Source organism: Acipenser ruthenus, chromosome 38, assembly GCF_902713425.1.
Source record: "Acipenser ruthenus chromosome 38, fAciRut3.2 maternal haplotype, whole genome shotgun sequence".
In the NCBI taxonomy this organism is placed as follows: Eukaryota; Metazoa; Chordata; class Actinopteri; order Acipenseriformes; family Acipenseridae; genus Acipenser; species Acipenser ruthenus.
Genome location: NC_081226.1, coordinates 227,838 through 299,926, shown reverse-complemented (window position 1 = coordinate 299,926; position 72,089 = coordinate 227,838). Strand labels below are relative to the sequence as shown.

At 40.3% G+C, this 72,089-nt stretch overlaps 3 protein-coding genes and 1 long non-coding RNA gene across 10 annotated transcripts in view; 2 read left to right on the top strand and 2 right to left on the bottom strand.

Annotated features, from left to right (window-relative positions):
- LOC131707116 (phospholipase A2 inhibitor and Ly6/PLAUR domain-containing protein-like) overlaps positions 1 to 2,361 on the top strand; it is a 5,542-nt gene extending 3,181 nt beyond the window's left edge. The window contains exons 3-5 of the mRNA XM_059009309.1: positions 1 to 57; positions 696 to 809; positions 1,425 to 2,361. The exon at positions 1 to 57 is cut by the window's left edge and continues 93 nt beyond it. Of these exons, the coding sequence (XP_058865292.1) occupies positions 1 to 57; positions 696 to 809; positions 1,425 to 1,627 (374 nt within the window). The 3' untranslated portion in view covers positions 1,628 to 2,361. The remainder of the gene's footprint in view (positions 58 to 695; positions 810 to 1,424) is intronic.
- A 6,099-nt stretch (positions 2,362 to 8,460) lies between these two features.
- On the top strand, positions 8,461 to 12,906 carry LOC117433903 (carcinoembryonic antigen-related cell adhesion molecule 1-like). Its single transcript, XM_059009306.1, has 5 exons — positions 8,461 to 8,590; positions 8,878 to 9,210; positions 10,487 to 10,768; positions 11,384 to 11,635; positions 12,361 to 12,906. Exons 1-5 carry the CDS (start codon positions 8,545 to 8,547, stop codon positions 12,462 to 12,464), a joined length of 1,017 nt encoding a protein of 338 aa, XP_058865289.1. The 5' UTR covers positions 8,461 to 8,544; the 3' UTR covers positions 12,465 to 12,906.
- Positions 12,907 to 15,990: 3,084 nt separating this feature from the next.
- Positions 15,991 to 50,645, bottom strand: LOC117433905 (hemicentin-1-like). 6 transcript variants are annotated; one of them, XM_059009296.1, is made up of 18 exons: positions 50,454 to 50,645; positions 49,866 to 50,171; positions 49,211 to 49,489; positions 39,947 to 40,273; positions 36,116 to 36,442; positions 34,295 to 34,621; positions 30,137 to 30,463; positions 27,436 to 27,747; positions 25,284 to 25,562; positions 24,408 to 24,671; positions 23,047 to 23,325; positions 22,692 to 22,943; positions 22,264 to 22,387; positions 22,010 to 22,050; positions 21,783 to 21,865; positions 21,331 to 21,363; positions 16,279 to 16,322; positions 15,991 to 16,142 (listed from the first exon to the last, which is right to left on the bottom strand). In XM_059009296.1, the coding sequence occupies exons 4-18, from the start codon at positions 40,206 to 40,208 to the stop codon at positions 16,136 to 16,138; spliced, it is 2,961 nt and encodes a 986-aa protein (XP_058865279.1). In that variant the 5' UTR covers positions 40,209 to 40,273; positions 49,211 to 49,489; positions 49,866 to 50,171; positions 50,454 to 50,645; the 3' UTR covers positions 15,991 to 16,135. The 6 variants fall into 6 exon arrangements, with proteins under 6 accessions (XP_058865279.1, XP_058865276.1, XP_058865278.1 ...); XM_059009293.1 differs by lacking the exons at positions 49,211 to 49,489; positions 49,866 to 50,171; positions 50,454 to 50,645 and adding an exon at positions 44,039 to 44,584; XM_059009295.1 differs by lacking the exons at positions 21,331 to 21,363; positions 21,783 to 21,865; positions 22,010 to 22,050; ... (2 more) ...; positions 49,866 to 50,171; positions 50,454 to 50,645 and adding exons at positions 16,423 to 16,455; positions 16,843 to 16,925; positions 17,070 to 17,110; positions 17,324 to 17,429; positions 44,039 to 44,581.
- An 8,008-nt stretch (positions 50,646 to 58,653) lies between these two features.
- On the bottom strand, positions 58,654 to 62,196 carry LOC131707117 (uncharacterized). 2 transcript variants are annotated; one of them, XR_009310986.1, is made up of 4 exons: positions 62,111 to 62,196; positions 59,511 to 59,564; positions 59,014 to 59,277; positions 58,654 to 58,920 (listed from the first exon to the last, which is right to left on the bottom strand). It is a non-coding gene; the product is annotated as an uncharacterized LOC131707117 (long non-coding RNA). The 2 variants fall into 2 exon arrangements; XR_009310987.1 differs by lacking the exon at positions 62,111 to 62,196 and adding an exon at positions 61,836 to 61,963.
- Between the last annotated feature and the right edge of the window lie 9,893 nt (positions 62,197 to 72,089).

Genomic DNA, 72,089 nt, shown 5'->3' with positions numbered 1-72,089 from the left:
GGCACGTCAATTTAAAATGCTGCCAGACGGATAGCTGCAACACTGAACACGTGACGGGTGAATATAGAACCTGGGGGCGGGGGGTGCTTATCCGAGCTGACTCAAAGCTTAGATTTAACATTACATTTAAGCTTGTGGCAATATCAGATCACAGGGATATGGGGTGGGGTGGGTCTCTCTGTCCGTACAGCCGTCTTTCTACACCTATGCCATGGCACCTGGTCTGATTGAGATCAGTCGATTCAATGGGACGTTATCAAGCAAAAATCAGCGCATAGGAATGGGCCAGTAGGTACCGACTAGCGTCCCAACAGGTAGACTAGGTTCGGATCAAGCGCTTTAATGGACGTCGGATGTAGTAGCCGCTAGAGGGCGCTAAAAAGCAGTGTTGAAATAATAATAAAAAAAATATTTTAATGGTAACACAATTAGGTTTAGGGGTGGAGATTAGATTAGTGGTAGACATTAGGTTTAGGGGTAGGGGGTAGATTTAGGGGTTAGTAGGCTAGTAGGTATACCTACTGGCCCATTGCTGTGGGATTTGTTTGATAACGTCCCATTCAATCGACTGATCTCAATCAGATCGGCTGGCCACGGGCTTATCTGGCTGTCATGAAGCTCGGGTTTGACATTATTTAGCGGGGGAGAATCTCGGGATCTACCCATCAGATCATGTCTCCGTCTCCCATTTACAGCATCTGAAGACAGGCCGCTGGCTAAACTGGAGTGCTATGGCAGCTTTGGAGTGAAACCAAAATGCAGATCGAAAGTAAAATGCTCCGCCAGTGAAGACCACTGTCTCAAAATAGGTGGGTGAAAATTGGCAGGTCCGGGCCTCTCTACCGGAGCGTATCGGGACATGGGGGTGTCGGAGGCGGGCTGTCTGGGTGTCAGTGTATCACGCTGCAATGATTTCGCTGTCTGACCACTTCGTTGGGACTTACGTCCTTGGGTTTACACCCTGAATTGCAGGTGCAAATTAAGCTACACAATGGAAAACTGTTCTCTTGCTAAGGAGAGTCCAGGTTACCCAGATTAAAGGAAACTACATTTTACCCAGGACAGGGGAAACGTATCGCAGATTTAAAAAAGGAGGCTGTGTGGTCCAGTGGTTAAAGAAAAGGGCTTGTAACCAGGAGGTCCCCGGTTCAAATCCCACCTCAGCCACTGACTCATTGTGTGACCCTGAGCAAGTCACTTAACCTCCTTGTGCTCCGTCTTTTGGGTGAGACGTAGTTGTAAGTGACTCTGCAGCTGATGCATAGTTCACACACCCTAGTCTCTGTAAGTCGCCTTGGATAAAGGAGTCTGCTAAATAAACAAATAATAATAATAAAAATTAAAAAGTCCAGTTTTTCTGAGGCTTGGGGGGATGTAGTGTACAGTATGTTACTGACTTGCTTACTACTTTGGTTTAATTGCAGGAACCGAAGGGCGGAGAGAGGATGGCGTTAAGGGATGCGTTTCGAAAAGCCTCTGTGACGTGGACTCCCCAGCGTCGCGGTTCATCCAGGACTCCCTCACTGGGAGAAGATTCTGCTGCAAAACCAAAGATTGCAACAGCGCCCGGCCTCTAGATCCGAGCTCCCTGCTCATACTGATTCCCCTCTCAGCCTTCTTCCTCTGAACCATAGCGTGCCCTGCCACTCTGGCTCGAAATGGCTTCATCGAACCAATTCATTAAACCTCCATCCAGACCCTGCAGTCGGTCAGCCTCTCACTGTACCTGTTAAACAAACCTGGAGTGGACTGACGGCCCTCCAGGATCGTGAATGACTGATTAGACACCCCTGTTCTAAATAATACAACGCAGTCTTTTATTATGGTCTGAAACGGCATTGCAATGGTTCTGTACTGAGTTCTGTATTGAGAATTCATAGACTTCAATATAAATAAGTGAGTGTAGTTACCAAGGCATCAAAAGCCTACCATTGTAATAAATAAATAAATAAATAAATAAATAAATAAAATCCCTAAATATTACTAGTTACGTCATATGCCCTGCAGGTTAGATCAGCTAGTGTGTTCTAGTAGTAATCGCCAGCGCCCTCTAGTGCACAGCGAGTGTACTGCAGCATGAAAGACCTTAACGTGTTTTTTTTTTTCTAAGAACCGCACAGAATTGTTACAAACGGTATTACTACAGTAGAAGATAATGAGTGTGAAGCTACTGCAATGCTTGTAAGTGTTGCATAGATCTAATTTAATCAATTAAAACCCTCATCCACACCGTGAAGTCGTTCATGACCTCATTTTACCTGTTAAACAAACATGACGTGGACCGCGCCTCCAGGGCCGGGATTGGACAAGAAGCCGGGTTTATTAATTAGCATCGGTGCTTGGCTGCACTAAAACACACGCACGCACGCACGCACGCACACACACACACACACACACACACACACACCCTGAGATAAGAACAGAAACCCTTTCACAATTAACAATCAAAGACATACATTATATAATATTTACATGGTTATAAAATAAAAAAGGAAAGAAGTAATAATCTTCTATACATTGGGCAATATATCTATAAATATGATTTTTGATTCTCTGAGAGTGATCAGTCTCTACAGGTATTACAGTATGCTTGGCTTGTCGATCTCAATCACATGCAGCTCTCGGCTTGTTTTGGTATTCTAGCCATTCTGCAGAAGATAAAAGAGCAGAGGGTTAAGCTTAGAGAGACTGCCAGTGCACTGCAGTTAGATCTTGTGTTTTATACATACTGTATAGATTGTTCCAGCTATGTAGAGCCCCCTGCTGAAATCCATTTAACCCAAATCCTTCAGACTGTTAAGAGAGATGATTTTCCAAGCATTTCTGGTGCATATCATCTGCCGTAGACTTCAGGGATGGAACTGAGACCCCCATTTCATAGCAGTGTGATCCATTCCTGGTTTTCAGTTCAATAATAAGACACAGCTGAGCTTGTTACCTAGACACACTGTGTCTGATCAAGCTCATAGTAAAATTCTGGAATGGGTGACACTGCTGTGCAATAGGAGCCTTATTTCCATCTGTGTAGTTAATGTGAAGAGATCATTCTTTTTTTTTGTATGAGAGCTGTCGGGCGGTGGGGTTCATGTGAGAAGGGGCATTGTCAGAGTTCTTCCCTACCGGTTCAGGAGGTGTAAAGAGACTCATCCGAGAACTCCAAATCCTGTTCAGAGAAACAGAACAAAGTTATTGATTGAGAAAGAGAATATACAACAGGGATGGAAATAAGACTCCCGCTGCACAGCAGTGTGATCCATTCCTGGTTTCACTAGGAGTTTAATAATAAGACACACCTGAGCTTGTTACCTAGACACACTGGGGGCTGATCAAGCTGGTAGTAAAACCTGGACTGGATCACACTGCTGTGCAATAGGAGTCTGATTTCCATCCCTGTATAATATTAGATAAAGCTGTAGAAAAAAAACACGTACTGTGAAGACTTCTGGTTGGGCATTTCTTTGTGTTCTGATTTTACCCCCCAAAAAAATTCTGTGTCGTATTTGCTTTGCACGTTGTTAGCTAATGATGTTATGTGATATTTAAAGCAGAGTCTCGTTTATGTTATTTAACTGCTGGCTGGTCAACAGCGACTTACTGTTTTCTGTGCAACTGTGGGTGTGATGTTTTCATATAGTGACAGGCCATCATCAGCTGCAGCATTTGAACCTGTGATACAATGAAAATTCAGTGTTACAGTATATATAAAAAGAATTCAAATCAATTATTCACATTTGTGTGTACCTACATTACCTTTATCCTATATATATATATATATATATATATATATATATATATATATATATATATATATATATATATATATATAGAGCTTTGTGATGGTAGTCCACTATGAAATGCGCTATATAAAATAAAGATTGATTGATTGATTGATTGATTGATTGATATATAAACTAAACAACAGCACAGTGAAGCGTGAAGGATGGTGATCGCTGGATTTATTGGGCTGTTGTAAATGCTTTGAAATCACTGTAATTAGCTGACTATCTTATAATCTGTCAATCACAACTATAGAGACAACCTTTGCAATTGAAATGCTCTCGTATGGGAGAAGACACTTACTCTTTTGACCCGGGTCTAACTGGGAATTATTTCGGTTGGTTGACTGTTTTATTCTGAAACAAACAAACAAACAAACAAACAAACAAACAAACAAATAAAAACCTCAAGATACAGGAATGAGTTCTACAATGACATTAACCCAATCTATATGTGCAAGTGTCGTGTGCAAATGTATTAGAACACCCCATTGCTTCTGCAGATTCTTCACAAAGCATTCTAACATTTTCACACAACATGAGCGCCTGTTGTTTCTATATCACTGATTCCTGAGCGGAAATTGAAATTCTCACCCCCCTGAGGCTTTCAAGGAGTCTTACAATAGTTATCTTTTTTTTTCTTTCATGGAAGAGCATAGTTCTCTGGGAAAAGGAAACGATAAGAATTAGATTAATGTACGGTAAACAGTTGTGTGCACTTACTTATAACGCTGTATGCCGAAATAAGACAGCGTGAGGCCAGAGACTATGAGCACTGCCGCAATGCTGGTGACGAGCACTACGACCTGCTGTGACGTCAAGGACGCGGGAGCTGGGGGTTCAACCACACCTGCAGGAGGAGCGGGATAGCGGGAGAGCGGGTTAGCGAGAATAACCAGAGCGCTGGGCAAGGGGGTCACACGTTACAGAACCGGAAGCGTCTCCCACTACCGTATACTTACTTATAGGAGTTACTATGTAAATGCATGTGTGTTTTTACACACCATTGCTATGCTATTCTGCATAGTTACAAAGCCCTTCATGCGTAAGTCTTTCTGTACGATACACGCAAGTACACAATTGTATCAGAAAGGGGTTAGGGTTAGATTTAGGGTTAGGGGTAGATAGAGTTAAGGTTAGGGTTAGGTTTAGGGTTATATCGCACAAAAAGATGCACGCATTAACTACATTGTAACTATGCGTAATGACATTAAATCACGTGTCCGCACACCCGTATTAACTAAGTAACAACGCTGTAAACACACAGTCATTAGAGACGCTTCATGGAAACGCTTGACCATGCCTCTGCTGCCGACTGCATATAATACACCTTCACAATCACAACAACACGACTAACTTCATTCATCCACAACTTGGAACAATCGCAGAACGCGGGCTCGGTCTCCCGGGGCACAGTGTCCTTGAAAGCGTGTGTGTTTGATCGGACTCTTCCAGCGCTCGGCGTGTAAAAACCACAGCACCTCACCAGTCACAGCAAGTCGTTTCTCTGCAATGCTGGTCCCTCCCGTCAGTGAATTCGCTGCCATGCACATGTAGCTGCCCGTACTGCCGGAGCTTACAGCAACTATCTCGTAGTCCGAGCCCTTGGCCATCTCTATCCCATTGAAATACCAGGTGTAAACACAAGCGGGGATAGACTGAGCTGAACATGTGAATGTTACAGATGAATTGAGAACTGCCTGGTCTGGTCCTGTAATAGATACCTGCTCTGGTCCATCTGCAATACACACAAGATAACTGTGAATAGCCTTAAAGCGAGAGGTCAAAGAAACAGGTGACTTTGCTTTGGGTACTTACAGTTGACGACCAATCTGTATGCATCGCTCGTCTGACTGCTTACAGGGTTTGAAGCTGTACACTGATATGCGCCGTTATCAGACAGTAGTACTGGGTTGAAGGAGACCGTGCTGTTGTCCGCTGATAGTGTTATCCTGTCATTAGTGGACAGGGGCTGACCATCCATCATCCAGAGCCTTGAGTTAGCAATCCCTAACCCAGACACCTCGCAGGTTAGATTCACAGCGGTGCTGCCCGCTATTGGTAAGTCCGGTGAGGATTGGGTCACAGCGACGTTCGATATCGGTACAGAAGCCTGCGCTGTGAATACAGTCTTGTTAAGCACGGTTATTGAAACAGAGATAGAGTTTATTTACAGATATCACTGTCATTGCATTGTGAAATGTACGGTATATACGTGAGCCGCTATTGCAAGTTTGTGTTGTTGTTGTTGATTCATGACTGCTTAGCAGTGTCACCCATTCCAGGTTTTATTACCAGCTTGATTAGCCTGCAGTGTGTCTAGGCAACAAGCTCAGGTGTGTCTTATTATTAAACTCCTAGTGAAACCAGGACTGGATCAAACTGCTGTGCAACGGGAGTCTTATTCCCATCCCTGCTATGCTTCATGTATACATGGCTTTGGTTATGACAGATGTCAAATGTTTTATTTATTAATTTTAATGTTTTTACAAGTACAGAAAATCTAACACAAAACATATATGTGTGTATATATATATATATATATATATATATATATATATATATATATATATATATATATATATATATATATATATATATATATATATAAACAACTAAATGAAAGGGTAAAAGGCAGAGAGATAAGAGATAGCGCAAGAGAGACGGTAAAGGGAGAGAGATAGGCTTGTCGCGCTTATAACACCGAGAAGCAGGTCGGCGTTTTGAATGAATCTTAGTATTTCAGGCTTGGGAAGGTTAAGGTCCCGTATCAAGACTTCGCTTTGGTAAACGTTTACCAGACTCGGTTCCTACCAAAAAGCAAAACGAAGCAGTAGCGTTTACCCGTTACTCTCGTTTAGATTCGTTTCAAGTTTCAAAGTAGTTACGCTGGCAATTATTTAACATTTAAGATAACACTGTCTTGTAGATAATTGAAAATCTGGTTTCCTTACCATGAATAAACACAAAGCGAGCGAAACTCCAGACTGCTGCGTGAGTCGCCTTCATTTCAGCGAGGACCCAACACGGCTTCCTCGTTCTTTCATTATGATTATTATCTAGGTAATAAAAAAAATAACCTTTACCCCCGAGTCCCTGCCCTGTGCTATCTGCATGACATCGACACAGCCGAACACTTCCGGGTCCAGAAAAACGTACCGCTCCAAGAAAATAGAGTTCAAATGCTGTTCGGACAGTCCCGAGCCAGTCTCTGTTTCATTCATTTATTTCTTAGCAGACGCCCATATCCGGGGCGACTTACAATTGTTACAAGATATCACATTATTTTTACATATAATTCCCCATTTGTACAGTTGGGTTTTTACTGGAGCAATCTAGGTAAAGTACCTTGCTCAAGGGTACAGCAGCAGTGTCCCCCACCTGGGATTGAACCCACGACCCTCCGGTCAAGAGTTCAGAGCCCTAACCAATACTCCACACTGCTAACTCATCTGTATGCAGTGGCAGTTTGGAGACATGCAACTAAATAAAATATTGTTTTACGTAAAAACTTGTCCCGGGTCCGAACATTTCTGTGGGCGGCACTGAGTAGGATCTCTCTCTCTCTCTCTCTCTCTCTCTCTCTCTCTCTCTCTCTCTCTCTCTCTCTCTCTATCTTCAGGCAAAATAATGTTCAAGTTCCATTAATAATGGCAATTTCTTTTTCTGTATTATTCTGCGTCGTAAGTTCTGATCCGCACTTTCCCATCGTGCTGGAAGCTCTCGTTATGAATTTACAGCAGAGGCGGCGGTGTGTGATACTGACCGGTTTACTCTGAATCGGAAGCTGGGAGGGAAACATTCCTTGCTAATGGGAGAGACGGGTGCCTGGTAACTATTTGCAGCATGTATGCGTTGAGTGCATGCCATGTCATATACGGAAAGAAGAATTACATTTATAGGATAGGTAGCCCACATATAATTTCACAACACCATATATATATATATATATATATATATATATATATATATATATATATATATAAAACAGTACCATGGCAAACTTGAAATGGGTTGTTCTGACTGGGACAATGAATGGAAACATTTCTAAAGAAACTAAAAGAAAGTATTAGCCTACCCTTTACTATACTATACTATACTATACTATACTATACTATACTATACCATTACTACTACTTCAGAGTACTGTAATCTGTCACGTGTCATTTAATCTGTAGTATTTTGTATTTAATTATACCCTGATGTAACTATCACTGACACTGTTATCTGCTCCGTTATCAAATCGTATTTTGTCACACTTGTACTTGTTAGAACCAAAGTCCTTGTATTTATCTTGCTCTTAATTGTAGTATTACTTGTACTGTGATTCTTGAAATGTATTTTTGTTTACGACTGTAAGTCGCCCTGGATAAGGGCGTCTGCTAAGAAATTAATAATAATAATAATAATAATAATAATAATAATAATAATAATAATAATAATAATATGTTTATTCTATCGTTTATGGGAAATCAGCATTCAAAGTAAAATTTCCAGGACAGAGCACTCACATGTTTTAACTCAAAGTCTTTCGTTTTTGCAGTAAGATGAATGCAGCTGCTCTTTAACCCTAAAAACAGCTGCGCGTGTTGGTGCAGCAGTGCGCGCTTTGCTGTGTTTGCACCGCGCGCATGACGTGTAGCAACCCGTCTCTCCAATAAATAAGAGGCTCGCTAGGGTAAAAGGAAAACATCTTTGCTATTTTTGGCGATTCTCACCCAGGCTCTTTGGAACAGCGCACAGCAAGCGCCGACAGGAAGACTTCGGTATGGAAACGCACACCATCTTCTGGATTGTCGCATCGCTCTGTGCAGGTAAATATACATGCATTAGGAAGAAAAGAAAAATAGACAGAAAAAATATGCATTTTTAAGTCGGTAATGACTTTTTTTAAAGAAAAAAAGTAACTTTTTTATTTAAATTGTGCATGGCTAGCAAATAATTCGTTTAAATAAGTTCTTATAAGAAAATTGTTAGCATTATCATGCTATTTATTAGTAGCAATAATAATAATAATAATAATAATAATAATAATAATAATAATAATAATAATAATAATAATAATAATGTTTGTAATCATTTTTATTGCATTTTGTTTTAGGGTGTTTGGCTGTTCTGGAACTAAACCCCGTCACAGACCCCGTGATCGGGCTGGTTGGGGGCAGCGTGCTCCTCGAGATTAAACCCCCGGGACCTCTCGGTGGGATGATCTGGATGTTCGGTCCCGAAGACATGCCTGTGGTGTCGTGGGCCGGATCAGAACCAGAGATAGACCTCGATTACAAGAACAGGGTTACTCTGAACACGAAAACCGGCTCGCTGCAGCTCAAACCCGTCTCCCTCAACGACTCCGGAGTGTATACGTTTGAGGGAACAGTGTTTGTGTCGGCAGAGGTGCAGCCATTCAAGGGGAGTGTCACCGTGACCGTGCATAGTAAGTCAATCGGGAAGAAATATTCGAATGTGCCCCTCCACTATTAACTGGTGTGTGTGCGTGTGTGTGTGTGTGCGTGTGCGTGTGGGCGTGTGTGTGTGTGTGCGTGTGCGTGTGTGTGTGCGTGTGCCTGTGCGTGTGTGTGTGTGTGTGTGTGTGTGTGGGGGGGGGGGGGGGTCTGTGTGTCCTTGTCTAAACCCATTCCAGGTTTTAATACGTGCTTGATCAGACCCTTAAACTCGGAGTGAAACCAGGACTGGATCAAACTGCTATGCAATGGGAGTCTTATTCCCATCCCTGAAGTCACTGCACTATTAAAGTCGAAACATGATTCAGGGGAAACTGCAGCTGTCAGCCAAAATCCATTTCAGGGTCCCGTTAGCCAACATCCAGCCGCAGGAAGCAGAAGAACGATTTTTCTAGACCGGTGAGGAGCAGTGCTCCACCCAACATCTTAAACCGTAGGGTCAGTAATGTTTTTTCAGTTGATTAGTTACATGTTGCTGTGGTTTTACTGTGGGGCACTTTTCAATCCTTTACCCCATCTCCTGAATACCAAAATGAGATAAAGGCTGAGAGCAGGTTAAAGCATATGTAAGCACTGTAAATAATAATAATAATAATAATAATAATAATAATAATAATAATAATAATAATAATAATAATAATAATAATAATACATGACAAACCAGGGTGAACTATAGTATATGCATGGCATAACCATACTGGAAAAACCTGCCAAAAGATATTGTGCACAAATAAGGGCTCAGCCACTAGCTCCCCTCCTTTCTGTGTTTGTGGTTTGATCAGCTGCCTCCCTCATGGCACATCTGGAACGGTGTTCCCATCCTCCCCCCTCGGAGACCTGTGTCTGAGCCTCACCTTTCCCATGAAGTGGGATCCTGAGGCTGAACCATGCTTCCTGAAACACCCCACCCCCCACCCCCTACACCTGGTGAATCAGAATTCTTCAAATGCTGATTTTGCACTGTAGTGTTCGTATTCACACGCTTCAAACCGCTCTGCAGATTTCAATCCAAAGTGACTTACAGAGACTAGGGGGGTGAACTATGCATCATCAACAACTGCTGCTGAGTCACTTCCAATAGGACCTCATTTATTTTACATCTCATCTGATGGATGTTTATTTAGAGAAGGAATCTCTTAAGACAAAGTTTGCGATCACCTTCCTGGGGCCCCAAATGCAGTATTTCTACAGAAAAGGGACGTGTCACTTTACCAGCAGAATGCCTAATTCTGTGCCTTGTATTCACAGCTCTAATAGGAACAGTGATTGTGAACCCCAACCCTGAACAGCCAATAGAAAACCAGGCTCTAAACCTGACCTGCGAGGTGCTTGGATCAAAGACTGTTTCCTCAAGGCTCTGGCTGAAGGACGGTCAGCCCTTGTCCGCTAGTGACAGAATAACATTGTCTGTGGACAGCAGTGTAGTCTCCTTCAACCCAGTGCTGCAGTCTGATAATGGAGAATATCAGTGTAAAGCTAAAAACCCTGTAATTGAAGTGGCGAGCCCTGGATACATACTGGAGGTCAATTGTAAGTATCCAAAGACCCTCTTGTCTTCGTGCTGCTTGATCTCTTTCTTACTGCTGCCCTGTTTATAGATTATTTATTTATTTATTTATTTATTTATTTATTTATTTATTATCAGATTGTTTGGCAGACGCCTTTATCCAAGGCGACTTACAGGTGTTACAGGGCAGTACAAGGCTACAGTCCAAAGACAATATTTAAATATGATGTAGTTTACAGTATTTGCTACTAGAATACAATATGAGATAAGAAATAACAATTTAGGATTAAGACAATTTGTATCTACAAAGACAGATTAGTAGTGCAAGGACAGAGCATCGGGTGAGCATCCAGTAACGTGGTGATCTGTTCAGGCAAGTCCAGGGCAGAGCACAGATCCTCTCGCGTGTCTTGCATTGCACATGGACCTGATCAGACCTCCATTCAAGAATGCAGAGTATCAGAGATAGGCTTACCTGTAAAATCCTTTGTAACTAGACTGGCATAACGAAATCGTTTCAAATGTTGATCATCATCCAGGGCTACATTCTCCTCTTTGGAGAAGCCAGTTTTTTCTGTTTATTATTATTATTGCTGTTTTTTGTATATCTTTTAAATTGTACTCTGTGTGTATTGCAGATGGACCAGAGCAGGCATCTATTACAGGACCAGACTCAGCAGCTGAAGGCTCATCTGTAACATTCACATGTTTGGCTCAGTCTCTCCCCCCTTGTAATTACACCTGGTATTTCAATGGAGCAGAGACTGCCCAGGGCTCGCAATACGAGATAGATTTTGTAAGCAATGCTGATAGGGGAAGTTACACCTGTGTAGCCTGGAACACAGTGACTGGAAGAATCACTTCTGCAGTAAAGGAATTTAATGTGACTGGTGAGTTTATTGGGTTTGTAAGGGAAACACTTCTACCTGGTTACCATTCCATTAATTTCAAGAAATGTTAAGTGCATTTGCAGTCCTGAAGAGTGTTTTCGGTCAAATCAAATGCATATATAGCCGACTGGGTACACATCAACATCTGTGTTCAAAAAAGTACTACCTACTAAATCACGACCCAATTATCTTTCATTAGAAAAAGACTCACTGTACTTGGTGCATTTGTAGAAGTATCTTGTCACTTCCCAGCTGACGAATTGCTAAGATTGGAGAGGTATGGGAAAGCTGAGCTCCCAGTACTTGATGTTGCGCTAATGTGTTGATTATCCCTCGCACTGTATTTAAATTAGGGGTGTGCATAAACTCGTTAATCGTACTCTGAATTGCCTTTAAGAACTGTTTATCGGCATCCGATAAATCCATTCGTTAATGTGTTGATTTCAAAACAGGAAAAGCCGTCCTTCCCTCACTTTTAGAATTAAGTACAATCAATGTCGATTAGTCAGTGTATGTCCTCGACACGCCAGTACAGCAGTACAGATATCAGCGCCCTGGATGAGAGGAAACCATTCTTCCAATCGGCTTGGAAAACACTCAATGTGGAAGTTAATTGCCCTTAATTAACGTTAATGGTTGGATTTCTTCAGTACTGTCAATTCCGAGTACGAGCAGCGAGTTTTTGCACACCCCTCACTCAAATGTTTTTTTCTGTTTTCTTTCAGAATCGGGTTCTGGTTCTGGATCAGGATGTTTGAAAGCAGAGATTGCGCAGATTGCTATCGGCGCGCTTTCAGGGATCGCTTTGCTGCTCTGTCTTTCTGTATGAAAACACGTGGTTTTTAAAATCTCTACTTACTGTTTCACTAACTCAATAGCTTTTTTTTACTCTTTCTTAAAATGTTACTCTTTTACACGATCGTAGATTTCTTAACCGTTTACATCCAGCCGATGATATTAGTAAAAGTTTTGATTTTTCATTTTTTATCTTGATCAATTTATAATACCCATCACCCACACGGGGAAACACATGCAGCTTCTCTCCGAAGTGATGTTTATGTTCTTCCTTCAGAGTGATTGGGTTTCAAACAATCATGGAAATGCAATCCAGCCATTAAAAATAATTACATAAAGTTACAGCCAGGATGGCTTCATTGCAATAATACTAGCTAGGCAGCTTAACTAGTAATATTTAGACAAATGGTTATTATAATGGTACTTTTGGTGATTACTGGCATTTTTATTTTAAAATAAAATCTAATATTTCTATACTTACTCACTATTATTATTTAGCCGACGTTTTTATCCAAAACGCACAGAGGCTAAGGAGTGTACACTAACATCTGCTGCTGCTGCAGAGTCACTTCCAATAGGACCTCGTTTGTTTTACGTCTCATTCGAAGGACGGAGTACAAGGAGGTTCAGTGACTTGCTGAGGGTCGCACACAGTGAGTCAGTGCCTGGGAAGGGATTTGAACCTCCTGGTATCAAGTCCTTTTCTTTAACCACTGGACCCCCAAGCCTCCTACTCCCACGATGTGAGAATGAACGCGCCTGCCGTTCTCATGTCATGTCCTGTCATGTCACACTAGAGCAGAGAAAAAGAACAACAACATTATTCAACGATGTGTCATGTCCTTGTAGATACAGGCCCGGGACCCAGCCCCCAGTTCCGAGAGATAGCAAACATGCCCCAACAACAGAGGTGGCTTTAGGCTTCTCGCTGCTTCTCAGCCCACCCATCTCAAACTACAGCATAGCTGTCGTTGTTCCACAGCAAGTTTTCACTTGCAGAACTGTGGAATGCTAAGGGGGGATCACGGGTGCCACACGGACCCGTGCTTCAGTTCCAGCCCCAAATTAACACCTCGACCTGGACTCGCTGCCGCACCTCTTGGGGTCAATTTAACTAATCGGGACGCCGACTTGTATACGCATACTGTAACCCTTTGCTGGCCAGGGTCCAATATATTTCACATTGAGAAAATAGTTATTTTTTCTTAATAAATACTTATTAATAAGAGCTTTTAATTTACAGATATGAGAACATACACTGGGCTGTAAAGCGTTAACCGTGGCGCTGCTATCCTCGTAACAACATTTTAAAAGTACCAAAACTATGATAACTGTGTGCGATTATTTAATTCTAACACATACTGCTATTCATTTTAAACTGCAGAACTGCAGAACTGCTGTAAAAGGAAAGCTTCTAATTTTTTTTTTTTTTTTTTTTTTAACACAGACAGTGCGTTTCTATTCTGGTCTATTGCGTATAGCACCTAACGCAACACGCTGAACTGCCACGTTGACTTTCTTTTAAAACAGCATATTGTAGTATTACAATTTTAAAATAATTACACAGGGGATTGTTCTGCGTATCTTTAGGACAGCGAGAAGATGAGAAGATGTAAATCGCTGTATCTAGATGGCACCAGTGAGTCTGAGTCACATTTGTGGGTTAACCTTTTTTTTCCTTGTCCTTGCAACTGTTTCCCAGAGTTATTGGGCGTGGCGTGCTTTATAAATCACAGAATGAATACAGTGCATCTTTCATGTTGGGATCTGCCAGGATATTGTGGCAGAGAAACCGTGGAGCCGCGTTTTAAATGGTATTTGTCATGCCTAATTGCGTTCCTGTACAATTATTTGCTGTGCTTTTACCACGGTATTGGAGAGCTTCACTTTTTAACGCACATGATTGAGACGTTTCTGTTTATTGCCCTGCTACATCAATAGAAGTCCGATACTGTAAATGCTTTCTGCCTTTTAAGTCTGTAAATGTTTTCCCCCTTCATGAAAGTTTAGATCCGCCCCCCTGGTCTAACGCTTTTGAAGTGGAAACCTACGTAATGCATGGGCGGATCCCGGGGTGGGGAGGGGAGGGGGGGTCCTGGCCCCCCCTTCATGAAAGTCCGGATCTAATGGTTTTGAAGTGTAAACCTACAGTCTAGTAATGGATGTTTTATGGGACGTTTCTGTGCGTGGCTCTTTTGAAATGGCAGCCACTCCTATTAAGTAAGAAAACGACGCTAGAAAGCGACTTTACTGATGTCGTTATATAGCGTTTTGTCTGTTTGAACTGCAATCAGTCCCTCATGCTTGCTTTCTTCTTAGTGACGATGTGGTTTATTCTGTTTCTGATGTATCTGTTAAGAATGTCTTATTGTAATAAACTGTAATAATTAAAAACATTTTTGTTTTTCAAACGCAGTTTAATCACAGGAACAGGCATAGCTGCATAAACTAAACTTTCAAAGTTTTTTTTAAAGTTTAAATATTGTCTTGTCTTGCCTTCATTGCACAGTTTACACAACACTTTCACAATCACTTCCCGTGTTACGAAACTGAAACGGACGCATGTTGTAATTACAAATTGCACCCCCTTCTCCTGTTACACATTTTTTTAACAGTTTGTTGAATTAGACTCTTTATTTGACTAAAATAAGTGTACAGACATAAGAACATAAGAAAGTTTACAAACGAGAGGACCCCATTCGGCCCATCTTGCTCGTTTGGTTGTTAGTAGCTTATTTATCCCAGAATCTCATCAAGCAGCTTCTTGAAGGATCCCAGGGTGTCAGCTTCAACAACATTACTGGGGAGTTGGTTCTAGACCCTCACGATTCTCTGTGTAAAAAAGTGCCTCCTATTTTCTGTTCCGAATGCACCTTTATCTAATCTCTATTTGTGATCCCTGGTCCTTGTTTATTTTTTGAGGTCGAAAAAGTCCCCTGGGTCGACATTGTCTATACCTTTTAGAATTCTGAATGCTTGAATCAGATCACCGTGTAGTTTTCTTTGTTAAAGACTGAATAGATTCAATTCTTTAAGCCTGTCTGCATACGACATGCCTTTTAAACCAGGAATAATTCTGGTCGCTCTGTTTTTGCACTCTTTCTAGAGCAGCAATATCCTTTTTACTGTATCATGATCACATTGCAAGGGTTTCACTGCACTGTGTAAATGGACTGACACGAGTTAACGTTGCTTCATTAAAACAGACACCGTTTGTATTGTGCAAGTGTGTGGTTTAGGCTTAGAGTATTTCCAGTGTATAGAAGTATATATTCTACCCCCCCCCCCCTTATTATCTCAGCTGTGGCTGTTCAGCATTTCAATGTGAATGAAGAGAGACCCTCGTTTCTGGAGCACATGAATATTATATACGGCATTGCTTATTACAATGTTATTGCATTTTAAGACAACTTTTACAGAAGCAGAATTTTTACAATTCATTACAGTTTTTTTTCTTAAACATACTTATTAATAAGAGCTTTTAAACAGCAAATCAGTGTCAGTGTGTGTGTGCGTGTGTGTGTGTGTATGCAGTGTGTGTGTGTGTGTGTGTGTGAATGCAGTGTGTGTGTGTCTGTGTTTATAAAAATACAATAGAAACAGTCATTAGGTGCAGGAAGCAGAAGTAGTAGAAATATTTAAATAAAGACTTTCAGAAATACTCTTGAGGTCACAGGCTGTACGGCTGTTGTGATGTTTCCTGAATCAGGGTCTGTTGGAGAGAAAGTACAATGGCTTACACTTTATCCCATTAGTACACTAGTTATATATCTTATATCTTATGATTGAGTTCCTAACTTGTCAGAGCTGATACAAGGTGTTTATTCAGGTGTATGGAATCCCCCTACCTGTTCAAGGTGCTGTATGTGGACTGATCAGGAAACTGTAAGCCCTGTACAGGGAGAGAGGAGCGCAGTTATTGGTTGAGGAGATTCATCAATAGGTCTGAATTATACCAGCAGTGTGATTGTATTACAGTAAAGGCTCCTTACTGTGTATGTGCTGTCCGGGTTTTTTGCTTCGCCCTGAACAAAGAAGAATCCAGGATTTCAGTTACTTTCAAAGCAGGCTCTCTTATGAAGATGATGCATCCCTTGTGTTTTCTGTATATTATTTCCCTGTTATCAGCAATACCCGCCTTTGCAGAAGCATTCAATAAATCCCCAGGGAAGTGCAGAGTACATTTCAAATGATAAAGGTCGCTCTGTTGCTACTGTAATGAGCTGTTAATGAATACCGATCAACAAACACACACACACACGCAGAGACACACACACGCACACACACACACACACAGAGACACACACACACACACACACACAGAGACACACACACACACACACACAGAGACACACACACACACACAGCTTCATAAGCACGCGTGCATATACAGTATCCCCCTGGTTACTCACTGCTCTCCGGATAGCAGTGGTGTTCTCATACATTGCTGATGCACTCGGCCCCTTGAAGTTTTCATAAGTGACAGCACCTGGACCTGTAATACGAGATGCAGAGAAATCAACAGTATAGAATTAGGACATTAAAGTGATATATAAACGAGGGTAATAGATTCTGCAGTGTAGAGAGAGGAAGGCTCCCACATCGAGGTGGGTCTCTTACAGGAATCAGGCATACTCACTGCTTTGAGCTGGACCAGGTCTGAGATCATGTGGATTGTTCCTGAATAAAATGGGAAACATAAATGAGACATTTTAATTCTTTTTTCACAGTCAGATGATATTTATATTTAGGATGCATGCTGAGGAAGATACTCACAATAGATCTTTCAATGAAACTGGACAGGAAACAGAATAGCTAACAATAGTCTGGGTGCTGAGCAACACGTCACACAATGTGCCTCTATGTGGACAGTAATCCACGCAGTGCACTCACCTGCATAGCTTTACACTGAAATACACCCCAAGAGCAACGCCAGTGACCCCTGCAAGTGTGCCGATGACAATTCCAGCGATCTCTCCTGAAGACAAGGACCCCAAACCTGGACAGAGGAGTAGACTGTTAGTGTGTAGAGAATATCAGCAAACAAACGCCTCACAGCTAAGTGTTGGGGAGTGTTCACTATTTCACAGCTTTCACAATTCCCTGGACACTCTGCAGTGCACTGAACGAGTTCAGAAAGATCTAGAACAGTATAGAACAATGGTGCTCTTATGACATTCTAGAAAAATAACGTTCCATTCAGTGTTTTTAGAGCGACGTCACAGAGCCGTCAAGGACTGGAAACGCTTCACTAACCTGAATGAGGAAGCTCAAGAGAATTAGAAGTTTCCTCACTTTGATAAGGATCTGGGCATTTCAAACAGTTATTCTTCAAAGTAGTGGCTGTTGCTAACCACTTATTTCACAAAGGTGAAGCTTGTTTTTTGTGTTTATTTAAGCAACCCTGTAATGGTAGTTTCTATGAGCACCTACTTCTGTTAGTATGTCATAATTAGGCTGACCACTTCATATTTTCAGCGTTGTGGAAAATGCAGTACATTCTGTGGTAAATGTGCAGTAAATATTTAAGGTTTTATAAAGGAACACAGGCAACAGATGCCATCCCCCAGTTGTTCTCATCTGTCCCAATAATATTTTAAGCCAGATTTATAAATATGATTTATAAATAAAGTAAGTATCTCTATATTTCTATTTTAAGACCAATTAGAATAAATAACTTACCATAAACTCTCAAGGTAACATTTCCATTGAATGTGTCTAAAATTCCTGATACCAAGATATTGCCCTGAAATGCATACACTCCAGCGTCGCTGAGGTTCACAGATCTGAGCTCCACTGATCCTGTAGTTGTGTTCAGGGTGACTCTGTTCTCATATCCAGCGCCTGTGACTGGGACTAATCCAGCCCATGACACCACGGGGATCCCTGCAGCGCTGAAAGTCCATACCACTGCACCTAGAACTCCAGGGGGTTTAATCTCCAGCTGTACATTGTCTCCAACCTTGCTGATCACAGGGTCTGTGACAGGCGTTACTACCAGAGCTGAAGATCCTAAAAACAAAAATAATAATAATACAATCAAAAAATCTATATATTTCAAAATCCTCACATGTTGTCAAACAGTACAATTGTGCTTGACTGAACAGTTTTACCTTAGAATTCTAAGTATGACACTGAAATGCTTTAAAATATATATGTAAAACCCACAGTATTGTATTTCTATATTAGGAATATATATATATATATATATTATAACCAAAATGTAGTCATGTTTGAAAATTCATCCTAGAGTGACCACAGGCTCCCATGTGGGACAACAATGCAGTACATTCTGTGGTAAATGTGCAGTAAATATTTAAGGTTTTATAAAGGAACACAGGCAACAGATGCCAACCCCCAGTTGTTCTCATCTGTCCCAATAATATTTTAAGACATATTTATAAATATGATTTATAAATAAAGTATGTATCTCTATATTTCTATTTTAAGACCAATTAGAATAAATAACTTACCATCAACTTTCAAGGTAACATTTCCATTGAATGTGTCTAAAGTTCCTGATACAAAGATAGTGCCCTGAAATGCATACACTCCAGCGTCGCCGAGGTTCACAGATCTGAGCTCCACTGATCCTGTAGTTGTGTACATGGTGACTCTGTTCTCATATCCAGCGCCTGTGACTGGGACTAATCCAGCCCATGAAACCACAGTGATCCCTGCAGGGCTGAAAGTCCATGTCACTTCAATTAGAGGTCCAGGGGGTTTAATCTCCAGCTGTACATTGTCTCCAACCTTGCTGATCACAGGGTCTGTGACAGGCGTTACTACCAGAGCTGAAGATCCTAAAAACAAAAACATTTTAAATATTTTGTCAAACTGTAAAAAATATCTGTTATTACTCTCCTTAACATTATTAGCAGTAGTAGCAGAGGTAGATGTAATATCACTACAGCTAGTACATACTCAGAAGAACTGTTAAACTAATGAATGGTGAACACTACATTAATCAACACAACTGGATATCTGCACATGCTTACATATGTAACACCTTAAAAATATGGTATACAGATATTCATTTTAGCTGAAGGCATTAACTAAATGTGTAAGTGTCCCATTACAGCACTCTCACACGCAGCTAGAAAGTTTAAAGATGCAACATGTTTACCTTTTAGAAACAGCAGGAACCCCAGCGTCAGAAGTGCTGCTTGCGAGTTCTCCATTGCCGTGTGAAAGAGACTTCCTCGTTCGTATCATTTCAGATAAGAGGCTCTATCAATGAACCGGCTTCTTCACTTCTCATAAACAGATTTACTGGAATTTAACATGATCTTTTCATAGCATATATTTTGTATAGAGCATGCACAGCGATATGTTTCTTGTGAATGTGATAATTATTTCATCTTCAGTGAAAATCGTGATTTGCAACTAGTAATATAGGATTGCTGTAGCTACACGTGTACAATACGGGTATGTAATTGTCAATTGCACTTTTTTTGCAAGGCTGAAATATTAAACCAATCAATATACAGTATTAATATCGGAAGCAACCACGGAACTACTGTAAGACATAGACGTGTTCTGCAGTTGCACTGTCACGTTGTATTCACTAGGTGTCACTATATACCACGTATTCTCTGAGTGCCGAGACTTCGTTTAGATGTTTGGGTCTTGCTGGCTTTCTTTGTGATGTGATGGATTTGCTGTATTTGTTTTCATTGTAAAGAATGCCTTATTTTAATAAACTGGAAAAATTAAAATGAATGTTCTTTTATTCAAATGCATTTTTACAACAGAAACAGTCACTGTGTAAATGGATTGACAAGAGTTAAAGTGAAAATGATGTTTAGAAAACAAGATTATTGTTATTATTATGTATCTTAGCAGACGCCCTTATCCAGGGCGACTTACAATCATAAACAAATACATTTCAAGAATCACAGTGCAAGTAATAATACAATTAAGAGCAAGATAAATACAATGACTTTGGTTCTAACAAGTACAAGTGTGACCAAATACGATTCAATAACGGAGCAGATAACAGTGTCAGTGATAGTTACATCAGGATATAATTAAATACAAAATACTACAGATTAAATGACACGTGACAGAGTACAGTACTCTAAAGTACATTTTTTTCTTCATAAATACTTACTTATAAGAGCTGTTAATTTAAACAGAAAATAGCCAAACCTGCTTCATATCACTCATGTAAATGTCAATCTCTTTTATCAATCATTATATTGTGTGTGTGTGTCTGTGTCAGTGTGTGTAGGTGTGTCAGTGTGTGTGTGTCAGTGTGTGCGAGTGTCTGTGTCAGTGTGTGTAGGTGTGTCAGTGTGTGTGTGTGAGTGTCTGTGTCAGTGTGTGTAGGTGTGTCAGTGTGTGTGTGTCAGTGTGTGTGTGTCTGTGTCAGTGTGTGTAGGTGTGTCAGTGTGTGTAGGTCAGTGTGTGTGTCAGTGTGTCAGTGTGTGTGTGTGTGTGTGTGCGAGTACAGTGTGCGTGTCAGTGTCAGTGCGTGTATGTGTGTCAGTGTGTGTGCGTGTGTGTGTGTGTGTTTAGGTGCAGGAAGCAGAAGTAGTAGAAATATTTAAATAAAAACTTTCAGAAATACTCTTGAGGTCACAGCCTGAGGCTGTTGTGATGTTTCCTGAGTCAAGGTCTGTTGGAGAGAAAGTACAATGGCTTACACTTCATCCCATTAGTACACTAGTTATATATCTTATATCTTATGATTGAGTTCCTAACTTGTCAGAGCTGATACAAGGTGTTTATTCAGGTGTATGGAATCCCCCTACCTGTTCAAGGTGTTGTATGTGGACTGATCAGGAAACTGTAAGCCCTGTACAGGGAGAGAGGAGCGCAGTTATTGGTTGAGGAGATTCATCAATAGGTCTGAATTACACCAGCAGTGTGATTGTATTACAGTAAAGGCTCCTTACTGTGTATGTGCTGTCCGGGTTTTCTGCTTCGCCCTGAACAAAGAAGAATCCAGGATTTCAGTTACTTTCAAAGCAGGCTCTCTTATGAAGATGATGCATCCCTTGTTTTCTGTATATTATTTCCCTGTTATCAGCAATACCCGCCTTTGTAGAAGCATTCAATAAATCCCCAGGGAAGTGCAGAGTACATTTCAAATGATAAAAGTCGCTCTGTTGCTACTGTAATGAGCTGTTAATGAATATCGATCAACACACACACATGCACAGAGACACACACACACACACACACACACATGCACAGAGACACACACACACACACACACACACATGCACAGAGACACACACACACACATAGAGACACACACAGAGACACACATGCACAGAGACACACACACAGCTTCATAAGCACGCGTGCACACAGGTTCATATACAGTATCCCCCTGGTTACTCACTGCTCTCCGGATAGCAGTGGTGTTCTCATACATTACTGATGCTCTCGGTTCCTCGAAGTTTTCATAAATGACAGAACCTGTACCTGTAATACGAGATGCAGAGAAATCAACAGTATAGAATTAGGACATTAAAGTGATATATAAACGAGGGTAATAGATTCTGCAGTGTAGAGAGAGGAAGGCTCCCACATTGGGGTGGGTCTCTTACAGGAATCAGGCATACTCACTGCTTTCAGCTGGACCAGGTTTGAGATCATGTGGATTGTTCCTGAATAAAATGGGAAACATAAGTGAGACATTTTCATTCTTTTTTCACAGTCAGATGATATTTACATTTAGGATGCATGCTGAGGAAGATACTCACAATAGATCTTTCAATGAAACTGGACAGGAAACAGAATAGCTAACAATAGTCTGGGTGCTGAACAACACGTCACACAATGTGCCTCTATGTGGACAGTAATCCACGCAGTGCACTCACCTGCATAGCTTTACACTGAAATACATCCCAAGAGCAACGCCAGTGACCCCTGCAAGTATGCCGATGCCAATTCCAGCGATCTCTCTTAAAGACAAGGACCCCAAACCTGTGGGCTCTTCTTTATCTAGACAGAGGAGTAAACTGTTAGTGTGTAGAGAATATCAGCAAACAAACGCCTCACAGCCAAGTGTTGGGGAGTGTTCACTATTTCACGACTTTCACAATTCCCTGGACACTCTGCAGTGCACTGAACGAGTTCAGAAAGATCTAGAACAGTATAGAACACTGGTGCTGTTATGACATCATCATTCTAGAAAAAGAACGTTCCATTCTGTGTGCCAGAAGTCATTGTAAACAAAGCCAATATGACTTTCACTCTTTACAAGGAAAAGGACACACGCAAATGAAAATCATATCTTATAACTCACCAGTCACGATAAATTCCTTAACAGCAGAAGTGTTTCTTCCAGTCACTGAGTTCCAGGCTACACAGGTGTAACTTCCCCTATCAGCATTGCTTACAGAAGCTATCTTGTATTGCGAGCTCTGGGCAGTCTCTGTCCCATTGAAATACCAGGTGTAATTACAAGGGGGGAGAGACTGAGCTGAACATGTGAATGTTACAGATGAGCCTTCAGCTGCTGAGTCTGGTGCTGTAATAGATACCTGCTCTGGTCCATCTGCAATACACACAAGATAACTGTGAAGAACCTTAAACACTCAGCAGGCAGAATGAGTCTGAATTCAGCATTCACAGAGAAAAGAGGATCTTTGGATACTTACAATTGACCTCCAATATGTATCCAGGGCTCGTCACTTCAATTACAGGGTTACTAGCTTTACACTGATATTCTCCATCATCAGACTGCAGCACTGGGTTGAAGGAGACTACACTGCTGCCCACAGACAATGTTATTCTGTCACTAGTGGACAAGGGCTGACCGTCCTTCAGCCAGAGCCTTGAGGAAACAGTCTGTGATCCAAGCACCTCGCAGGTCAGGTTTAGAGCCTGGTTTGCTATTGGCTGTGCAAGGCTGGGTTTCACATTTACGGTTATCAGCTCTGTGAATAGAAGCGACAGAATTTCTTACTTCATCTGATGGAAAATTGAAAACAAGGAAGTACATTTTGCAGAAGCAAGGAAAGGGTCCACTGTGGTGTAGTTATGAAAAGTGTTAAATTAATATTTTATAATCTCTACATTTGCATTATAGTTTTAAAACAATGCATGGTCCCATGAAAATAACTTTTCAGTTTCCAGCCTCGGTATGCCAGTAAAAAAGTCAGCGCCCCGACGAGAGGAAAATATTCTTCCAAGCGGCTTTTAAAACACTCCGTGTGGAAGTTAATTGCCATCGATTGGTGCTCAATTGTAAACGTGAGGGAGGACAGCTTTTCCTGGTTTTTAAATCAACACGTTAATGAATGGATTTATTGAATACCTGCTGATAAACACTTCTAAAAAGCAATTCTGTGTATCAGTAACGAGTTTCTGCACCCCCCCTACTGTCAGTAACAAAATGCTAATTGGTAACCACTTCCGGGGTACAAACGCTATATATAGAACTTAGTTGATATCAGAAAGGTAAGCATGTAAACATTATACTAAAAAGGATTTCTGAGATACAAAGAATTTACATGGCAATAAACACATACAGTGTACACAACTGTCCAGAATAATGATTTTGTGTGCATATGTGTATCAAAGCCCTGATGAAAAAATGATAATCCTAAAATTGTAAGTGAGAACCTTTATAGATAATGTTTACACATTCTCTTAGGTTAAAAAAGTCCTCTGAAAAGTATTCATCTCTAAAACAGAGAAACTTGATACAATAATCAATACTGGCCTTAAAAACAGGAGTGAATAGAAGAAGTTGAGAATAGGCCTGCTTTAGCTTTTATTTGTAAGTTGCTTCAGCTGGCATTATAATTGCTTTTTTACTATTTACAAAGGCTCTTAATGAAGAAAATGAAACAATAAGATTTGTTTATATAAACATCAATAAGAGAAAGAAATCTTGCATGATGCCCAAGTAAGATTGCTTTTCTTAATATTTCTCAAACTTCAGTTCAAGAAATGGCCAAACAAGTTTTATAAAATAAAAGTACAGCAGATATGGTTTTATAACTGAGTCACTTACCCACAACAATAATCTCTCTTGTTTCCTTAGCATATCTGAGGGTTATATTGTTAGAGGCCCAGCAGGTATAGTTTCCAGTCTGATTGTGTTGAATGTGAGCCATATTCAACTGTGAGCCCAGTTTGTTAAGAGGGGCTCCATTAAAGAACCATTGGTAATGAGCAGGTGGGCTGGACTGTGCAGAGCAGGACAGGGTGAGGTCTGATCCTGCACTATAGATCGGCTTTTGGGGGCTGATAGACAGAGTGAGGGATTCTGGTCCATCTGAAATGAACATTCACATTAGAATGCTGTTGAACACAATGAGATTCCAACCAAACAACAATAGCTACTGATCTTTGAAGCTCTTCCATGGCAGCCCAAACCAAAGCTACAGCACACACACAGACAATTATGAAAATTAAACCTCTGTGTTATTATTTGAGTTTATCTAATGTATTACCAGTCTGGTTCACTATGTCATACTGCTGTAGAGTGCAGTACAAAGCCATTCACCATTTATATTTACAGAAGGGGACCCACACTTGTAATACAATCAGTCTAAATACAACCAACATAAACCAACACATACTATGGTTTGCACAGTCACGTTATCACCCTTTTAACAGGTGACCTTTTAGCTATATCTCATATGGACAAGCAATCCTACCTAACCTATCCATTTTAGACAAACTACTTAGTAAGACATTTTAAAATGTAGCTCTGTAAAAAAATACTTATATATATATATATATATTATATAGGAAAATGAGTTCAAAGCACAAGTATGTAAAATGCAATTCTGAGTTAACACAGAAATGCATTTGGCTTGACTAGAAACCGAGGCTGCCAATTTAAGATCTGACTACATCAATGCAAACACTGATCGGCACTCACAGCTCACGATGAGATGAAACGGCTCGCTGGTGCTGTTACTGACAGGGTTAAACACATAGCAATACAGGGTCCCATCATCAGATCTCAACACCCTGGCTATGGTCAGTGTTTTATTGTCATCACTCAGACGAATCCGCTCACTGTCACTAACCACAGAGCTGCCATTGAACCATCGGTAGGAGACGGCAGAGCCAGAGGCTGTACAGGACAAACTGACAGTGTCATTGAACTCCACTGGATCAGTCACATTGGAGCGGACTGTGGGTTGGGAGACAGGTTCTGCATCGAAGAGAGAAAACACTGGGGAATAGAACCTGAGTGTGCGGTGTCCACAAGTGATCATTACTGGGATTTTATTCAAAACAGAGTACCAGTAAGTTGATATTTATGCACCTTGTAATTGATACAAACATAAAAATGCAAACATTGTGAGAAAGAATATGGTCAGACACTAAATGAAAGTGGCACCGAAATGAAGGAAATCAGCTGTGCACCAAACATCAAGACAATAACCCAAAGTGCATTGTCCTATGACCTCAAAATTGTAGCCATGTTAAGGCCAGTCAACTGCAGTGAATATTTTGATAGACAACAGAGGCACTTAAAAATGGGTTAATATGGGTTTTGAAAAAAGCCTCTAAACTTAAAACAAGAAAAAAAACATTTGTACTGTGACTAGACTTTAGTACCCAGCACCGTCACTGAAGTTGTTATGTGTCAGGGGAGGATGGAGCCGACTCACACGTGTGTATTTTGAGTCAGTAGTGAGTGCTCTCTGCTGGAACCCAGGCTGACAAGCTACATGAAGATCTAAGGAATGCAGAGTTTGATTCCTGACTTCTCACTTAGTTTCTTTAAATAGTGTTCCGTGCCAGGGTCAGGGTAGGAGCCAAATAACACTGAGACTTCCCACCGAAACGGATCACAGATGGTCAGTGTGGAGACGCTTGAGCAAGCCTGTCTGATCCGAGCCGCAGTAAATCTCATCCTGTATTGCGTATGTCAAGACAGACAACATCTTACTGGTGTGACACAATAAAGCCTAATAACTGTATAGGCTTTAGTTAGTGAGAGAAGCGCTCCAGACTCCTCTCTAGGGCGGTAGCGCACACAGACCTTTTTCTTCTCACTGTTAACATTTACAAATAATCTGCATTTTGAATGGAGTTTCAATTGTATCTCTGTGCATCTCAACAAGCGGACTCCACGTCCACTTGCAGGACACTGTGGTAATAATAACATCTTGAGTCTTTTTTAATCGCATTCAGTATGGTACAACGTACAGTATATAGAGGATAAACCTTGAACTTTTACAGAGCCTGTAGTGGGCACAAACAATCTACACGTATGCTAACCATCGCTCCATGTTTTAGCATTACTTAGCAACGAGATACAAATACAATGGAAACACCGGCACGGGTGGGATTGAGCTCTGAACCTTCATCGAGTACTCTGCTTATAACAAGCGTAACGTATGGAAAATGAAGTTGTAAAATCTAATTCGGAGAATGTGACGCTCTGAAAGAGCATCGGAGAAATCTCTTCGAAGCGCTTCAGAGCGTGAATTTTCTCTTTAGTTTTTGAACGAAATAAAACGGTTTAATGACCATTATGCAGTTGTGCCGATTAATGGCTAGACCGATATAACCGATTTCTGTATTTCTATTCTTTTACATGAGTTTTCAATTCTTAAGTCTCATACAATAATTATTACTGCTGCTCTTCAGTTAGATTTTTTTTTTTTGTGCGGCGGTACTGTTTAAAAAAAAAAAAAAAAAAAGAAAGAAAAAAGTCAGTGCCAATTGGTGTTGAACAAGGCTAGCGTGTAAACGACTCCTCCCCTTTTACCCTTTCAGGCGCTTCAAAATGTAAAACACAAAATAAAATCGAATCTTTTTTTCGCAAAAAAACCAAAAACCAAAACATTTAAATGACAAATATAGAAATAAATAATAAACATGGGTTTAGATTATATACCCGCAATCAACCACAGCGAGTCGTTAGCCATTTTGAAAGTGACCGCTCTGAGAATCTGAACCTGGAGCGGCCAGAGTGCGCTCCGAGCGCTCCCAAATTCATCTCCTCTGAGTTCTCTGACACTGATTGAGTTTATGAACGCACCCCTTGATTTAGTACTACTTAAAGGACTTACCATAAACTTTCAAGGTAACATTTCCAATGAATGTTTCCCTTCCTGATACCAAGGTAGTGCCCTGAAATGTATACACTCCAGCGTCGCTGAGGTTCACAGATCTGAGCTCCACTGATCCTGTAGTTGTGTTCAGGGTGACTCTGTTCTCATATCCAGCGCCTATTTCGTGGTTTGATCCGACCCATGACACCACAGGGATCCCTGCAGGGCTGAAAGTCCATGCCACTCCAACTAGAACTCCAGGGGGTTTAATCTCCAGCATTACATTGCCTCCGACCTTGCTGATCACAGGGTCTACCAGAGCTGAAGATCCTAAAAACAAAAATACAATCTATATATTTCAAAATCCTCAAACAGTACAATTGTGCTTGACTGAAGAGTTTTACATTAGAATTCCAAGTATGATACTGAAATGCTTTAAATATATATAATTAACTTCAATAAATATATAACATTTAAAAAAATAAACAATTCATTCAAATGTTGTGCATGCTGATGCGCTGGGGAGGCCAAATCTAGACTGATCCTCAGAGCCAGCATCGCATGATATAATAAAAATCTAAGTTTATATAAAGTAGTGTTAATTAGAATTAATACAGATTCAAAGATAGAACTAAAAATGATGTCACAATATATAGAACACCATTACATCATGCAAGAATAAATCATGGATTTGAATGTAAACAATAACAAGTCGTTGTCATGCCGTCAAAAACCTATAAATACCTCCAATGTTTTGATTCAAACACAGGCTCCCTTGAGAAAGATATGTAAAACATATCGAAACGTTGGGCAGCTGGCTCTTTGAGCTAATATATATATCCTACATACAGTATTATATTATATATACATATATATTTTGTAATAGAAAATCGCCCTCACCGCGGTTCGTTGCCCCTTTAAAAACACCGACCCAACACACAGAAATGGATTTTTAAGCGCGGTTGCGCTATTTTTAATGAAAACACAAAAACAAACACCTAGCTCTTCTTTGAGCACTAACTAAAACAAAACAGGAACCTAAACTGAAAACAGGACAGCTAAGCTGTTTACCTGTAACAAAACAAACAAACAAAACAGCACACAAAAAGGATTCACTCTACCTTTTTCTTTTTTAAATTACGGCTGTACCCACACACCAGCACAGTCGGGCCTCTGCCCTCTTCAGCAGCTGCCCAGAGCAGACTGGCTGCTCTCCTTTTAAACCCTGCACCTGGCTCCAATTTTCAATAGTAGCCAGGTGCAGGTAATGATTAATAATAAAACAATTACCAAAAACAATTAAACAATTAAACAAAACAAACCAAAATGTGCCTTACGCACATGTTTTTCTGCAGGGAGGTTTTAACCCCCTCCCTGCTGTCTCACAATATATATATATATATATATATATATATATATATATATATATATATATATATATATATATATATATATATATATATATATATAGGGTCTGTGACAGATGTTACTACCTGAGCTGAAGATCCTAAAACAAAAAACATTTGAAATATTTTGTCAAACTGTAAATAATATCTGTTATTACTCTCCTTAACATTATTAGCAGTAGTAGCAGAGGTAGATGTAATATCACTACAGCTAATACATACTCAGAAGAACTGTTAAACTAATGAATGGTGAACACTACATTAATCAACACAACTGGATATCTGCACATGCTTACATATGTAACACCTTAAAAATATGGTATACAGATATTCATTTTAGCTGAAGGCATTAACTAAATGTGTAAGTGTCCCATTACAGCACTCTCACACGCAGCTAGAAAGTTTAAAGATGCAACAGTGCGTTTACATGAGCCTAAGAATTCCGATATTTTTCGGAAAACTAAGTTTTCTGAAAACTAATTCTGATATCAAAAGTCATGTAAACACAGTTTTCGGAAAATGTATCGGAATATTCCGAAAGTCAGTTTTCGGAAAACAGCACCTAGAAATTTCCAATTAATTTCCGAAAACAAACCAAATGATGTTGTTACCTTTTAGAAACAGCAGGAACCCCAGCGTCAGAAGTGCTGCTTGCGAGTTCTCCATTGCCGTGTGAAAGAGACTTCCTCTCTCGTATCATTTCAGATAAGAGGCTCTCTATCAATGAACCGGCTTCTTCACTTCTCATAAACAGATTTACTGGAATCTAACATTATCTTTTCATATCATATATTTTGTATAGAGCACCGCGATACGTTTCTTGTCAATGTGATAATCATTTCATCTGCAGTGAAAATCATGATTTGGAACAGCCAATATAAAATTGCTGTAGGCACAATGCCGGCATGTAATTCTCTTCCTAATGTAAAGATAGTGCCCTGAAATGTATACACTCCACTACATTTCTACAGAACAATATATCTTTAGCAAGATTTATCAGAATTTGACAAGGGATTTTTTTTCATATATGAACAACTCAAACACTAAAAACATAAAGAAAGACAGTCGGACAGACAGACAAACAGCCTCTATATTGTGTGAAATTGTGATACATTCAGTACACGTGTACGTGCACCTCCACTAGCACCCAAAGAGGGGGATGATGAAGGGGTGAGGAGAGTAACACAGCAGAGCCCCCTCTGTCCTCCATGTCCCTCAGCTGTCCCAATACTTTGCTGAGCCAGATTTATAAATGTAACATTAGGTATCCCTATACTTCTATTTTTAAGACAAATTAAAGATAAATAACTTACCATCAACTTTCAGGGTAACATTTCCAATGAATGTTTCTCTTCCTGATGTAAAGGTAGTGCCCTGAAATGTATACACTCCAGCGTCGCTGAGGTTCACAGATCTGAGCTCCACTGATCCTGTAGTTGTGTTCAGGGTGACTCTGTTCTCATATCCAGCGCCTATGACTGGGTCTGATCCAGCCCATGACACCACAGGGATATTTGCAGGGCTGAAAAACCATTCCACTGCACCTAGAACTCCAGGGGGTTTAATCTCCAGCATTACATTGTCTCCAGCCTCGCTGATCACAGGGTCTGTGACAGGCGTTACTACCAGAGCTGAAGATACTAAAAACAAAAATAATAATAATACAATCAAAAAATCTATATATTTCAAAATCCTCAAACTGTACAATTGTGCTTGACTGAACAGTTTTACCTTAGAATTCTAAGTATGCCACTGAAATTCTTAAAATTATATATATATATATATATATATATATATATATATATATATATATATATATATATATATATATATCAGCTCTGGAAAAAATTAAGAGACCACTGCAAAATTATCAATTTCTCTGGTTTTACTATTTATAGGTATGTGTTTGGGTAAAATGAACATTTTAGTTTTATTCTATAAACTACTGACAACATTTCTCCCAAATTCCAAAAAAAATATTGTCAATTAGAGCATTTATTTGCAGAAAATGACAACTGGTCAAAATAACAAAAAAGATGCAGTGTTGTCAGACCTCGAATAATGCAAAGAAAATAAGTTCATATTCATTTTTAAACAACACAATACTAATGTTTTAACTTAGGAAGAGTTCAGAAATCAATATTTGGTGGAATAACCCTGATTTTCAATCACAGCTTTCATGCGTCTTGGCATGCTCTCCACCAGTCTTTCACATTGATGTTGGGTGACTTTATGCCACTCCTTGCGCAAAAATTCAAGCAGCTCGGCTTTGTTTGATGGCTTGTGACCATCCATCTTCCTCTTGATCACATTCCAGCGGTTTTGAATGGGGTTCAGGTCTGGAGATTGGGCTGGCCATGACAGGGTCTTGATCTGGTGGTCCTCCATCCACACCTTGATTGACCTGGCTGTGTGGCATGGAGCATTGTCCTGCTGGAAAAACCAATCCTCAGAGTTGGGGAACATTGTCAGAGCAGAAGGAAGCAAGTTTTCTTCCAGGACAACCTTGTACTTGGCTTGATTCATGCCAAAGCTGCCCGATTCCAGCCTTGCTGAAGCACCCCCAGATCATCACCGATCCTCCACCACATTTCACAGTGGGTGCGAGACACTGTGGCTTGTAGGCTTCTCCAGGTCTCCGTCTAACCATTAGATGACCAGGTGTTGGGCAAAGCTGAAAATTGGACTCATCAGAGAAGATGACCTTACTCCAGTCCTCTACGGTCCAATCCTTATGGTCTCTTGCAAACCTCAGCCTGGCTCTTCTTTGCTTCTCATTGATGAAGGGCTTTTTTCTAGCTTTGCACGACTTCAGCCCTGCCCCTAGGAGCCTGTTTCGAACCGTCCTCGCCGTGCACTTCACCCCAGCTGCCATTTGCCATTCTTTTTGTAGGTCACTTGATGTCATCCTACGGTTGCTGAGTGACATTCGAATGAGTTGCCGGTCATCCCGGTCAGTGGAGAGTCGTTTTCGCCCTCTGCCGGTCTGTAGCTTTGTTGTCCCCAATGTGTGCTGCTTGACCTTGTTCTTATGAGCCGCTGTCTTTGAAATTTTAAGGATGGAAGCAACCCGACGCTCACTGTATCCCTCTGCCAGTAAAGCCAGAATTGAACCCTTCTTTTCCTCACTCAAAACTTTCCTTTTCAACTCTTTGGGCATGGTCAATAGTTATTTTTTGATTCCAATTACTTTTGAGGTACTACTAGCACTGTTTTGCCATCCAGCTGGTCCTATTGCAAGAGGATAGTGATGATCACAGGAGTGGTTTTTATACTTTTCCTCGTTAAATAAGATTTCGTTCGGTGATCCCTTAATCAGTACCTCATTCAGTAGAATGAGGTGTGCCTGTGTTGGAATTCAACAGACACTGGAATGGAATGGCTGCCATACATGTAGAGATGCTGATTTAAGAAAAATTTGCAGTGGTCTCTTAATTTTTTCCAAAGCTGTATATATATGTGTGTGTGTGTGTGTGTGTGTGTGTGTGTGTGTGTCTGTCTGTAAAACCTACATACAGTATTATATATCTATATCTATATCTATCTATATATATATATATATATATATATATATATATATATATATATATATATATATATAGTAACACAGCAGGGAGGGGGTTAAAGCCTCCCTGCGTGGAAAACATGTGCAGAATGCACTTTTGTTTAGTTTAATTGTTTTGCTTTATTGTTTAATTGAGTTTGTTAATTGTTTTATTATTAATTATCCCCTGCACCTGGTAGCTATTGTTAAATTAAAACCAGGTGCAGGGTATTAAAGGAGAGCAGTCATTTTGCTAGAGGCTGCTGAGTAGAAGGAAGCAGAAGAGAGGTGCTCTGCTTCCGAGCAGTCGAGAGAAAGGTGGATGCAGTTTAAACCGCTGAGGTTTTCTTTTGTTCTGTGTTTGGTGGGGAAACGGCTTGGCCGTCCCACTTATAGTCAGGGTGTTCCGGAGAGTTTAGTTAGTGCTCGTAAAGAGCTAGGTGTTTCTTTTGTGTTTGTTTTATTTTTGTGAATTAAAAATAGCGCGTCAGCGCATAAAAATCCATTCCTGTGTGTGTTGGGTCAGTTTTTAAAGGGGCAACGAACCCGAGTGGGTGAGTTCTTTTACAATATATATATATATATATATATATATATATATAGGGACTGTGACAGATTTTACTACCAGAGCTGAAGATCCTAAAACAAAAAACATTTAAAATATTTTTTCAAACTGTAAAAAATATCTGTTATTACTCTCCTTAACATTATTAGCAGTAGTAGCAGAGGTAGATGACTGTTAAACTAATGAATGGTGAACACTACATTAATCAACACAACTGGATATCTGCACATGCTTACATATGAAACACCTTAAAAATATGGTATACAGATATACATTTTAACTGAAGGCATTAACTAAATGTGTAAGTGTCCCATTACAGCACTCTCACACGCAGCTAGAAAGTTTAAAGATGCAACAGTGCGTTTACATGAGCCTAAGAATTCCGATATTTTTATGAAAACTAAGTTTTCTGAAAACTAATTCCAATATAAAAAGTCATGTAACACAGTTTCCGGAATATTCCGAAAGTCAATTTTCGGAAAACAGCACCTAGAAATTTCTGATTAAATTCCGAAAACAAACCAAATGATGTTGTTACCTTTTAGAAACAGCAGGAACCCCAGCGTCAGAAGTGCTGCTTGCGAGTTCTCCATTGCCGTGTGAAAGAGACTTCCTCTCTCGTATCATTTCAGATAAGAGGCTCTCTATCAATGAACCGGCTTCTTCACTTCTCATGAACAGATTTACTGGAATCTGACATTATCTTTTCATATCATATATTTTGTATATAACATGCACCGCGATATGTTTCTTGTTAATGTGATAATCATTTTATCTGCAGTGAAAATCGTGATTTGGAACAGCTAATATAAAATTGCTGTAGGCACATGCCGGCATGTAATTCTCTTCCTAATGTAAAGATAGTGCCCTGAAATGTATACACTCCACTACATTTCTACAGAATAATACATCTTTAGCAAGATTCATCAGAATTTGAGGAGTGATTTTTTTTTCATATATGAAAAACTCAAACAAGAAAAACATACAGAAAGACAGTCGGACGGACAAACAAACAGCGTCTATATTATGTGAAATTGTGATGCATTCAATACACGTGTACGTGCACCTCCACTAGCACCCAAAGAGGGGGGTAACACAGCGGAGCCCCCTCTGTCCTCCACTAGCACCCAAAGAGGGGGGTGATGAAGGGGTGAGGAGAGTAACACAGCAGAGCCCCCTCTGTCCTCCACTAGCACCCAAAGAGGGGGATGATGAAGGGGTGAGGAGAGTAACACAGCAGAGCCCCCTCTGTCCTCCATGTCCCTCAGCTGTCCCAATACTTTGCTGAGCCAGATTTATAAATGTAACATTAGGTATCCCTATACTTCTATTTTTAAGACAAATTAAAGATAAATAACTTACCATCAACTTTCAAGGTTACATTTCCAATGAATGTTTCTCTTCCTGATGTAAAGGTATTGCCCTGAAATGTATACACTCCAGCGTCGCTGAGGTTCACAGATCTGAGCTCCACTGATCCTGTAGTTGTGTTCAGGGTGACTCTGTTCTCATATCCAGCGCCTATGACTGGGTCTGATCCAGCCCATGACACCACAGGGATATTTGCAGGGCTGAAAAACCATTCCACTGCACCTAGATCTCCAGGGGGTTTAATCTCCAGCATTACATTGTCTCCAACCTTGCTGATCACAGGGTCTGTGACAGGCGTTACTACCAGAGCTGAAGATACTAAAAACAAAAATAATAATACAATCAAAAAATCTATATATTTCAAAATCCTCAAACTGTACAATTGTGCTTGACTGAACAGTTTTACCTTAGAATTCTAAGTATGCCACTGAAATGCTTTATATATATATATATATATATATATATATATATATATATATATATATATATATATATAGGGTCTGTGACAGATTTTACTACCATAGCTGAAGATCCTAAAACAAAACAACATTTTAAATATTTTGTCAAAGTGTAAAAAATATCTGTTATTACTCTCCGTAACATTATTAGCAGTAGTAGCAGAGGTAGATGTAATATCACCAGAGCTAGTACATACTCAAAAGGACTGTTAAACTAATGAATGGTGAACACTACATTAATCAACACAACTGGATATCTGCACATGCTTACATATGTAACACCTTAAAAATATGGTATACAGATATTCATTTTAGCTGAAGGCATTAACTAAATGTGTAAGTGTCTCATTACAGCACTCTCACACGCAGCTAGAAAGTTTAAAGATGCAACAGTGCGTTTACATGAGCCTAAGAATTCCGATATTTTTATGAAGACTAAGTTTTCTGAAAACTAATTCTGATATCAAAAGTCATGTAAACACAGTTTCCGGAAAATGTATCGGAATATTCCGAAAGTCAGTTTTCGGAAAACAGCACCTAAAAATTTCCGATTAAATTCCGAAAACAAACCAAATGATGTTGTTACCTTTTAGAAACAGCAGGAACCCCAGCGTCAGAAGTGCTGCTTGCGAGTTCTCCATTGCCGTGTGAAAGAGACTTCCTCTCTCGTATCATTTCAGATAAGAGGCTCTCTATCAATGAACCGGCTTCTTCACTTCTCATAAACAGATTTACTGGAATCTAACGTGATCTTTTCATATCATATATTTTGTATAGAGCACAGCGATATGTTTCTTGTGAATGTGATAATCATTTTATCTGCATTGAAAATCGTGATTTGGAACAGCTAATATAAAATAGCTGTAGGCACATGCTGGCATGTAATTCTCTTACTAATGTAAAGATAGTGCCCTGAAATGTATACACTCCACTACATTTCTACAGAATAATACATATTTAGCAAGATTCATCTGAATTTGACGAGGGATTTTTTCATATATGAACAACTCAAACAAGAAAAACATACAGAAAGACAGTCGGACAGACAGACAAACAGCCTCTATATTGTGTGAAATTGTGATGCATTCAATACACGTGTACGTGCACCTCCACTAGCACCCAAAGAGGGGGGTGATGAAGGGGTGAGGAGAGTAACACAGCGGAGCCCCCTCTGTCCTCCACTAGCACCCAAAGAGGGGGATGATGAAGGGGTGAGGAGAGTAACACAGCAGAGCCCCCTCTGTCCTCCATGTCCCTCAGCTGTCCCAATACTTTGCTGAGCCAGATTTATAAATGTAACATTAGGTATCCCTATACTTCTATTTTTAAGACAAATTAAAGATAAATAACTTACCATCAACTTTCAGGGTAACATTTCCAATGAATGTTTCTCTTCCTGATGTAAAGGTAGTGCCCTGAAATGCATACACTCCAGCGTCGCTGAGGTTCACAGATCTGAGCTCCACTGATCCTGTAGTTGTGTTCAGGGTGACTCTGTTCTCATATCCAGCGCCTATGACTGGGTCTGATCCGACCCATGACACCACAGGGATCTTTGCAGGGCTGAAAAACCATTCCACTGCACCTAGAACTCCAGGGGGTTTAATCTCCAGCATTACATTGTCTCCAACCTTGCTGATCACAGGGTCTGTGACAGGCGTTACTACCAGAGCTGAAGATCCTAAAAACAAAAATAATAATAATACAATCAAAAAATCTATATATTTCAAAATCCTCAAACCGTACAATTGTGCTTGACTGAACAGTTTTACCTTAGAATTCTAAGTATGCCACTGAAATGCTTTATATATATATATATATATATATATATATATATATATATATATATATATATATATATATATATATACAGACGTGCTCAAATTTGTTGGTACCCCTCCACAAAAAACGAAGAATGCACAATTTTCTCTGAAATAACTTGAAACTGACAAAAGTAATTGGCATCCACCATTGTTTATTCCATATTTAATAGAAATCAGACTTTGCTTTTGATTTTTTATTCAACATAATATTGTAAATAAGAAAACAAATGAAAATGGCATGGACAAAAATGATGGGACCGCTAACCTAATATTTTGTTGCACAACCTTTAGAGGCAATCACTGCAATCAAACGTTTTCTGTAGCTCTCAATGAGACTTCTGCACCTGTTAACAGGTAGTTTGGCCCACTCTTCCTGAGCAAACTGCTCCAGCTGTCTCAGGTTTGATGGGTGCCTTCTCCAGACTGCAAGTTTCAGCTCTTTCCATAGATGTTCGATAGGATTCATAGAAGACCACTTCAGAATAGTCCAATGTTTTGTTCTTATTATTATTATTATTATTATTTTTTTTTTAGCAGACGCCCTTATCCAGGGCGACTTACAATTGTTACAAGTTATCACATTATTTTTTACATACAAGTACCCATTTATACAGTTGGGTTTTTACTGGAGCAATCTAGGTAAAGTACCTTGCTCAAGGGTACAGCAGCAGTGTCCCTCAGCTGGGATTGAACCCACAACCCTCCGGTCAAGAGTCCAGAGCCCTAACCACTACTCTACCCATTCTTGGGTGCTTTTAGCTGTGTGTTTTGGGTCATTATCCTGTTGGAGGACCCATGACCTGCGACTGAGACAGGGCTTTCTTACACTGGGCAGTACGTTTCGCTCCAGAATGCCTTGATAGTCTTGAGATTTCATTGTGCCCTGCACAGATTCAAGGCACCCTGTGCCAGGCGCAGCAAAGCAGCCCCAAAACATAACCGAGCCTCCTCCATGTTTCACTGTAGGTATGGTGTTCTTTTCTTTGGAAGCTTCATTTTTTCGTCTGTGAACATAGAGCTGATGTGACTTGCCAAAAAGCTCCAGTTTTGACTCATCTGTCCAAAGGACATTCTCCCAGAAGGATTGTGGCTTGTCAAAATGCATTTTAGCAAATTCCAGTCTGGCTTTTTTATGTTTTTCTGTCAAAAGTGGAGTCCTCCTGGGTCTTCTTCCATGGAGCCCACTTTCGCTCAAAAAGCGACGGATGGTGCGATCATAAATTGACGTACCTTCACCTTGGAGTTCAGCTTGTATCTCTTTGGCAGTTATCCTTGGTTCTTTTTCTACCATTCGCACTATCCTTCTGTTCAATCTGGGGTCGATTTTGCTCTTGCGGCCGCGCCCAGGGAGGTTGGCTACAGTTCCATGGACCTTAAACTTCTTAATAATATTTGCAACTGTTGTCACAGGAACATCAAGCTGCTTGGAGATGGTCTTGTAGCCTTTACCTTTCCAATGCTTGTCTATTATTTTCTTTCTGATCTCCTCAGACAACTCTCCCCTTTGCTTTCTCTGGTCCATGTTCAGTGTGGTGCACACAATGATACCAAACAGCACAGTGACTACTTTTCTCCATTTAAATAGGCTGAATGACTGATTACAAGATTGGAGACATGTGTGATACTAATTAAAGAAACTAATTAGTTTGAAATATCACTATAATCCAATTATTTATTATCTTTTCTAAGGGGTACCAACAAATGTGTCCAGGCCATTTTAGAATATCTTTGTAGAATAAGCAATAATTCATCTCTTTTCACAGCTTCTTTGCTTTATTCTATGACATACCAAAGGCATGCAAGTATACATGATAAAATAGCTTTTAATTTCATCACTTTTGAGGAGGAATGAAGCATTATTTCAATGAGCTGTAAGGGTACCAACAAATGTGAGCACGTCTGTATATATATATATATATATATATATATATATATATATATATATATATATATATATATATATATAGGGTCTGTGACAGATTTTACTACCAGAGCTGAAGATCCTAAAACAAAAAAACATTTTAAATATTTTGTCAAAGTGTAAAAAATATCTGTTATTACTCTCCTTAACATTATTAGCAGTAGTAGCAGAGGTAGATGTAATATCACCACAGCTAGTACATACTCAAAAGGACTGTTAAACTAATGAATGGTGAACACTACATTAATCAACACAACTGGATATCTGCACATGCTTACATATGTAACACCTTAAAAATATGGTATACAGATATTCATTTTAGCTGAAGGCATTAACTAAATGTGTAAGTGTCCCATTACAGCACTCTCACACGCAGCTAGAAAGTTTAAAGATGCAACAGTGCGTTTACATGAGCCTAAGAATTCCCATATTTTTCGGAAAACTAAGTTTTCTGAAAACTAATTCCAATATCAAAAGTCATGTGAACACAGTTTTCGGAAAATGTATCGGAATATTCCGAAAGTCAGTTTTCGGAAAACAGCACCTAGAAATTTCCGATTAAATTCCGAAAACAAACCAAATTATGTTGTTACCTTTTAGAAACAGCAGGAACCCCAGCGTCAGAAGTGCTGCTTGCGAGTTCTCCATTGCCGTGTGAAAGAGACTTCCTCTCTCGTATCATTTCAGATAAGAGGCTCTCTATCAATAAACCGGCTTCTTCACTTCTCATAAACAGATTTACTAGAATCTAACATTATCTTTTCATATCATATATTTTGTATATAACATGCACTGCGATATGTTTCTTGTCAATGTGATAATCATTTCATCTGCAGTGAAAATCGTGATTTGGAACAGCTAATATAAAATTGCTGTAGGCACATGCCGGCATGTAATTCTCTTCCTAATGTAAAGATAGTGCCCTGAAATGTATACACTCCACTACATTTCTACAGAATAATACATCTTTAGCAAGATTCATCAGAATTTGACGAGTGATTTTTTTTTCATATATGAACAACTCAAACAAGAAAAACATACAGAAAAACAGTCGGACAGACAGACAGACAAACAGCCTCTATATTATGTGAAATTGTGATGCATTCAATACACGTGTACGTGCACCTCCACTAGCACCCAAAGAGGGGGGTGATGAAGGGGTGAGGAGAGTAACACAGCAGAGCCCCCTCTGTCCTCCACTAGCACCCAAAGAGGGGGATGATGAAGGGGTGAGGAGAGTAACACAGCAGAGCCCCCTCTGTCCTCCACTAGCACCCAAAGAGGGGGATGATGAAGGGGTGAGGAGAGTAACACAGCAGAGCCCCCTCTGTCCTCCATGTCCCTCAGCTGTCCCAATACTTTGCTGAACCAGATTTATAAATGAACCATCAGGTATCCCTATACTTCTATTTTAAATACAAATTAAAGATAAATAACTTACCATCAACTCTCAAGGTAACACTTCCATTGAACGTTTCTCTTCCTGATGTAAAGGTAGTGCCCTGAAATGTATACACTCCAGCATCGCTGCGGTTCACAGATCTGAGCTCCACTGATCCTGTAGCTGTGTTCAGGGTGACTCTGTTCTCATATCCAGCGCCTATGACTGGGTCTGATCCGACCCATGACACCACAGGGATCTTTGCAGGGCTGAAAAACCATTCCACTGCACCTAGATCTCCAGGGGGGTTAATCTCCAGCATTACATTGTCTCCAACCTTGCTGATCACAGGGTCTGTGACAGGCGTTACTACCAGAGCTGAAGATCCTAAAAACAAAAATAATAATAATACAATCAAAAGATCTATATATTTCAAAATCCTCAAACAGTACAATTGTGCTTGACTGAACAGTTTTACCTTAGAATTCTAAGTATGCCACTGAAATGCTTTATATATATATATATATATATATATATATATATATATATATATATATAGGGTCTGTGACAGATTTTACTATCAGAGCTGAAGATCCTAAAACAAAAAAACATTTTAAATATTTTGTCAAACTGTAAAAAATATCTGTTATTACTCTCCTTAACATTATTAGCAGTAGTAGTAGAGTGTGGCAAAGTGCCCCCCCTGTGTGTGTTATATGTTACGTGTTGTGTGTAAATGTTGGTGTATAGGCATTGGTACACGGGATATAAGCGGTCTGTGTTTCACGTGTGTGTAAATTGTATATTTGTATTTAGGCACGGGGATGGCACATCACATCACGTGCAAGTAAAAAGTAATATGTGAGCACGGGGAATTGCACTTTAATTAATTCACGTGCAGTTGTACCGAGATTCCAATTGAATGATTGACTAGCAATCGAATCTCGGTACAACTGCATAAAAGCTGCATGTTTTCACTCACTGGGGGTTGGTGTTCGGTGAGTGGAGAACGGGTTAGGAGACGGAGGGTATTTAAAAGTAATAATAGTAAAAGAAGCTCACCGTGTTTGTCTGTGTAGTTCGTTTTGTCTGTCTGTTTATTTTGGCGTGTAGTGCCGTGTCCTGTTTTGTGTTCTGTTTGGTAAACCTTTTTATTTTGTTAATAAACGCTGAGTGCAGCCATTGCACTCAGCTCAGCATCACCACCGTCTCTGTCTGTGTGTTTCTCTCTGGTCTGAGTTCCTCCCTGCAGCCATCTTTGTCACACGTGGTGTCAGAACCGGGACAACAGCGCCTCCAGGGCTCAGGCCAGAGCGGGAACCGCAGTTTTTTTTTTTGTGGAAAAGTAAATAAAAAAAAAAAAAAAAAAAAAAATGGAAGGCTGGAACTGGAGAGACGGCTGCAGTGAGCTGGAGGATCTCCTCGGCAGGTTGGAGGACCAAGGTTGGTGCCTTGCCTGCGGGGTGTATGGGCACACGGTGGCTGTCTGCCCCTTCCAGGAAGAGGAGGAGGAACCAGCCCAAAGGAGGAAGGTGAGCAGAAGGAGGCAGAGAGGGGGAAAAATGAGGAGGAAGCAGAGGGAGCCAAGGTGGTGCACCATGTGCATTGCATATGGGCATGAGGACGAGGACTGCCCAGAGCAGGAGCCAGGGGAGGAGGAGCCCGAACGTCCTGCGCCTGAGTGGGAGGAGCCCGAACGTCCTGCGCCTGAGTGGGAGGAGCCCGAACGTCCTGCGCCTGAGTGGGAGGAGCCCGAACGTCCTGCGCCTGAGTGGGAGGAGCCCGAACGTCCTGCGCCTGAGTGGGAGGAGCCCGAACGTCCTGCGCCTGAGTGGGAGGAGCCCGAACGTCCTGCGCCTGAGTGGGAGGAGCCCGAACGTCCTGCGCCTGAGTGGGAGGAGCCCGAATGTCCACAGCCCGAGTGGGAGGAGCCCGAACGTCCACAGCCCAAGAGGGAGGAGTCGGTGCGTCCACGTCCCAAGAGGGAGGAGTCGGTGCGTCCACGTCCCAAGAGGGAGGAGTCGGTGCGTCCACGTCCCAAAAGGGAGGAGTCGGTGCGTCCACGTCCCAAAAGGGAGGAGTCGGTGCGTCCACGTCCCAAAAGGGAGGAGTCGGTGCGTCCACGGCCCGAGAGGGAGGAGTCGGTGCGTCCACGGCCCGAGAGGGAGGAGTCGGTGCGTCCTGTGTCCGGAGGGGAGGAGCTGAAGGCCCAAACCCCTATTTTTTTTTGGGAGGGACGAGGGCGTGAAGCTCAGGCTCCACAGCAGCCGCTGTTTTTGCTGCTGAAGGGAGCCCAGCGGAGACGCCCGCCACCAGCTCTACCCCCGCTGTCGGAGGAGCCGGCAGCGCCACCAGCCCTACCCCCGCTGTCGGAGGAGCCGGCAGCGCCTCCACCACCACCCGAGGGAGAGGAGCAGGAGCTGCCTCTGCCTCCACCACCCGAGGGAGAGGAGCAGGAGCTGCCTCTGCCTCCACCACCACCCGAGGGAGAGGAGCAGGAGCTGCCTCTGCCTCCACCACCACCCGAGGGAGAGGAGCAGGAGCTGCCTCTGCCTCCACCACCCGAGGGAGAGGAGCAGGAGCTGCCTCTGCCTCCACCACCCGAGGGAGAGGAGCAGGAGCTGCCTCTGCCTCCACCATCTCCAGGAGCAGAGGAGCAGGAGCTGCCTCTGCCTCCGCCACCACCACCGCAAGGAGCAGAGGAGCAGGAGCTGCCGCTGCCTCCGCCACCACCACTGCAAGGAGCAGAGGAGCAGGAGCTGCCTCTGCCTCCGCCACCACCACCGCAAGGAGCAGAGGAGCTGGAGCTGCCTCTGCCTCCACCACCGCCAGGAGCAGAGGAGCTGGAGCTGCCTCTGCCTCCACCACCGCCAGGAGCAGAGGAGCTGGAGCTGCCTCTGCCTCCACCACCGCCAGGAGCAGAGGAGCTGGAGCTGCCTCTGCTGCCCGTACCTCCGCAGGGAGTACGGTGGCCGGAGCCCCAGAAAGGGGAGCTGCCGGCCACAAAGAAGGGGGAGGAGGTCTGGAGACCACTTTCCCCAGCAGCAGTTTCGCTGCAGGAGTTCTTGTGGCCGGAGCCCCACAGGAGGGAGCTGCCGGCTATGAAGAAGGGGGAGGTCGGGGGACCACCTGCCCCCGCAGCTTTTTCGCTGCAGGACGGGACCAGCATGCTGTCAGCCGTGCCACTACCGGCAGGGGAGCTGACAGCATTTCCAGCCATGGGCCCACTGAAGCCTCCCGTCCCAGCCCGAGACTTTTGCCTGGACTGCTGGGTATTTAAGGGGGGAGGTGGCCGTTGAGGCCATGTGTGCGTTGCACAAGGGGGGGTATATGTGGCAAAGTGCCCCCCCTGTGTGTGTTATATGTTACGTGTTGTGTGTAAATGTTGGTGTATAGGCATTGGTACACGGGATATAAGCGGTCTGTGTTTCACGTGTGTGTAAATTGTATATTTGTATTTAGGCACGGGGATGGCACATCACATCACGTGCAAGTAAAAAGTAATATGTGAGCACGGGGAATTGCACTTTAATTAATTCACGTGCAGTTGTACCGAGATTCCAATTGAATGATTGACTAGCAATCGAATCTCGGTACAACTGCATAAAAGCTGCATGTTTTCACTCACTGGGGGTTGGTGTTCGGTGAGTGGAGAACGGGTTAGGAGACGGAGGGTATTTAAAAGTAATAATAGTAAAAGAAGCTCACCGTGTTTGTCTGTGTAGTTCGTTTTGTCTGTCTGTTTATTTTGGCGTGTAGTGCCGTGTCCTGTTTTGTGTTCTGTTTGGTAAACCTTTTTATTTTGTTAATAAACGCTGAGTGCAGCCATTGCACTCAGCTCAGCATCACCACCGTCTCTGTCTGTGTGTTTCTCTCTGGTCTGAGTTCCTCCCTGCAGCCATCTTTGTCACATAGAGGTAGATGTAATATCACTACAGCTAGTACATACTCAGAAGAACTGTTAAACTAATGAATGGTGAACACTACATTAATCAACACAACTGGATATCTGCACATGCTTACATATGTAACACCTTAAAAATATGGTATACAGATATTCATTTTGAGCTGAAGGCATTAACTAAATGTGTAAGTGTCCCATTACAGCACTCTCACACGCAGCTAGAAAGTTTAAAGATGCAACATGTTTACCTTTTAGAAACAGCAGGAACCCCAGCGTCAGAAGTGCTGCTTGCGAGTTCTCCATTGCCGTGTGAAAGAGACTTCCTCTTTCGTATCATTTCAGATAAGAGGCTCTCTATCAATGAACCGGCTTCTTCACTTCTCATAAACATATTTAATGGAATCTGACATTATCTTTTCATATCATATATTTTGTATAGAGCACCGCGATATGTTTCTTGTCAATGTGATAATCATTTCAACTGCAGTGAAAATCGTGATTTGGAACAGCTGATATAAAATTGCTGTAGGCACATGCCGGCATGTAATTCTCTTCCTAATGTAAAGATAGTGCCCTGAAATGTATACACTCCACTACATTTCTACAGAACAATATATCTTTAGCAAGATTTATCAGAATTTGACAAGGGATTTTTTTTTCATATATGAACAACTCAAACAAGAAAAACATACAGAAAGACAGTCGGACAGACAGACAGACAAACAGCCTCTATACTGTGTGAAATTGAAAAAATAATAATAATACAATCAAAAAATCTATATATTTGAAAATCATCAAACAGTATAATTGTGCTTGACTGAACAGTTTTACCTTAGAATTCCGAGTATGCCTCTGAAATACTTTATATATATATATATATATATATATATATATATATATATATATATATGTGTGTGTGTGTGTGTGTGTGTGTGTGTGTGTGTGTGTGTGTGTGTGTAAAACCTACATACAATATTATATATATATATATATATATATATATATATATATATATATATATATATATATATATACACACACACAGGGTCTGTGACAGGCGTTACTACCAGAGCTGAAGATCCTTAAAACAAATACATTTTAAATATTTTGTCAAACTGTAAATAATATCTGTTATTACTCTCCTTAACATTATTAGCAGTAGTAGCAGAGGTAGATGTAATATCACTACAGCTAGTACATACTCAGAAGAACTGTTAAACTAATGAATGGTGAACACTACATTAATCAACACAACTGGATATCTGCACATGCTTACATATGTAACACCTTAAAAATATGGTATACAGATATTCATTTTGAGCTGAAGGCATTAACTAAATGTGTAAGTGTCTCATTACAGCACTCTCACACGCAGCTAGAAAGTTTAAAGATGCAACATTGTTACCTTTTAGAAACAGCAGGAACCCCAGCGTCAGAAGTGCTGCTTGCGAGTTCTCCATTGCCGTGTGAAAGAGACTTCCTCGTTCGTATCATTTCAGATAAGAGGCTCTCTATCAATGAACCGGCTTCTTCACTTCTCATAAACAGATTTAATGGAATCTGACATTATCTTTTCATATCATATATTTTGTATAGAGCACCGCGATATGTTTCTTGTTAATGTGATAATCATTTCAACTGCAGTGAAAATCGTGATTTGGAACAGCTGATATAAAATTGCTGTAGGCACAATGCTGGCATGTAATTCTCTTCCTAATGTAAAGATAGTGCCCTGAAATGTATACACTCCACTACATTTCTACAGAATAATATATCTTTAGCAAGATTTATCAGAATTTGAGGAGTGATTTTTTTTCATATATGAACAACTCAAACAAGAAAAACATACAGAAAGACAGTCGGACAGACAGACAGACAAACAGCCTCTATATTGTGTGAAATTGAAAAAATAATAATAATACAATCAAAAAATCTATATATTTGAAAATCATCAAACAGTACAATTGTGCTTGACCGAACAGTTTTACCTTAGAATTCCAAGTATGCCACTGAAATGCTTTATATATATATATATATATATATATATATATATATATATATATATATATATATATGTATATATATACACACACACACACAGGGTCTGTGACAGATTTTACTACCAGAGCTGAAGATCCTTAAACAAAAACATTTTAAATATTTTGTCAAACTGTAAAAATTATCTGTTATTACTCTCCTTAACATTATTAGCAGTAGTAGCAGAGGTAGATGTAATATCACTACAGCTAGTACATACTCAAAAGGACTGTTAAACTAATGAATGGTGAACACTACATTAATCAACACAACTGGATATCTGCACATGCTTACATATGTAACACCTTAAAAATATGGTATACAGATATTCATTTTAGCTGAAGGCATTAACTAAATGTGTAAGTGTCCCATTACAGCACTCTCACACAGCTAGAAAGTTTAAAGATGCAACAGTGCGTTTACATGAGTCTAAGAATTCCCATATTTTTCGGAAAACTAAGTTTTCTGAAAACTAATTCTGATATCAAAAGTCATGTAACACAGTTTTCGGAAAATGTATCGGAATATTCCGAAAGTAAGTTTTCGGAAAATAGCACCGAGAAATTTCTGATTAAATTCTGAAAACAAACCAAATGATGTTGTTACCTTTTAGAAACAGCAGGAACCCCAGCGTCAGAAGTGCTGCTTGCGAGCTCTCCATTGCCGTGTGAAAGAGACTTCCTCTTTCGTATCATTTCAGATAAGAGGCTCTCTATAAATGACGCGGCTTCTTCACTTCTCATAAACAGATTTACTGGAATCTAACATTATCTTTTCATATCATATATTTTGTATAGAGCATGCGCAGAGATACGTTTCTTGTCAATGTGATAATCATTTCATCTGCAGTGAAAATCGTGATTTGGAACAGCTAATATAAAATTGCTGTAGGCAATGCCGGCATGTAATTGTCAATTGCACTTACAGGAAATCATACTTTTTTTTGTTTGTTTGTTTTTTAAGGCTTATCTATGAATCCAGTCAATGTATTACTACTGCAAGCAACCACAGATCTTCTGTAAAATATATTGAATGAATTACCCTGTCCTGTAGTTGCAGTGTCACATTGTATTCACTAGGTGTCACTATACTGGCCCACATAGTATCTGAGTGCTGAGACTTCATTTAGTTATTTGGGTTCAATCAATGTGATGAATTTTTCTCTAGAGCAAAAAATGTTTCAATGTAATGAAAAGAAAAAATATCTAAAAAGAACTATAAATAAACAGTAAGTGTGTTAATGTAAGCTGCATATGTAGCAGTGTGGAGTAGTGGTTAGGGCTCTGGACTCTTGACCGGAGGGTCGTGGGTTCAATCCCCGGTGCGGACACTGCTGCTGTACCCTTGAGCAAGGTACTTTACCTAGATTGCTCCAGTTAAAACCCAACTGTATAAATGGGTAATTGTATGTAAAAAATAATGTGATATCTTGTAACAATTGTAAGTCGCCCTGGATAAGGGCATCAGCTATGAAATAAATAATAATATGTTGATGCATGTTTATTACATTCATATTGTGTTATCATAAAGGAACCATTAACATAATGTTGTCAGCCTTTCAGCCTTGTTTTAACAGAATATGTTACTTGGTGTCTAATGGGTGTCACTTCATTGTAATACAAACACACAACACACTGATATAATACAATACGGTTAATGACCATCAGAAATCAGCATCTTGATACTGGGCAAATCAAACACCCTGTCTCATCTCTCAGATCAAAAATACACAACTGATAGTGTGCAACTTTAAATATCATTACCTACAGTGTCAAAGGTTACTATAGTAGTTACAATGTGTTCCTGGATTGCAGCGTGTATGTGCCAAGCACCCTCCCCCAGTGAATCAGCTGATCTCTTTCCTGGAGAAGGACAGTGCTGGTAATTGCTACACTGAAACAGCACAGCAGGGCTGGCAGGCAGAGATCTCAGGATGGGAGGACACTACATAAACTGGATTATCATATCACTATGGGCAAATAAATAAATAAATAAATAATATATATACACATATATATATATATATATATATATATATATATATATATATATATATATATACAGTGCCTTGCAAAAGTATTCAGACCCATGACCAATTCTCTCATATTACTGAATTACAAATGGTACATTGAAATTTCGTTCTGTTTGATATTTTATTTTAAAACACTGAAACTCAAAATCAATTATTGTAAGGTGACATTGGTTTTATGTTGGGAAATATTTTTAAGAAAAATTAAAAACTGAAATATCAGCTCTGGTAGTAAAATCTGTCACAGACCCTATATATATATATATATATATATATATATATATATATATATATATATATATATATATATATATATAAAGCATTTCAGTGGCATACTTAGAATTCTAAGGTAAAACTGTTCAGTCAAGCACAATTGTACTGTTTGACAACATGTGAGGATTTTGAAATATATAGATTCTTTGATTGTATTATTATTATTTTTGTTTTTAGGATCTTCAGCTCTGGTAGTAACACCTGTCACAGACCCTGTGATCAGCAAGGTTGGAGACAATGTAATGCTGGAGATTAAACCCCCTGGACCTCTAGCTGCAGTGGCATGGTTTTTCAGCCCTGCAAAGATCCCTGTGGTGTCATGGGTCGGATCAGACCCAGTCATAGGCGCTGGATATGAGAACAGAAGGGCACCCACACTTGTAATACAATCAGTCTAAATACAACCAACATAAACCAACACATACTATGGTTTGCACAGTCACGTTATCACCCTTTTTAACAGGTGACCTTTTAGCCATAGCATAAAATGTTTTCATATTAATCAGCGTATATTTTCAAGTTTAGCTTTTTTGAAAATTATTCTTTGATAGGTGTTACATAGTGTTAGCAAAGAAACACAGCCTGTGTCAGCCGAGCTGTTTCTGCAAATGTTTCATTTTTTAAAACAAATGTGTTTGTTTTGATTTTCATAATTGTCAGAGATATTCAGCTGCACCAAAAGAAGACAACAATGAATTGCATTTTCTACAGCCCTTAGTTTACTGTTGGAGCCACTGTCTGATTACTGAATCCCACAACAGCACACTCATTATAAACAACTTACTAAAAACAGCTAAGTAGGCTGGTGAACGCACTCCCACACAAGTGGATGCCATCAACTTCCTCTTTCGTCTAGGTGTTTTTCATTAGCATGCCTCATATATAACAGCAATCCTTACTGAGTAAGGCATTTTAAAGTAGCTCTGTTGTAGAAAACACTTCATAGGTATATCAGTTCAAAGCACTAGTATGTAAAATGCAATTCTGAGTTAACACTATTAGAAATGCATTTGGCTTGACTAGACAGAGGCTGTCAGTTTAAGATCTGACTACATCATTGTAAACAACAATCAGCACTCACAGCTCACGATGAGATGAAACGTCTCGCTGGTGCTGTTACTGACAGGGTTAAACGCATAGCAATACAGGGTCCCATCATCAGATCTCAACACCCTGGCTATGGTCAGTGTTTTATTGTCATCACTCAGGTGAATCCGCTCACTGTCTCTAAGCACAGAGCTGCCATTGAACCATCGATAGGAGACGGCAGAGCCAGAGGCTGTACAGGTTAAACTGACAGTGTCATTGAACTCCACTGGATCAGTCACATTGGAGCGGACTGTGGGTTGGGAGACAGGTTCTGCAGAGAAGAGAGAAAATGGGGGAAGGTGGGGGTAGAAAATGGTTGGTGACATTTAGAAATGAACACATAACAGGAAGTATTTTACAATAAATGTATTTGACCCTTTCAACAACACAGCTATCGCTTTGAGAGTTGTTAATATGCCTTGTTAATATTACAGTAAACAATGAGTGTTATGCCAAGATAGTAACCTTTTAAATGATCCCCATACAGATTGTGCCTTGCAATAATACATGATTATTCATTTATAATATTATCATAGAGACAGTAATAGTAATACATATTACATCGCTATAAATTATATACTTCATCCTCTATCTGTGATGTTGGCATTGTTAATGAATACTTTTCAATCTGAATGAACTGCACTCACCAAAAACAGTCAAGGTAGTATTTCCACTGAATTCAACTCCATCTGTGGTTTGACCCTGAACAAAATAATTTCCAGAGTCACTGAGTCTTACAGACTTCAGCGTCAGTGATCCAGTGGAAGTATTCACAGAGATTCTCCCTTTATATCCAACGCCTGAAACCACGTTAGAGCCGACCCAAAAGGCCAACAGCGTCTGTGAATTCCAGGATCCTGATTGTGGCACTGAGGGGGGGTTAATCTCAAACACCACATCATCCCCAATCTTCACAGGATTTTTAAAAATGGTTACATCCAAACACCAATAGCCTGATGATAAGAACAAGAAGAGAACTAATAATAATAATAATAATAATAATAATAATAATAATAATAATAATAATAATACAAAAAAACCTGCTAGCTATTGACTGCTACCAAAACTGAGAAAAAGCTGAAATCAGAAAAGCTCAACAAGAAAACCTGCAATCTGTTTATAATTAAAGGTGACTCTTATAAGAAGCTCCACCACTGTAATATTTCACAAGGAGTTTGCAACCTGATTTACTCGACAAACACAAAAAGAGTTAAATCAATAGTTTCTGTCTTTACCGTTTATCAACGCAAAAAGGAGTAGGGTTAGCACAGATACTCGCGTGTTCTCCATTGCGCTGTGTACCAAACGAAACCCCTTTGTCATACACGAGAAGCTGATCAGACTGCTACTGTACATGCATCAGTCAGTCAAAAAATAAATATAGAATTAATAGCACTTTGCTTTGTATTTGTACAGCTATCGCCTTGCCCATATTTCCACCAATCAGACAACTATAAATAGTAAAAGGTGTGTTTGGTGCCAACATGACCAGTAACACTGGTTTTCCTTTACTGTACCGCAGCAGATTTCAAAATATATATTCTGTAGTTCTGACCTCACAGGTGCGTGTGTGGTTTCTGATTCACCTTCAATAGTTCACCTTGTGACAAAATATGAGGTTGGTGTAACCCAGCAGTTTTACATAAAAATACAAATAGTGCTCACTGTTTTTAAATCCAGGGATCCACACCATTCAGCAGGGACATCTGAATTTGAGGCACTGAGAGTCGTTATCAGAGTTTGTGATTCAGTGTATTGAAGTAAAACATGTACATTTTTTACTAACGTAGTTAAGAGACTGAGCTATGCAGGTGCTAGTGGCATGGCATTATGGGGCAAATGGGAGCCACGACCGTACCCCATTGTAAGTGGTTCTGCAGCATAAAAGACCACCTTAGAATGAGGGAGCACGGAGCACAGTAGTATTAGTTGTAATCGTAGTAGTTTAAAACTCTGTTACAAAGAGTCATTCTGGCTGTAAATTAAGTCCAGGAGAGATGTGTTTTAAAAGAAACTCCCTTCCCTATATCAATATGATTCATCTGTGGGACATATCATTTGTATTCCTTTCCTTGTTTGTAGATCAGTATGTGATTAGAGTACATGATTCTCATGCAGTCAGTGCTATGGGCAGTCACTTGTGTTGCTGGTTAATCACTGTGCACACTTTGTTTGTGGACAGATGGCAGTGTGTGCATGTCAACTGGGCAGTGATTTCAGATAATAGAAACAAACAAAACCAGCCCTACTGTATGTGTTAATAGTACAATTGCATTCACACAAAGAAATCATCTCTATCCTTAAAATGTATTGACTTGTATGAAAGTTGGTTGTTAGGAAAGGGTCTACTCCAGTGGTGCAGAACGAGGGTCATTTTAGCACAGATATTTTTAATTGAACCAATTGGGCCGACACCTCTATTCAGACATTAATCTGTTAAGTATTCATTTGATAACCTCTAAAACCTGAAGTGGAATGGCCCTCAGGAACCCATTACCTTCCCACAGTACCTTTAAATACTGTGAAACTGTACCCCCTTTTTCTTTTGTACAGTATATAATACATGAATACTCACATTCATGCATCCCTGCTCTTAATACAATACAGACTAACATACTAAAATAAAATAATCTGAAACATAGTCTTACGTTCAAGTGCATTTTTATTATTATTTGGGATTAGGTTACAACTTTAAGAAATCAAGCCAGCAAGCATTTGCAAATGTATTTTCCATTGTGTTTTCATTGTCAACTCCCTTATTTAGGTTGTGTTTAAAAGTCAGCTCATTTAAGAAAAAAATCTAACATATAAAATATGTGTCATTACAGGAAGTGTTGATTATATATTTCTAACTCCAGCGTCTCTACACGAGACCTAGTCTGTCATTGCGTGCCACACTGGTTTCAGGTTGTGTCACACTGCGACCTTGTAGTGACAGCTCAACAGGCAACCAAGCATTCTGGATGGGCCGGCCTTCCTAATGCAGACGCAGGGAATGTGAGGACGAGGCAACCCCCAGACAGGGACTGTGCTTGCCAGACAAAATCTTAACCACTGTGCAAGAGAGCCAGACTCGCTCGGACAAACCGTTACAGAGCTGAGGTTTTGCATCACAATATAGCTAGAAATATGAGCTGTGCAGGCGTAGTCTTCTGTGCTCTAGTTGGGGGGAGAGCTCCATAATTATGAGGGTGTGTAAACAAATTACTTAAGCAATCAAGCCTGATTACACAGTAAATAAAACATGCTACTCTTCCAGTCGTACTCTGAAGGGGTGTTTTTTTTTGCGATTCATGAATCTGTACAAGAGATAAAAGACAATGGTTTAATTTAATTATTTTTGCGGTTACATGCAGTAACTAAAATAATTGTCCCATGAGTATCAAACCAAAACGTTTTTCCTCAAAACAGTCTTTACATGAGAAGTGCATGAGTTAATAGTCTTGACTTTCTTTAAAAGCATTTTAAATATGGTCAACACTAAACCCCGAGTGAATGCACTCACCTGCAGCATTTTACCCTGAAATACAAAGCAGAAGAACCAGAACAGCAATCGCAACCTCTACTGCATGTCCAGATGCCAAGGAAGCAGAACCATTAGGGTCTACAAGAAAACATTACAAAATAAAATACATTGTACAGCAGCCTTCTGGATATCTTAAATAGAAAAAAAAGCTGATCTAAGGGCACTTGTAACATTTAAATGGTTATGTGATATGCACTAGCAACTCATCACTGCTTCCTTCTTCCTCATCTGTTCTGTATTTGTATTTCACACGTTTGAGATATGCAGGTATTTCAAAGACATCTCTATTTGCTCTGTGAAAAATGACTTTCTGCTTCCTGATACCTAATCACGTGAAGGTGTGTTGCATTTCAAATTCATTCCAGCGGTCTAACTGCAATCAGACGATATGACGTATACGCAGGACACAGTACCAGGGTCCAGCAGTTTAACATGACCAATAAGTTGCCACCTGTTCCATCAAAACATTACACACAAAAGACAACATTCCTCCGCCCAGGAGAGCAACCACCAAGAAAAGGTGTTAAAACCAATCCTCGCCCAGGACAACTGGAAGCTGCTAGAGACTGGAATATGCTGGCAGATGTTGGTCAACGGCTTATTTTTCCACCTGAGATTGCCACCACTAACCTTCGACCAGATATTGTCTTGTGGTCTGGATCAGCACGCCTTGTTCACCTGGTAGAGTTAACAGTGCCATGGGAGGACGCTGTAGATGAGGCGTATGAGAGGAAGAAACTGCGGTATGCTCAACTAGCCACTGAAGCGGAACAGCGAGGATGGAGAGTTCGGGTTTACCCAGTGGAAGTGGGTTGTCGAGGATTTGTGGCACATTCTACAACCCGGTTTCTCAGAGACGTCGGATTCAGTGGCCAAGAGTTGCGTCGCACAGTGAAGAACTTATCTGAAGCAGCAGAGAGGAGCAGCAACTGGCTGTGGTTGAGACGGAAAGATTCTGGCTGGGGACAGGTAAGTAAGCTGGGCTGAGTTGAGTGGGGGACGGAGGGGGGTGATGCTGGGACGCCAGAATCACCGTCGAGCCCTCTTGAGGTGTCGTGGGCTAGTCGACGAAACACTGAGGATGGAAGGTGCCCACTTGAAAACCCCAGAGATGTACCCTACTTAGCTCAATCCAGACGGTTGTCATGCTGATGCGCTGGGGAGGCCGCACTTTGGTTGATCCCTGGAGCCAGCATCGCAGCCGTTGTGTGTGCTGATGCGCCAGGGAGGCAAAATAAGCTGATCCCTGGAGCCAGCATTACACTTCAGCCATTAACACCAGACAGAAGGATATCTACATCATCATATGGAAGGAAACGTAAATGGATGGAGACGCATATGGATCACATTAGTTTACTGTAAAGCTACGTCTTAGTTGGTGCTTATCTTGGCGAGAGCCGAGTTCAAATCAGCATGAAGTTTTAACATCTACTCTCGTGTAATGGAAATCATGAAGATCTGGATACGTCCAGTGACTGCTGTGAATAGTGCAGCTGGCAACAAGGGAAAGACCTTGTGACAGCCTGGAGAGACAGCTGACAGGAGGAAAGAGACCCCATTGGGGCTGGTAAGGGTTAGCTACCCTTGTCGGCAGTATCCAGCTCTGTGTTTACAGGATGCTGGAGACACCCGCCCAAGGCTTCTAAGAAATTAAAGAGAAAAATACCCCTAGAGTCTGCGAGAGCGGGGGCGGAAGATGACTCAACGTTGGACAACACGGTTAACGACTTGGGAACGGAAACGGATATGAGTATGGAGAGTACTTCACAAAAGACTAGTTCAAGATCTGCAGTTAACAAAGACATGGAACTCCAGGTTTGTGTCTGCGGCTGGAGCAAGGCGACAACGGTCAGGGGTTTGAAGATTCATCAAGGGAGAATGAAATGCTTGAGGGAGAAGGGACAAGGGCCTCGCATTGATCAGTACTTCTTACGAAGTCAGTCAAGTCAGTCGAATGAAATCCAGCGACAGGAAGCAAACCACAGTTCGCAGGATATCAGCACCCCTGTCATAGATGTGAGGAGGACTTGCATGGACACAGTTAGTGATGAACCTAATGATCCTTGTGAACCCGGTCAGACAAACCAGCATAAGAGAGAAAAGAACCTCAACGGGCACAAGCCTGGAGTTAAATGGCCAAGAGCTTGTGAGAAAACTGCATGGGACACAGTAAACACAGATCTCTGCGTTGCATTGGAAAGATTAAGTGGAACAGTTGAAAAGAAGCTGGATAAATTTGGGGACATCATCTACGCATATGGAAGTGAGAGGTTTGGAGTTGAAAAAAGGAAGGAAAAAGTACAAACTATTCCTGGAAAGTCTAGACGGCAGCAGGAGATTGAACGCTTAGTTAGAGAAAGGAGACAGCTGAGGAACCAATGGAGAAGAGCAGAACAAAGTCAGAAGGAGGGACTCAATCTCTTACAAAGGGTCATAAAAGATAAGCTTGCAACATTGCGCAGAGCTGAGCGCCTACGGAAACGCTACAAAAAGAAGGAGCGTGCGAGAACTAACTTTTATAAAGACCCATTCAAATTTGTAAAGAAGTTATTCACCAGTGAGAAGAATGGCACACTAAAAGCATCTAAGGTTGAGCTGGAGAGATATTTGGAGGAAACACATACAGATTCAAAAAGGCAGGAGCCTATGTCAATTCCGTCAGACATCCCACCTATCAATCCACCAGAATACCAAATGGAGGACTGTGCACCTAAGTGGAAAGAAATAGAGCAAGCTGTGAAAAAAGCAAGGGCTTCATCATCTCCAGGGCCTAATGGAGTTCCGTACAGAGTGTACAAGAGTGCTTCAGGAGTTCTACGAATTCTGTGGAAATTGATGAAAGTGGCATGGGAAAAACAGGTTGTACCAAGAGCATGGCGCCGAGCAGGTGGAGTCTTTATACCTAAAGAAAAAGATTCTACAAGCATCAGTCAGTTTCGTCCCATTTCCCTATTAAACGTAGAAGGCAAGATTTTCTTCAGCATTATTGCTCAGAGATTGTCAGCTTACCTATTAAAGAACTGCTTCATTGACACTTCAATACAAAAAGCGGGCATTCCAGGTTTCCCAGGTTGCTTAGAACACATCAATGTGATCTGGCAACAAATTCAATCAGCTAAAAAGGAGAGGAAGGAGCTCCATGTGACATTCCTGGATTTGGCTAATGCATATGGTTCAGTGCCACATGAACTACTTTGGGCAGCATTTGATTTTTTCAGTGTACCGATGACAATAACAAATTTAGTGAAAGCCTATTTTGGAGATTTGCAATTCAGTTTTTCAACTTCAGAATTCAGCACTACATGGCAATGCCTAGAGGTTGGAATAATGGCAGGATGCACCATTTCTCCACTGGCTTTTACCATGGCAATGGAAGTAATCATTAGGGCATCAAAATGGGTAGTAGGAGGAGAGCGCTTGTCTTCTGGAATGCGACTACCACCAATTCGAGCATACATGGATGACATGACAACCATGACTACAACAGTAGCCTGCACTAATCGATTATTGGGCAAGTTAACCAATAACATTGAATGGGCACGAATGCAATTCAAGCCCACTAAATCAAGGAGCATCTCTATAATTAAAGGCAAAGTAGTAGATAAAACATTCTTCATTAATGGTGAGGCAATACCAACAGTGTCTGAGAAGCCAGTGAAGAGTCTTGGGAGATGGTACGACGGGGATCTAAAGGACACAGTTCGTGTGGGAGAAGTTAGACAACAAGCAGTGGAAGGGTTGAAGAGCATAGACAGCTGCGCTCTACCAGGTAAACTAAAACTCTGGTGCTTTCAGTTTGGTCTACTGCCGAGGTTGCTGTGGCCACTGACTGTGTACGAGGTTTCTTTGACAACAGTAGAGAAGCTGGAAGCTTTAATCAGTTCATACATCAGGAAATGGTTGGGAGTTCCACGCTGCCTCAGCAGAGTGGGACTTTATGGTAAAGGAATACTGCAGCTACCAGTCTCTGCTCTAACCGAGGAGTTTAAGTGCGCCAAGGTCAGACTGGAAATGACATTAGTAGAGTCACGCGATAAATGCGTAAGGGAGGCAGCACCTGTGTTGAAAACTGGAAGAAAGTGGGCGGCAAAGAAAGCTGTGGAAGATGCAAAGGCTGCCCTTCGAATTGGTGATATCATGGGGCAAGTTCAGCATGGAAGAGGGGGTCTTGGTTTCAGTTCAACTCCTCCTACATGGCACAAGGCGGCCCCAGCTCAAAGAAGGAAGCTGGTAGTCAACGAGGTGCAAAAGCAGGAGGAGAGGATGAGGTGTATAAAGGCCATTTCCCAGGCCAAACAGGGAGAATGGATGAGATGGGAGAGTGTGGAACAACGCAAGATTGGCTGGCAAGACCTATGGTCAATGGAACAGAGCAGGATCAGTTTCCTCATCAGGTCAACATATGATGTTCTCCCATCACCACAGAACCTAAACCTCTGGGTAGGAGAGGATCCCTCATGTCCTTTGTGTTCATCACCTGCAACATTAAGGCACATTTTGACAGGATGTAAGGTGGCTCTTAGCCAAGGACGGTTTACTTGGCGCCATGACCAGGTGCTGCGATGTTTGGCCTTAGCATTGGAAGACAAGCGTAACATGACCAATAAGTTGCCACCTGTTCCATCAAAACATTACACACAAAAGACAACATTCCTCCACCCAGGAGAGCAACCACCAAGAAAAGGTGTTAAAACCAATCCTCGCCCAGGACAACTGGAAGCTGCTAGAGACTGGAATATGCTGGCAGATGTTGGTCAACGGCTTATTTTTCCACCTGAGATTGCCACCACTAACCTTCGACCAGATATTGTCTTGTGGTCTGGATCAGCACGCCTTGTTCACCTGGTAGAGTTAACAGTGCCATGGGAGGACGCTGTAGATGAGGCGTATGAGAGGAAGAAACTGCGGTATGCTCAACTAGCCACTGAAGCGGAACAGCGAGGATGGAGAGTTCGGGTTTACCCAGTGGAAGTGGGTTGTCGAGGATTTGTGGCACATTCTACAACCCGGTTTCTCAGAGACGTCGGATTCAGTGGCCAAGAGTTGCGTCGCACAGTGAAGAACTTATCTGAAGCAGCAGAGAGGAGCAGCAACTGGCTGTGGTTGAGACGGAAAGATTCTGGCTGGGGACAGGTAAGTAAGCTGGGCTGAGTTGAGTGGGGGACGGAGGGGGGTGATGCTGGGACGCCAGAATCACCGTCGAGCCCTCTTGAGGTGTCGTGGGCTAGTCGACGAAACACTGAGGATGGAAGGTGCCCACTTGAAAACCCCAGAGATGTACCCTACTTAGCTCAATCCAGACGGTTGTCATGCTGATGCGCTGGGGAGGCCGCACTTTGGTTGATCCCTGGAGCCAGCATCGCAGCCGTTGTGTGTGCTGATGCGCCAGGGAGGCAAAATAAGCTGATCCCTGGAGCCAGCATTACACTTCAGCCATTAACACCAGACAGAAGGATATCTACATCATCATATGGAAGGAAACGTAAATGGATGGAGACGCATATGGATCACATTAGTTTACTGTAAAGCTACGTCTTAGTTGGTGCTTATCTTGGCGAGAGCCGAGTTCAAATCAGCATGAAGTTTTAACATCTACTCTCGTGTAATGGAAATCATAATGCTATATTTGAAATACTTGCATTGAAAAAATAATCTCAGTAAAAAAAAAAGAACTAGTAATATTGTTAATAATGAAGTTGCCCACGTAAAATACTGTACTGAATGTAACATAAAAGCATATATTTAAATAGTTAGCAAATGCCTATGCAGTGTACACATTAACTACTTGTATTCCATAACTGTGAGAAGCCTTGAACACTCACATCCCAGTGAAGAAGTTAGAAATGTACTTGAATTCAGCATGCGTAGAAAAGAGGGGAGATGTTTTTTATGTTACTTACTATTGACAACCAGTGTGTATCCTGGACTGACCATTCCACTTATAGGGTCAGAAGCTACACACTGATATGTGCCGTTATCAGACTGCAGGACTGGGTTGAAGGAGACAGTGCTGCTCTCTCCAGACAATGTTATCCTCTCATTAGTGGAAAGAGGCTGATCGTCTTTCAGCCAGCGCCACGAGTCAGCAGTCCCAGACACTTCACAGCTCAGACTGAATGTCTTGTTTTCTATTGGCTGTGCTCTGCTGGGAGATACAGCCACTGTAGTTATCGGTGCTGTGGATAGAAGAGGCAGCGTTTAACATGGTCAGAGAACAGATATTGTACAAAGTTTTGTCACATTCTGAATATGCAAACCACATCACTTACCCACAACAGAGAGCTCTTGTGTGAACGCAGCGTATCTGCGGGTTATATTGTTATAAGCCATGCAGGTATAGTTTCCAGCGTTGTCCAGCTGAAGGAGTTTAATGGATAGCTCTGATCCTGATCCGTTATAATAGACTCTATTAAATACCCATTGGTAGACAGCAGGAGGACTGGACTGTGCAGAGCAGGACATAGTGATGTCTGCTCACAAAAAATAGACTTGGTTTGGGGGGCTGATTGTCACAATGGGGGTGTCCGGTCCATCTGAAAATGAACATTCAGGTTAAAATAGTGACCACAATGGGATCTCATTCAGACACCAATCATACTGCCCCCTGTCATGAGATCCCACCACTAAAGCTACAGCACCTTCTTACACAAGAGACAGCTGACAACTCTGAAACATTATTCATACATTATAACTACATTTAAGATTAACCACATGCTGCCATCTTGCTAATGAATGCACACCCATGCAAACATCCATCAACACTCACAGTTCCCATTGAGATCCAAAGGCTCACTGGCAGGAGACCCATTGGAGACTGCTGCTGTAGAGAGAATGCAGAAGGATCAACTGTCACGTATGTTTAGGATAGATTAAAATGAAGCAATGGAAAACTTCTGCGATTAACACGTTCATTTTTGGGGAGATTAGTTTTTTTTTGTTTTGTTTTGTTTTGTTTTTTTTTTAAAACACACCTTAATTGCACTCCTGTTTTGTCCCTCTTAGCATACTGTAATTAATTTCCTGCAACGCCAGGGTAGAATGAGTGTAGTCAATGTTTGAATATAAAATTAGTCACAGAACCACATTGTGTAGCAAAGCACTCAAACTGAAGGACTTACAACTCTCTGATGGTTCATTGGATAGAAAGAGAGTTACTTGTATCTACTGTCAAACTGAGTTCCATTATCACAGAAGTGTGTCTAGTGTGCTGTACCACCTGCGTGCTAAACATGCTTTCACTTCTCAAAATACACGCTTGTAGTTTTTCTGCTACAGACAACAACAATACAACAGGATCACTGCGAACCCATGAATCAAGCTGAGTATAATACTATAACAAAGAGGCTGTGTGGTCCAGTGCTTAAAGAAAAGGGCTTGAAACTAGAAGGTCCCCGGTTCAAATCCCACCTCAGCCACCGACTCATTGTGTGACCCTGAGCAAGTCACTTCACCTCCTTGTGCTCCGTCTTTCGGGTGAGACGTAGTTGTAAGTGACTCTGCAGCTGATGCATAGTTCACACACCCTAGTCTCTGTAAATCGCTTTGAATAAAGGCGTCTGCTAAAAAAACATATACTAATAATAATAATAATAACCAGCGCTATTGGATAGCTGCAGACCCGTTAACGTTGTAGCTTTGTTTTATTTCAATAACCTCATTTATTATAAACAATATTATTTACAATGATGGAGGATATAACCGTTATTCATTGAATGATTTGTTTTATTTAGGTAATTTCAAGTTATCAATAAAAGGAAATTTAAAATTATTATTATTATTATTATTATTATTATTATTATTATTATTATTATTATTATTATTATTATTATTATTAAAAACATCAGTTTATGAGTAACGGAAACTGTAAAGTGAACTGATAATTGTAAATGAAGTAAGGTGAGTAATAAACTGACTCCCCTGTGATTTAGCAGTTGGTTCAAACAATTTAACAACAATGCTGGATTGTAAATAAATATAAAACTATGAAGAGAATCCAGAAATATGAAATCAGGGTTTTATGCTGGGTTGTTTTTGGATAATAATAATAATAATAATAATAATAATAATAATAATAATAATAATAATAATAATAATAATAATAATAATAATAGTGTAGGTCGGTAAAGTTTGTGTTCTCTTCAGAGGAACAGGTGTTCTTGCTCAGGATGAGGTACCTACACAAAGTACGCATGCCCGCACAAAATTCTATCTATTAGCTATCCAAACCCGGTGTAGCATTAAAAAGTGCCCTACATGAGATAGTACACCCTCTCTGATCCACGCTCTTAACTCGTGTTAGCAGACGCATCGCGAAGCATCACCTGATTTATAGTATTAAAAATCCTTTGGGCTGTATTGTGATCACAGAGCAAATGCGAGTGCCAGCGCGAATGGCGTTCGCCCCCGATTCTGTGGCGCATAAATGGAGCGTAGACGTAAAACGAACAAACAAACAAACAAACAAAATAGTGAAATGATATTCTGAAGACACGTCTTGCCCTTTATAGAGCGCCTGCCCATCACTAACATATTCACCGAAGCGATTCAGATTCAAATAGACAATTGAGCTCTGTGTTAGACTCGCTGAAACCAGGTTTATTTAGTGGTGCAATCAGGAACTTTACAAATGAACACACTATAAAAAGCAAAGCAGTCCTAGGTAACAACGGTGTGTGTTTGGACTGACACAGAAAGAGGAAATGAAAGAAACAAAATCAAAGAAAAGAATGACTGGGATGAGTGAGGGGGGGGGGGTTTCTCTCGCGTACTCCATCGCTATATCCTTGTAGTTCACATTTAGAGGATGCCACAATGATAAATAATTTGCTTTATTTATGTATTCATTTAAGATTGAGTAATTTAGTTTGGTATGTAACTATTTACACATCACCATTTCCAACATCCTTAAATTTACAGTTTGGAGGTACTGTAAAGCTACAACTACGGTACTACAAAAGAAAATCCATAATTAAAAAAAAAATCGATTTAAATCAAATAAATCCGATAAAAAAAAGTATTTCCTTGGCACATTTTTTGTTGCTTTTAATTACAGCATTAGAATACAGAGCTCAATGAAACGTGCTCAAAGTACCCGTTTTAACGATCTCTCCCCCTCGTCCAAAGACACGACCAAACTCCCAACAGTTCAGCAGCCACGTCACAGTGCGCAGGGTCTTCCAGTTAAAGCTACGGTAGCATTAGCTGCGCACTACAAACCAGACGAATCATTTGTTTTGCTGTATTAATTCTACACTAATAACATTAATAAAATAACCTAACAGTGCAAATACTGTAACCTGGCCAGAACAATAGAAAATACAAATTTACAGCATATATACAGTATAAAATGTTTTTTTTTTTTTTTACCTTTTATCAGCGCCAAAAGGAGGCTCAGCACCGGTGCTCGTGTGTTCTTCATTGTGGCGCATGAGTAATGAGTGAACAAACTCACTATCCGGGGAACTTATATCACAAACTCATCAGATTAATCTGTTTGAATTTGTAATCAAAATAAATAAATCCGTATTTAATAATGAGGTGGGGTTTTTTTGTTTGTTTTTTTAGGTTTGCTTAAAAGAAACTGAAGAAAACCTTCCCATAATTTTTTCAGTAAGCTATGCATCTTTCCCATTGCTTCCCAATCTTCAACTTTGCCATACTTAACAGCATGTAATGTGACTCTGGGCTGGATTTTTGAATGTGGATCCACACATTCATTTATGTTAAAATTGCCCCTTCTAAAGTAACTGTTCCAGATTATAGAAAATACAATCTAAATACATATATGCAACAGGTGTAATTACAGAAAGCATGGCTTCTTAGGAGCTGAGAACAATTAAAAAGGTAAAATTAAGCACATTACTAGTTCAATGAAGGGTTTAATTGAGTAATTGAGAGTGCAGTTGGAACCAGCAGACACAGGGGTCCCCAGGACCAAGGTTGGGAAGACCTGCTCTAAGGACAGTAACAATAACTAAATAAACTACATACATGAGAGGGTCTCAAGGTCAAGGACAAAATATTTGTTCTACATTTGAAGAGGAGACGATTATTTATGCAGCAATACGTTTATAACGATACTATCTGTATATAGCACCTTTCATAGTGGACCACCATCACAAAGCACTTTACAGAGGTACGCTGTGAACTGTGCATTATATACAGAGTCACTTCCAATAGCACGTTGATTTAACATCTCATACGCAGGACGCAGCGCAAGGAGGTGAAGTGACTTGCTCAGGGTCACACACAGTGAGTCAGTCAGTGGCAGATCCTTCTAACATGCTAGTGTCCGCTGTAGCATAATTCATTTCCCCTGTAACACATATCATACAAAGCAGGTCTCTTCAATTGTAAGTGTAAGAGTCATTGATTTGAGTCTGTATAAGATTTGGTGGGAGATTCACGACTAGTGATTCCCTAGCTATGAATTGTGCTATAAATACTTTAAGCTTATAAACTAATGAATCTTGGTGATGTTTGAAATTGTAGTCATGACATATAAAGAGTGTGGCCAAGGTTAGTGAAAATATAGTCCAAATGGTGGTTTTAGAATGACCTGACTTTTTTTTTTTTAGATCGCCACATGGTGGCAGTGTTGTTTTATTATTAGAAGGCTGTGGTGGTATGGTACAGATATACGCCTGCTTTTTTCAAACATCATTATTGGAGAAGTAAGACACGTGGCTGCCCCTCGATGTCCCTCAGTGTTTGTCACTAGTTTTCAAAGTGTGAAATTACTAAGTGGGATGCATTAAATGGTAAACAATATATACCGTCCCTCCATGTGTAATGCTTCGGGTTTTGAGTTAGCTGTGCCTGCGCAATGCATGTTAGTTAAACGCATCCACTTTAAAACCGCTTCCAATTTAAAACCTTGCACGCAATGACAAGAAGATCAGTATTTTATTTAAAAAGTCACGGTTATGTTTATATTGGGCTTATGTTTCTATCTTTTAACCAGTGATTTAATGAAAACATAAATAAACAGAAGTTGGTGTTTACATTTCTCACAGGATAAACCATCTTTCTGTTGTAAAGAGGATGTGTCGGTTTATATCATTTAAAAAAATCTCACTTTTTAATTTGTATATTTTTTTTTAACCTCGAGTTTATCATACACTACACGTTCCTCGTTTAGACCTGCCACTGCGTCACATTTCCGTCGTGGAGTCTTGATATAAGTCATTGGCATTAATCTGGTATTGCAGGGTATTGTTAGATTAGTGTTTGCACTGTAGTTAAATATTAAGCTCTTTAGGAGTGAAAGCATTTATAAAACAGCAGTGGGATATGTGGTAATATAGAAACCTCTGTGACAAAGTCTTTCTCATTTTCTTCACTGTTCAAAACATTTGTCAAATAACTGTTTCTTTGATATACACTTGTTATGTTTATGAAGTTGTGTTCCCTATGAAATCACTGCAAACTTCTAAAAGTGTCGCCTCTATGTAATTATTGATTGGCATGCCTGCTACTAATCTTTTAAATGATTTAAATAGATTTTCTTTAATACTGTTTTTTGTATTTTCCTATGAAAAAAAAAATAAACCTGTTCTTGTTACAACACCACATAACCACATTTAAGCTGTATACAGCATGTCCCTCCCTTCAAACTAAACCATCGCAGTATATTACGTGCATCTGAAGCTGCATGCAAGCAGATTCTTATGAGAAAAGATACAGAAAAGAGGAAGCCAAGGAAGTACCGTTACTGTTGCAACTATTTTTGAAATTGTGGTGGCTGTCTTTCTAAGTACTGCAGTACAGCTCTGGGAAATATGAAAGCAAGGTTTCTCAGTGATCTTTACCACGGATCATCATTTTGCTTATGAATGTGCACGAATGAATGTGGTTGTTCTTTAAAGGCTGTTTTGATGGGATAAAGTCTGATACTCATGAAACTGTTCCAGGACTGTTAATGGTGTCTTTAACAACAGTGTGCAGCAATAGTCAGATTCATGGAAAACTTTAAATACAAAAAGAATGTTCTTTTGAGCCTTTCAGCACTGCAGACCTGTAGTATAGGAATGACAACCACACTTCCAAGTACTTGCTAACTGTGTGGAGCACACACGCCATTAAAAGAGCAACAGCATCGTGCAATTCTATAAAGGCATACAGTTCAGTAACTCGGAAAGAGGTCACAATTGCAATATTAAACCACCTTTTTGCTTGGCAAGGAAGGGCATATCTTGCACTGCCTATAAATCATGCATCTTGATTAGTTACTCTAAATCAGTTTAGTCTAGGTTTAGCATAGGCTTGATTCTTTAAATGGCTAGGACCTTATCACTTTTTCAAAGTACAGGGTGCAGGGACATGGATGTTGTCTAACCCTTCTCTCTCTCTCTCTCTCTCTCTCTCTCTCTCTCTCTCTCTCTCTCTCACACCCTCTCTTTCACGCTCATTTCATTGTCATCCCCTCTCTGCCATTTCCTAGTAGGGTCGAGTGTGCTGCTGCAATAGCTTTTCATCTCTAATGGTCTGGGTTAAAATCTTGCCTTTTAAAGCCCCTGTTATCCAAAGTACCTCTTTTAGTTTCAGCCTTGTTAGTAGCAGCAGGAATGAGAGATACAGATTATTGAGAATGTACACTGATGAGGACACCAGCGACACAACTGTCTACTTGACCTAGTTTCTTAGAAGTTTTACCCTTTTTAATTTTGTTTTATAAACAGTCTGGTTTCTTTAAGTTAACACCCTTTAACAGAGAAATGTTACCCAGGGCTACTTAAAAGCTCTCAGTCTGAGCCTATACAGATTGTGTTTGACTAGAATTAGAAAGTTACTGTAGATTTGGTACTTCCATCCCTGCTCCCCCTATCATTGTGTAGTTTTAATAATACAGGTAAACTATACCTTATTACATTATTTAATATGTGTGTTTATGTGTGCCCTACTTTCAACAAAATTAGATAAAAAAATTAACTTTGATAAAATGCTGTACATGTTAATGTATGTAGTTGGATCATGTTGCAGTCATTATTTGGATCAGCTGCACAATTAATACACACTGTGTTATTAAATATTGTATTACAATGCTTTGAGCGTGACCAAGCCAAGGCTGTTCATTGTTACACACAGTGAAACAGCTGTAAAAATGTTCCTCATATCTTGTGGATGGACTCCGTCAGTACCAATGGAAGCCCTCTTCCTCTCAACCTGTCACCCTTGGCAAATATTTTCTTAGTGACTGACAGCAGACAGTATTGTGAAACTTGTCTCGTTGTGTAGGAGTGGTTTGCATTGACATACACTGCAAGACATCACTGCCATATGCTCCCTACAAGGCCTGTTTAGTCATCACATTTTAAATGCTCTTTGAACAGCTCATCTACGAATAAAGTGACATACTCTAAGTTGGTAATCTAATACTGCAGGAAGTAGCGTTTTACTTTGTATCCCTAAGCCAGTTCCTGAAGCCTGTCCTTGACCAGCTGAATCTGTAAAGAACAGGGTTTCAGTTCCAGATACTGTATCAGCGACCTTAAGGGTTAATAAGGACCATTAGAAACTTTTAAGTTATCAGTGAAAGTGTATAGGTCAGCCTAAAGCAGATGTAGAGTCTTTAAAGTCGGAGGGATGCGCGGGGTCATTTTTGTGAGAGTCAGAACACGGGCTGCAGTCTGTTAATTCTAATAGTAATTTATTTTTATTCATGCTAGCAGGATTTCTTTTTTTTTGTGTAGGTTATATTTTTAAATTATTGTAACTTGACATTAACCTCAACTAAGTTCCAGGAAAAAAAATTCTGAAAGTTTCCTTGTGTTACATGGCCCTTTGGTGTCCTATTCCCTGTTATAGAGAAGTGGGTAAAGAGAAGTGCATGTGGGTGTAAACACATCTCTACCATCAGAGATTACCTGAAATCTTCTGACAAAGGGCAGCTTGTTACTGGCAGATGCGGGCCCTGTTCCAGCAGTGAAGTAACAGGTCTGAAAAATAGCTCGTTATCACAAAGTGTGTAATCTTATCTACCTGGAAACAGATACCGGTGCCAGTTACCTGAGTGCAGTGAACCTATACTGTGTGTAAAACCACACGCAGTACAGTACAGTATCTTCTTCAAGGAACAGTGAAGGGTATACATCAATTGAATTCAGCAACTGTAAAACATACTGTCAATAAGGAAACTAAGAGCCCGAAATCTGAACTGGCAAAAATAAAGCCATAGTGCTGTGCTATAATTTATTATTATTGAAAAGATATACCAGATTCACAAGTACAACATGTCAGATCCCTGTACCTGCGTGTTCTTATTTTATTACATACACATGCTGTGTTAGAAGCAGGTACTGTATATCAAGCACAAGTTTGCATAAACACATTCCAAAGGTTGAGAAAGTAGTTTATGGATCATATTTAACCTTGAGATTAATAGCTGCCTCTACAGTTAACTTGTATGTCTATCTATTGACGTTTGTTGATGGTGGTTTTAGTGAAACAAAATGCTTGTTGTAACTAAATGTGGATTGCATGCAATTTTTTTTTTGAGAGATGAAGCATCATTTTGTTTTTTTAAATGATGTTTCTTGGTTATAGCACAGACAAATGGTATCAAAAGAAGAAACATATTCTGGCAAACAGTGATTTAATCGCACAATGAGGTGTTCAAGATTTAACAGATGTGTGGGTAGCGATGTTCTGGAAATGGGGGAGTTAAGGTGTCATACAGATAGATACAAGGGTTCTGATGCCAGTTGTATTCCTTGCTTTGTAATTGCGTTCCATTATCCTGAACACCCTGAGGGCATCTAATAGCAAGAATGAATCTCTAAGCTTTTGAGCTTTATAAGAAACTGGAACTGGTATCAGGGAAATAATCTAACAAAATAAAAATGATGCACTTTGGAACAAGCTGATAAGCACTGCTCACTGTTTCTATCAACAGAAGATAAACTATTTATTATCCCGGGCTGGGGTGCATGTCCCAGCGATGGGGATTTCGGTGGAGGCTATATCTAGAGCCAGGGATTGATGTTCATAGCATGCTTGATTTAATGCCCAGGCATTTTTGTATGGAGTAACTAGAGGCAACATAGTCTAATGAGTAGCTGCAGCAATGCAGGCTGTAGACTGTGTCTGTTATACACGTGCATTACAAAAACCATGAACACATTTTAAAATGATTCCAATGTTTATTTATTTATTACATTTAAAACAAATACAACAGCAATACAATCAATGCATCACAACTAGACTAGCCAGCAAGCCTGCAGCGAGAGACTGGCTACAGTTTAAAAAGAGAAAAAAAGATAAAGAACAAAATCAATAAACTTTCCACCATCTCATTACACGTTATTAATGGACCTGATTGCCATTGCAAACAGAGCCTTGCTCAGCAACAATCGCTGACTAGTAGCTCGTCTCATAACATGCACAACATTGTAAAGCATCTCAAACTGCATTTTGAATTGCTGTGCGGCCTGTTCGAATAACCATTCTCACTGCATCTCAAGTTATAGGGACTGTCCACGGCTCCTCTGTGTAATCCATTTGGAACAGAAACACAAAGCATGCCAGTTCAACATGCTGGATTAGATGCACTATTAAACCCATAGTAACGCTTTATTCTGTGCGGCAAAGTCATTTAATAAACAGATGACAGAATTTGTGCTCGTATCACAAATACTGTTAGTATGCTGCTTATTAAGATGTCTATTGATAGTTTGCTGGTCCAACTTGTATAGCTATGTAAAACATTGGTTTATTACGTTTTGGAATAATCATGATTCATTTTTCATATGGTTACATGTCCCTAGTGCATAAGTATTGAATGTTTATTAACATGTAACTGAATGTTAATAAAAGGGTACTGTCATATCAATGAAATATATATCAATGAAATGCTTCTACCACGCAGAATAAAGCATTACCTAAAACCCTTTAGGTGACAAGTAGCAAAATATTTTTCTTGATAGAGTAAAGTATTGGCAAGGCACATCAAATTGGCAATTACTTAAGTTTTCATCATTTTATCAGTTTCTTTAATAATTTAGTACCCAACAAAAATAGATCTTTTAAGCCTGTATTACACATAGCAGAATACATGTATACATTTATTTATAAATGACACCCAAGTCTAAGCTTAATCATAATAACAAAAATAAAATAAATACATATTTATATTTAAAAATGGAACTGAAATAATTAACTAAAAAATGCCCATAATTTCAATTTTTTTTTCAATACCAGGAATTGTATCCAGTGTCATTTAAAATACACAACATTCATGGAACAATAGAAGCAACATGGTTTGCAACTTGGAGTCACCTGACCAGCAGTGGAGGGGTCAACATTAGACTTTTGTCTTTTTAAAAATTCAAACTACACTGATCATTTATTTATTTAACAAGGATTGCATCAAAATTGTATATTTGTTATTTTAAATATTTCTTTTAAGGTATGTGTGCTGCATTATAGATCAACCAAGATGCAACAGCTTGTTCACTATGTTTGTGTTAGCGGTCTGGGACTAAAGACTTGTTTAAGAATTTGACAGAATAGTGTGGGGTGGGGAATAATCCATGTAGCCAGGCCATAGTTTTATTGACCTGCACGGGGACAGAATACTGCCTCTGAACCAGGAACTGCTGTTCAGCATATTTCTGCTGAACAAACAAACAAACGCGGTCCCTGAATTCACCACCTTGTGAAGGTTAGGAGATAAGCTAATCAACATCTGCTTTCAATACTGTAGATGTTATGGAGTGTTATCAAGGTTATGATATGCTTTGAAATCATGAACCACCTTTGGTTCTGTTGTAAATGCCTTTGTTTAATAATGAACCCTTCTCCCCTTAGAAAATAAATGATGGCTGATGAGGAGGTGAGTGTGGGGGTGTGGGGGTGTGTGGTGAGGGGGGACTTGATAATGTGATGCTCATCTATCCAAATTACAGGGAACTTGCATTTTATCTTTTAATTGGTGATTGGTTGTTTTTTGTTTTTATTTTTTTAAACATGTTTCCTCCTTATAAGGTTACCTGAATGACAGAGCTGATTTTCTTATAGCAGCTTTTAAAAAGTACAAAATAACAAAAACAACAACTGTGATCAAGGCATTTTTTTGCTGTTTTATGTTAGAATTAAATCATTGCACACAGTTATCTTAGTTTTTGTTATCTAGTGCTTTTTAAAAGCAGCTCGGTCCTCGTGCAAAGGAATTGCAGCCCTCTGATGGTGATGGGATTCATAATGAATACACTAGAGACTCACAGGGAATGGATGAGATGTTGGTTTTCATAACCCTGGTACACAGTGGGCTCTATCTGAATTATTAAACTGCGGGGGTACAGGATTTATATCTGCCGCCGTGCAGGTGACTTGAATAGACCCCAGGATGTGCAGGGGGTACAGGTGGAAATGTTCATCTCTGTTAACCTATCCCCAACCACAACCCCAACCCAACCCCAACCCCAACCCCAACCCCAACCCAACCCCAACCCCAACCCCAACCCCAACCCAACCCTAAACTGCTGGTCTATTCTATTCAGATTTTAAGCAGATTGCATGCGTTTATAAAAAGGAGCGCAACCTCTGACAGGGATCGGTGGGCTAGTGTATGATTTCCATTGAGATGATATCTGAATCTTTTGTCCATCAATGTAATCAATGTCTGTGTGAAGCTGTGGGTAGCAGGCAGTTTGAGGGAGAACTGTGCAGTGGTTTCAGATAATGGAAACAAAAAAAACACAAAACCAAAAGCCTAAACTGTTTTGTTAAAACATGTTAAAAATCAAAAGTGGGGGTTGGGAACTGGGCATGTATCTACAAAGAAACAACAGCATTAAAATGTTTTTATTGCACCCTGCTACAGTGTGCTATATGGCAGAGCAGCAAGAACGATCAGGACTTTCATCGTTCATACTCTGTAATGTTTAATGGCTAAACTGCTTCCTTGGACCTTGGTCTTGGTTTCATCATGAGTTGTGAATTATTGGAAGCATAGACAGGGCTACTTGGTCATATATTAAGTTCAGGTTGGTGAGGACATTGGTTGTAATAGGCTTTGTTATTAATTTGCATGTTGCACATTGTGTAGCACACTCTGTGATCGTCTGTAAAGTACTGCTTTTATACATACTGCATTCAACTGAAAATGCTTTATTATGTATCACTGCAATGTGCAGTAATATGGACAGGTAATGAATGCTTAAGTGGACCAACATCTCCAATGTCAAATATTTACAATGATAGCGTGATTCAGATTAAAACAAAATGTTTCTTAGTATTACAAGTTCAAGGATACCTGTCTAATATGACTACAGTGATAGCAGCTTGTGTTTCCATGTATCTGAACCACACTATTGGAGTCCAGTTTTAAATCCAAACACTTAAAGCAAGTACATACAAATAAAGCATTACATGTAAACCTAATTCCATAGGAGCCAAGTTAATTAGTACAAACTGCACAGACACAAACATGAATATCAGGCATACTTACTCTTATTACCTGGAGGATTTGGTTTAGGAGTTTTTGTGCCATTCCTAAATAAATGTTATATAGCAATGAGACTTTTCCATCTTCATTACAGGCAGTCTGTTTGTTAACAGGCACATTATAAACACATTTACACTCAGCCTGTTACCTCCCAGAGTTGCACCCCCTTTAAAGACAGCACAGTCTCTTCATACTCTATGTTGTGAGTTTTGAATACCCTGTAAGAGGTTTGGCCTGTCTTCTGTGGAACTTATCAACATGTGATATAATATTGATTGCTTGCTATTTTTTCCAAGTGGTTGATGGGTATTAGAAATTGAGAAAGTAAGAAAACTTTCCCTGAGTATCATTGGGGAGGTAAATGGTTAAGAAATCTATGATCTTGTAAAAGACTGAAATGATAATTATACTGTACATATCTATCAGAAATAAAAGAACCATAGATACAGAGTGCATATTTTATGACTGACCCTTAATTGGCCTGGCTTTTTACACGTATTGTAATTGAAAGAATGTAATCTTTTAAAGCATTTTTAAATATAAAAGAACAAAATTGTGTACTCACCCACATTTTTTCAGGCAGAAATACACTGTAACACCAATGAGGGCAACGCCTGCAAGTGTGCCGATGACGATTCCTGCAATCTCCCCTCCTGTCAAGGACCCAGAATTATCTTCTGCAAAAGATTAAACACAGGGTATAAAGTGTGAGTGAACATCAACATATAGCATTGAGACCTCAGCCTTCCCCTACCCTTCCCAACTTAGCTATTCATTAGCTGGGAACTCTGGTGATACATCCATGACTATCTCAATGCTTCCATGACTGTCACAATGGCTATACTGTTACATTCACCACTGGGCTGCTTATGGGTTAGGACAACCATCATAAGTACTGTG

What these genes read in the sequence shown, in the direction of transcription:
- LOC117433903 (XM_059009306.1), top strand. Translation starts at nt 8,545, where the DNA reads ATGGAAACGCACACCATCTTCTGGATTGTCGCATCGCTCTGTGCAG. An exon ending in TGTCACCGTGACCGTGCATA is followed by an intron (nt 9,211 to 10,486) that starts GTAAGTCAATCG and finishes TTGTATTCACAG; the next exon opens with CTCTAATAGGAACAGTGATT. An exon ending in AAAGGAATTTAATGTGACTG is followed by an intron (nt 11,636 to 12,360) that starts GTGAGTTTATTG and finishes GTTTTCTTTCAG; the next exon opens with AATCGGGTTCTGGTTCTGGA.
- LOC117433905 (XM_059009293.1), bottom strand. Translation starts at nt 44,093, where the DNA reads ATGGAGAACTCGCAAGCAGCACTTCTGACGCTGGGGTTCCTGCTGTTT. An exon ending in TGTTACCTTGAGAGTTGATG is followed by an intron (nt 36,443 to 39,946) that starts GTAAGTTATTTA and finishes TTTTGTTTTTAG; the next exon opens with GATCTTCAGCTCTGGTAGTA. An exon ending in TGTTACCTTGAAAGTTTATG is followed by an intron (nt 25,563 to 27,435) that starts GTAAGTCCTTTA and finishes TCTTCGATGCAG; the next exon opens with AACCTGTCTCCCAACCCACA.